This window comes from Triturus cristatus, chromosome 4_1 (genome assembly GCF_964204655.1).
Source record: "Triturus cristatus chromosome 4_1, aTriCri1.1, whole genome shotgun sequence".
NCBI classification, from domain to species: Eukaryota; Metazoa; Chordata; class Amphibia; order Caudata; family Salamandridae; genus Triturus; species Triturus cristatus.
In genome coordinates this window covers 1,209,303,113-1,209,375,201 of record NC_140585.1, presented here as the reverse complement: position 1 = coordinate 1,209,375,201, position 72,089 = coordinate 1,209,303,113, and positions in this window count along the sequence as shown.

Below are 72,089 nucleotides of genomic sequence, written 5' to 3'. Positions count from 1 at the left end.
AATTCTCGCTTGCAGGTCCGGGCGGGGTGAGTTCACACATCACCCTTGTCAATGCTTCACTGGGCCTCCTGGGCACACACATTGCAAGCTTTGACTCTGCCCCAAACGAAATGTAGTTCCTAAGGCTGTTCCTGAAAAGACTGAACACGGGGGTCAGATAAAACAACATTTTCACTGATTCAGGGCACTTTTGCACAAGCCAACTGCTGCTAAAACATTGTAAATAAAATGCTGGCTCATGGTTGTTGTTTTCATAGAAGTTGGTAAGAGGAGCTGTTGTTTGTGCCAGTCGGTCAGAGTAAGTGCTGCACACGCTTGGACCACTGCAGGTGTTTGTTTCTGCAATGTACAGTCGATGCAAATGTTGCTTTTGCACTGGACTGTCAGTGACGATGTTGTTTTTACACTGCTCTTTCTGTCTAAACGTTGTTTTTGGACTGGTTCTTCGGTGGAAAAAAATGTTTTTACACTGGTGTTTCTGTGTAAATGTTGTTTTAGTACTGAACTGTCAGTGCAAATGTTGCTTTAGCACTGGGCTGTCAGTACTAAAGTTGTTTTTGCAATGAACTGCAAGTGCAGATGTTTTTACACTGGTATTCCTGTTTAAACGTTGTTTTAGTATTAGACTGTCAGACACAAGTTGTTTTTGCACTGGACTGTCAGTAAAAATATTGTTATATGCACGTTTCTTTCTGTGTAAATGTTGTTTTAGTACTAGACTGTCAGACACAAGTTGTAAAAATGTTTTTATACACGTTTCTTTCTGTGTCAACGTTGTTTTATCACTGGATGCCGTAAAGAAGTTGTTTTTGAACCGGACTGCCACTGCACACGTTGTTTTTGTCCTGGACTGTCAGTGCACAAGTTGTTTTTTGCACTGGTCCTTCTGTGTACTAACTTTAGCTAATATATTCCAAATGTGTGCTTTAAATGCACTTTGATGTAATCTTGTTCAAAATGTTCACAGCGGATGGGGCCCTGCTATCAAAACCTTACTATGAGCAAGGCTCCCTTGCTGAAATTCAGATCGGGTATTACGTCTGACTTTTAGCAGTGTCAGTTGAGGAAGTGGGTGGAGCCAATATAGTAAGTGGGTGGAGCCAGTGGAGGATGTGGGTGGGGCCAGGGGAAAGTAGGTGTGGCTCCGACAATACTTGAGCACCTGCACTTCATATTTTACAAATTAAGCACTGGGGATACCAGTAATATACGCTGGTTGAAGAGCTTTAGATAGGTGTTTGCTTTTATGAGCAACTTTTCCCCTTTTTTAGGCAATGAGGTAGAGGGTAAATCCTCGTCAGATAGAGAAAAATAATTATCCTCAGAGGGGGATCCTCTTTTCCTTTTGGACAAAGCGGGATCTACTGCCTCTTTAAGAGAGGCTTTAAGTTCCCCCTGTAAATATTTTATGATATTGTCCCCCAAAAAGCCTGATTCTCCCTGGTTCTGGGATTTATTCACCTCCATCAGTCTGGTGAATGGTTTAATAAAATTAAATAGGGGGTTAATGGGGTTGTTGGTCCCTTAAAATATGCCTTTAGGGTTGGACAAACCTTCAAAACAAGCTAAATGGTGAAAAGCTGTACCGTGAGCGGGCGCTAGGTGGTGGCAAGGAGCCAGAAACAGCTTTAAATTGCTCAGAAACGGGACCGATCGTCTCCGTGAAAGTCTCTTCTCCTGCAAAGCCGTTACAGATTGCGTGAATCTGTAACCATGGCTACACGGCAGGAGATGGGCAAGGCCAGAAAGGAAGGACTTCGTGGAATGAAGTGCGAGTCCATAGTACCCCCAGGGGCACCCCGCTTTCCCCCCTCCCCCAAATTAGGTTACCCAAAGAAGACACAAGAAACAGTTGTAAGTGGGTAACAAATGCTGCAGGATTTATTACATAATTCCAGGATATGTAATAGGTGGGTTATCTTACGGGCGATCCAAGGGCAGGCGGCCATCTACTTCACCTGCCCCGCCTGATGAGCCGGGCAGCACGGGAACGACCCGCAAGTGCTGCCCCCCAAGTGATTCTTTTTTCGATCACGTGCCGTTGAAATTCTACTCACACCCCCCCTCTCGGGGCGGAGCGTCGCATAGCAAGCCCCCGGTTGTTCAGGCCCACAACCGCCCACAGGCCTAGCGGGGCGCCGACCGGCTTCCGGGACCTCTCTGGAGGCTCCTCGTTTTGGCTCAGGCACCACGTGGTGCCGCGCAGAGGTACCCTTTGTACCGGCCTGCTTCCAGATCGCCCTGTAACTCCGCCTGCAACGAAAAGGAAAACATTAAAACGTTCAGCAAAAAACCCCACCCCACCACACCTACGCCGGGTAAGCGGTAGGGAGGGTAAAAAGGCGAGGTGGGCGACAAAGAGGTCGCCAGTGAGGGTGGGGGAAGGCTAAATAGCCTTCCCCTCACACCTGGGCCCGGAAGTGACGCGCATTGCGCGTCACTTCCGGCCCCCGACACGGAGGGGGGCAACAGTCAGGATCCCTGCCCCCGCCCCCCCCGAAGGAGGGAGTGGGGAGGGGTGACCGGGGCCCAGGGGCCACTAAGGCGCCGACCGCCGAGTGGCCCCCTGCGGGGGCCGCGGTCAGCGGCATAGTACCCCCAGGGGCACCCCGCTTTCCCCCCTCCCCCAAATTAGGTTACCCAAAGAAGACACAAGAAACAGTTGTAAGTGGGTAACAAATGCTGCAGGATTTATTACATAATTCCAGCATATGTAATAGGTGGGTTATCTTACGGGAGATCCAAGGGCAGGCGGCCATCTACTTCACCTGCCCCGCCTGATGAGCCGGGCAGCACGGGAACGACCCGCAAGTGCTGCCCCCCAAGTGATTCTTTTTTCGATCACGTGCCGTTGAAATTCTACTCACACCCCCCCTCTCGGGGCGGAGCGTCGCATAGCAAGCCCCCGGTTGTTCAGGCCCACAACCGCCCGCAGGCCTAGCGGGGCGCCGACCGGCTTCCGGGACCTCTCTGGAGGCTCCTCGTTTTGGCTCAGGCACCACGTGGTGCCGCGCAGAGGTACCCTTTGTACCGGCCTGCTTCCAGATCGCCCTGTAACTCCGCCACAGCCCTGGAGGCGGCTAACCGTCGCAGCCAGGGCCCCCCACCAACCTAGCTCTTTACCTGCACCCTCTATTCACCAATGCTTCGCTTAAATCCAATAAAAACAGGTCCATGCCTATTTGGGAGAGGTGTACTCCATCCAAGTCGAAGTACCCCTTTACATTCCCCCGAATCATCTCATGGCGAATAAAGCCCAAACCCCTTTGGGATGTGAACTTACGCATTGCTCCATTAATGCGCCTCCTGGAGTGCTCTACCGCTTCTAAGGATTTAGCTCCCCGCCAAGACCTGCGGGGGATGATCTCCGACCACACGATCTCACACTCGCCCAGACGCTTGCATATTTCCCCTAAGTCTCTTTTCATGGCTAATAACAGCAATCGTCTCCCTAGGGTAACAAGGTCGTTTCCACCCAGGTGTATCACCAACAGGTGGGGCAAGGTGGACCCGTGTGCTCTTAGTCTCTGCTCGATCTTATTCCTGAGTTCGAACCATCTCATCCCCGGCACCCCCATCCATTCCACTTCAGTCTGAGGGAAGTGTCGCATCCAATTCCGGTGCGATGCCCATTGGGCCGCCCGGGCGACAAATGAATGCCCGATCACCCACACCACTCGTCCTAATAAAGAGGAGACATGGTGTACACACAAGTTATTTAATCAGAAAGGGTGATTTCAACGATAGGTCGCCAGTGAGGGTGGGGGAAGGCTAAATAGCCTTCCCCTCACACCTGGGCCCGGAAGTGACGCGCATTGCGCGTCACTTCCGGCCCCCGACACGGAGGGGGGCAACAGTCAGGATCCCTGCCCCCGCCCCCCCGAAGGAGGGAGTGGGGAGGGGTGACCGGGGCCCCGGGGCCACTAAGGCGCCGACCGCCGAGTGGCCCCCTGCGGGGGCCGCGGTCAGCGGCAGTCTCCATGGCGTCGTCATGCCGATCGCACAGTGAGTTGTTTTAATTAAACAAGCATTTGCAATGCAATCGGCCTCGCCCTTGGGACCGTACAAGTTTTTAGCCATATAGGTAACATAGACACTTTTTATAGTAATAGGATCATTATAGTGCTGCTTTTAGGCTGATACAACTCTTTCAGCCATGTAGCCCTACATTTTAATAGAATAATTGTTTTTTTTGTGTTTTTAATATATATTCTTCAGCCTGTCGACCTAAAAAGAAAAGAAAGCACACGAAAACGCAAAAGAGGGGTTTAGGGCCTCTAGTCTGCCACAGCATAGGTCGTGTAGCTGCAGATGTAAGAATCAAACTGGCAAAAAAGTGACTTTTTACAACTAAAAATGACAACATTTCCACTTTGCAACCAAGGCCTTACCTGTCTGATAATAAATAGAGGGTTAAAGTAGTGTGTTTATTTTGAAGTATAGTCCTGGGGCATGAATCACGGAGTCTCGTAAGGCAAATACGGTGCTCGTGTTTGGCGCTCCGATACTTTGGGTCGAGCAGGCGCCATTTAGATATGCGATAAGAGGGTTTTACTGGTCTCAAGTCGGCGCCAAGAGTCTAGCGATTGGCGTGCATGGGGGCGCGGGGGGGGGGCAGCCTCCGCATCGACTAGCCTGCGGCCCCCTCCCACCCCGTTATGTTTGCAGTTTTCGGTGTTGGTGGCCATCGGGTTTCTCCCCTCCCTCAGCCCTTGCCACATGCGGTGCGGGGATCGGCATTGTTGGCATAACGGGTGCTTGGAGATGGGCAGGGAGCAGAGGCGGGTGCCGTGAACACATGGGCCCCGAGAGATTTCGGCCACATTGTTAATGCGAGTGAGGCGGCAATCCTGGGCTTGCACCCATGTAAGTGATTAATTGTCAAAAAGACACCAACGCCTCAGAAAGTGCCGCATACTCGGCCGGCAATGCTATGTTATGTGGAACATTGCCTCAATAGCTCCCAAATAATTGATGTTTCCTCGCTGCTTGCTTCAGGCGTCCTTGCCACACAATTTAGTACTGTTTCACCAGTGGCACATGATGATGGGGTGAGAATCAAAACGGACGCAGGAGTCAAGTGCTGACGATTTTGGGGAGTTGGGTTGTGCGACAATTGCTAGTGGCCAGTAGCGAATGTGCTGAGGCAGCAGATTTATCGCGATCGGAGTATGGGGGCAAGCCAACATCCGGTGTGCCCTGCGACTGCAACGAGGCTACAGCGAGTCTGAAGCCTCTAGGGACGCTTTCTGACTGATTTCCCATTGCCACCCCTAGCTAGGCCAGGCACTGGCTTCCGCGCACACTATATAGATCGGGTTGATTTCTCTATCTATGCGCTGGATGGTTTGTTTTGGTAAAGCGCTTCCCACAGTGTTTTGTACCGGCAGGCACTGTTGCTTTGAAGGGAAATGTAGAGATATGGCACACTCTGGAGCACATTCGGTTGATTCAGGCAAACGTTTTCATTTTGCAATAATTTCTCCTTTGACAGTGCTCTTTGAATACATACAGACAGAGTGCCATTTTGGACATGCAAGGTGTTCAGCTGTTGGGGGAGAGAATGTGGCCTAACAGCTAGGGCAGTCGACCTCCGAGTGGGGAAACTGGGTTCGAGTCTTGACAGATACGCTCAACATTCTGTGATCGCGCCACGAAGTGGCCCGGTAGCTCACGGCGCGCTGCTCGCGACACCCCCTTTGTCCCCCCAGACAGTAGGCGCTTCTCTGAGAGACATGGGGGTGATCAAGGTTGGCTTGGATTCTGACTTGTCTGCAGTCCACCGGAGGGTGTTAGTGGGGCAAGTGTACCTTTGTGAGGCTGGGCGCCAGATTACCGCCGGTTTGCTGGGCCCCATCTTACTGGGGAAAGTAGCAACAGAAGGCGTGTGGCTGTTAGCGATGTGTTTCGATGGTGGCTCGTGTTGGGGTGCGCACTGGAGTAACGCAGCGACAAAGTTGTAGTGGTAGACATTTGTGACGGGGATGGACACTGAAGCGAGTGTCGTTTCGTTTAGGGTATTTGGAGCATTCTGAGCCAGTGGGGCGTTGTGGCGCCATGGTCGCCATCACGCATGCGGGCATAGGCCGGCTCCACCCCATGTTTACTTGTCGGGGGCCGGCACTGCCCAGGGCTCCTTTAGTTTGCGGCTACCAGAGGCCCCTGCAAGGGGCCACCAAAGAGGGCAGCCCTCTAGTGCCACCGGGGCACCTCACACCCCCCTTATGGGCAGGGACTCAGGGAGGAGTCCCCCACCCATACTCGAATACAGTTGATAGTTGATGAACTCCACAACACTTTCATCACGGAATACCCCTTCTTAGTGTGCTGTCGACTACCTTGTTCTGAAATGTGCAGAGGGTAGCTGGCATGGGTAGGTTGTATGCACCGTATCATTGTTTGATGATTTTGCTCGCAAGAAAGTGTAATTCATAGTCTTTTGAATGTCACTCACAGTTGCACTGAAATGATGGAAATGCCACACATAGAAATCTGAAACCTGGGCAGCTATGGATGGGGGCGGACAGCTCTCGGTTGGCTAGGTAACTGATCTATAACTGTGGCTTAATTCACCTTATGCAAATAGAACCACTGATCAGCCAATAGTTGGGCTTGTTGTAGGTAGTGCTCCTTTTGTAGTAAAGATAGGGATGCAATGGGGTGCTGAATATGTAATGTACCTGGCGCTCATGTATAGCGTTTCAATGCCTTTGCATCCACATACACGTTACATTTGTATAATGGATATGTAATTCTCAATGTGCGTTAGGTTAATGCTATGAATGGCGGATCGGTCAGGCTTTCCAAGGAGCGGAATACCTGGTAAATGCGCATTGTGCCAGTGGTCGGTCTGAATGCCATAGTCATTGCCTGAGCAAGCTGGGTAGCCCTGCAGATTAGTTTTTACTCTTAAACAATCCTTGAAGCTTGCTCAGGGCTCCCTCAGCTCTGGTGGTGTCGTTTTTATTGGCCAGGTCCTTCTTTTCTTTCATAGAACTATTTTCGCTAATGTTAATCAGTAGTTTTGGATGGCGCCTATGTATCAAATCCAACACGATTGCATTGATCTGATTACTCACATTTAAGGGGATGTCCATGGTTCTTTGCGTGGCTATTTAATGTTTTCAGTACACAAAGACACCCGTTGCTTAAGGCCGCATGCTCCTATTGCTTGACTTTTGTCACACCTGAGCTTAACTGGAGCCCTCGATAGCAGAGAATTCGGAGGAAGACTGGACAGACCACTGCCTCCAGTGGGCCTGTTCAGGTCACTTGAGGGCATTGCTTCACTGTTCCCGAGCTAGCATTGCCGATAAAGTAGTATCATGAGCTGTTCTACAGGGAAGGCAAGTCTCTATCAAGCACGAAGCCAACCTCATCCGGGATGGCTTGAAGCCAAGTAACTGGTAGTCAATCCAACCAGTTGGGGTGTTAAAGTACAAAGGGGAGGATGATTGTTCTTGCAGGTCTCGTCGACTGATGATTTTGGGACCGCGTTAGCGCACTGTTTTACGCAATCTCAGTGGTAATCCTTGTGCCTCTGGTGGAGCACGCTACCCCAAGACAAGGGTTCAAATCCTGCTATTGTCCCCAAGGTATCCCATAAGCTGAATGTTCATGCATTTCACATGTTCTCCTCGGAAGAAGTTGACTTGCTTATACGCTTGTATCTGAATATCGATATGTCACCCTCATCTTCATTGTTGGTTTGCTCGCAATAAAGTGTCAGTCTTAGTACTTAAATGTCCCCATAGTTCATCCTTTGTCACAACAGGGACAAAAGATACGGGCAGGCTCTGTTTGCAAAGAGTAGTTATTTGGTACCCGCATGGGCTTTGTTCGCAGTTCAGTGAGGTCAATGTTGTCTCCAACGCGGAGATGGTGCGCCGTATTTCGTTTCCAAAGGGCCCCCGCTTTCCGCGGTCGGCACCTGGGTCACGTGCATTTGACCTGTCAGGCTGTTGCCGAAGTTGATTAGAGCAATGGTCCCCAGTTGCGGGAGAGCTTGCTATCCATCGAAGGGAGACATTTAAGGAATGTTCAACATGTTAGCCATTGTTCAGGGGTGGACCCTTCAGCGGTGTCTTGATGAGGGACTAGCGCAGGGGGTTGGGTTTGTGGTGCCTTTACTTTTGATCTGGGATTTTCGGTGTAATCCTCGGTGTCCTGTCCGGCGCCTGGGTTGCGTGCGCCGTGAGAAGTCTTTTTTCGTATTTTTGCATTGAGCGAAGATTTCGCTGCTTGGCCAACAAGGCCTTTGGCCACCAGGAGTTATGCAGGTGGCCCTTATCAATGTCTTATTGAGGTATGTTCTACTGATGACAAATGGTAAAATGGTTGTCGGTTTTGGCCGGGGCTCGATAAGTATGGTTTCATCTTTCACATAACACTTGTGCATTATCGGCCTAGAAGCCAAGTATACTTCACAGGGATCTGCTCACACCAAAGTGGGCCAAGATCACACAAAGCACAGGTTGAGTGATTGGTGTCAGACAGATATGGCGAATCATGAGATAGATCCCAGAGGTAGCGTATACATATCTCAGACTAGATCAGTGATATTATCATGGTTCATCCTTGTCCCAATATAGACAAGTTACGGACAGGCTCTGTTTTGCATGGAATAGTTAATTTGTCTCTGCATGTGCCTCTTTCGCAGTACAACGAGGAAAATGTTGTCTCCAACGCGGGGACTGTGCGCCACTATTCCGTTTCCAAAGGGCTCCCGCTTTCCGCTTCCGGGACCTTGTTCACGTGCAGGTGACCTGCCTGGCGGTTGCAGAAGTTGATTAGGTAATGGTCCCATTTGCGGTAGAGCTTGCTATTCATCAAAGGGAGAGATTTAACGAATGTGCAACACGTTAGGGTGACAGTCCCACCAGTTCAGAATGGAAGCATTTTCAATATACTATGCAGGAAAGAGGTACCATGCACACTAGGTGGGTATTTCCCTGCAGCCAAGGGCCGGTATTAGGTAGCCTCAGTATGACATATCCACCCGTGCTTTAACCAGGGCAGCAGGCGGGTGGTGGTAGTTGCCAGCTAACAAGTGTGCTGTGGCGCAAAAAGTGTGGCAAACACTGCGTCAGTGCCAAATGGCGACAGGGTATTTTCTACCTTTTGGCATCCCATAATTCAGGAAAGGGTAGGTATTTGCACACTCTTTCCCCTCTGGTTACACAGACTTGTCTGCCCCCTCCCCCCCCCCCCCCCCGGGTTATCCAGCTGAGGGCTAGAACCAGACAATGGAAGGGGCATCTTTGGGACTAGGGTCCCTAACACATTGATAGCCAAGCGCTGGGGTGATGTACCATGTATGGCATGGTCACCACTGGGGTTGCCCCCAGGTTCTGGGGTCAAAGTGGGTTTGAGCATTAAGTCTTCAGGCCTGGGGTAGCATCCTGCAACCCTTCAATCCAAGTACGGGCAGTTAGGATAGGTAAGTATCAGCAAGTGGGTAACATACACTGGCTAGTCAGCGTCATCGTGCCCCGGGCGGCATGCGCGCTTTACAAATACAAAAAGCTGCAACCAGAAGGGGGCCAAGTGGCATAACGAGTAAAGATGTTAAGAGGTGTGTCTCTGGCGTTACAGCTGGGTGGAGCCAGTCCCCATAGAGGTAAGTCCGGGGGATAATGGTGTGCTCCTTTAGATCCCCATGAGGATTTTCAGCTTATGCTGGGTAGGTGGTTCTGTATCACCAACTAGCAGGGTGCCATGTGGCATAAACCAGTAAATATGTGTTTGAAGGACATAGATGCAGGTCAGGAGAGGTTTGTCTACGGTAGTACGTAGTGCCAGGCATGGTTAACAACCCATCCACACCAGTTGGATAGTCACCAACTGACACTGGGAACCTCGGATTCTAATAATCATTGGAAGACACACACGATTCTGTGGTCTCGTGGGGTATGTTGGTCCCACCCTGAAGTGTAGAAGGCAATAGAACTGCACATCCCACTATTGTGGGGGTGACCGATGCAGCAATTTGATCCCTGCCAAAGCAATCCAAGGTTCCTATGGTCAGACTCACAACATACAACCGTTCACCCTTGCCACACTGAAGGTAGTCTGTTAGCAGAGGTATAGAACGGGACGTCTTGCGCACAGGGTGCGGATACTGCATGGGCAACACTGCAGATAGGCTGCTGCCAGACGAGGGTGCTTGCCGGCTGGGAGGCCAGGCAATGTAGCAGAGCAAATCCTAAGGACCCCTCTCCCCCACCGAACTGCCTGCGAACGCGAGTTCAGTGAGTTTTGCAATGTCGTAGGTATTCTCCCGTCCATACAAGGGCAGAAGGGTACATTGCAGGAAACTGCATAAATAGAGTGGGGCAAGACCTATAGAGCATCAGGGATCTCAGCTGGTTAGCAGGGACGTTAGCATCTGTGATTGAGCGTTAGTCAAGGAAGTCTGGTAGTAGGCGTAAGCTCTCTCCAAATTGTTGTTTTGACTGCAATAGTGTGCGCTAGGCAGAAAGCAGTCTTGTTCGCTAGGGATTATTATAGAGAAGGTCTGTGCTCATGTCCGGTCAACCTCAACTAAGAGGTGCACTCTGCTCCCGGGTCGGGCTACGGGTCGCTTCAGTGATGCACGAAATGCCCCGTCCACATAGCCACGGATATAGGCTGGTTGTGGGAGCGGTCCTATAAACGAGTGGGCTGCGGTTCCATTGAACCAGGTGATAGGGTGCACATAAGGCTAGAGAGCTGCAACTACAGGGTTCAGGAGGTGGGAGCCACTTCAGCTTAAAGGAAGATAGCAGCGTTTAAGAGTAGAGCCCCCTCCTGGGAGGCCATCACATCCTTGCAGGGCATGCGAGGCACTGGTCCTTCACAGAGAACCATATACCGCTCCATGCGCAAATTTGCAGAGCAGGGGCTTTGGCTTCCATCATTTGACTCTGGGAACCTTAGATTCTAAGAGTATCACTGGTAATATACACATGATTCCGTGGTCCAGTGGGTTATGTAGTTCCACCCTTTAGGGTAGAATGCAACAGAACTGCACATTGCCACTATTTAGAGCGTGACAGATGCAACAATTTGTTCCCTGCCAAAGCAAACCAAGTTTCTTATGGCCAAAGGTACGTGCGTCCTGTGAGGCCATCACATCCTTGCAGGGCATGCGAGGCACTGGTCCATTCCCAGAGAAGCATGCACCGCTCCATGCGCAAATTGCGCAGGGCAAGGGGCTTTGGCTTCATCAGGCATGAGCCATGCCGGGCGAACCCCAAAGCTTATTTTGACAAAGTTGGGGTGCACTTGGCACAGGTGGGCTTGGATCTATTCCTACAGGACATGAATATGGCCCGGGAAGTTGCAGGTGGCAGTGAGAAAAGAACTGTTTTGGTGGGGGGGCTCTTTAGGCGACGGTGGCCGCCTCCAGAGCTGTGGCGGAGTTACAGGGCGAACTGGAAGCATATGGGTACAGAAAGGTTACCTCTGCAAGAGCAAAATAGGGGTGCCAGAGCCAAATCACAGGAACCTCGTGTGGAGGGTCCTGGAACAACTACGTCGGCGCCACGTTAGTCCTTCGGGCGGTTGTGGGGCTGAACAACCGGGGGTTTGCCTTGCTACGCTCCGCCCTGAAAGGGGCGTGAGTAATAAGGGACCAATGTGTCACATGATCCAGTAAGGGGATCACCCGTGATCCAGTAAGGAGATCACCCCCCATAAGGGTAGCATTGATGGGTTTCTCCACAGTGCGTGGCTCATCAGGCGGGCAGGGCAGCATAGGTTTATACAGCTGCCTGCCCTTGGATCGCCCGTAAGATAACCCACCATATTGCATACTTTTGTATGGAATAAACCTGCGGCAATATTTTTCCCAAACAGAAGTTGTGTTGTGTATTTATTTATGCATGCATACTCTGTTGTGGTAAGGGTGGGGCCTGGTGCCATAATGGGACTATGCGGCTGCCCGCGGCCCATGCAGGGGGCCACCCTAGACGGGCGGCAACCCTTAGTCACATTTGGGCACTTCCCCACCCCCACTAGTACGGGGGACTATAGGAGGAGTCCCCTGGCCAGACACGTCACTTCTGGCACGAAGAGGAGGGGGAGGTATTTATGCCTCCCCCGGCCATCTTGGCGTCCTCTTTGCGCCAGACACGCCGTCTCCCACCCTACCGCTTACCCGGCGTGGGGTTGGCAGGCGAAGTACATAGGATGTTGTAATGTTTTTCTTTGTCGTTGCAGGCGGAGTTACAGGGCGATCTGGAAGCATATGGGTACAGAAAGGTTACCTCTGCAAGAGCACAATAGGGGTGCCAGAGCCAAATCACAGGAACCTCGTGTGGAGGGTCCTGGAACAACTACGTCGGCGCCCCGTTAGTCCTTCGGGCGGTTGTGGGCCTGAACAACCGGGGGTTTGCCTTGCTACGCTCCGCCCTGAAAGGGGCGTGAGTAATAAGGAACCAATGTATCACATGATCCAGTAAGGGGATCACCCGTGATCCAGTAAGGGGATCACCCCCCATAAGGGTAGCACTGATGGGTTTCTCCACAGTGCGTGGCTCATCAGGCGGGCAGGGTAGCATAGGTTTATACAGCTGCATGCCCTTGGATCGCCCGTAAGTTAACCCACCATATTGCATACTTTTGTATGGAATAAACCTGCAGCAATATATTTCCCAAACAAAAGTTGTGTTATGTATTTATTTATGCATGCATACTCTGTTGTGGTAAGGGTGGGGCCTGGTGCCGTAATGGGACTATGTAGACGCCGCGGAGGAGCTGGACCCGCGGGGCCCGGAGGACTTCAAGGAGCTGTAGAGGGCAGGGCGGCAGTGTTGGAGAAACGCTTGGAGTAAAGACAGTCACCTACTCAAGATGGGGAGCATGGTCTGGGAGCCCCTGCCGGGATCCGAGAACGGATGCCTGCGTGACATGGGGGTAAAGGAGCTGAGCGGTTCAAAAGGGGGTGGTGATGGACGGAGCATCAGAACCAATCAAACACTCACACCCAGTCAACAGATCTGGGTTTGATCCATCACCATTCTTTAGCTTACTCTGCCACCCCAGTTCAGACATGGCCATATGCAAAACAGTCTGACCCTGTGCCTCATGGGAACAGTCCAGCCCGAACTGCCAAGCCATGCCTTCGCTGGACCGGAAACAAGCTTCCTAGGACCGTTTCTGGCATTTCAGCCGTCTTCAGCCAGGTTTGCTTGAATCCCGTGGCAAAGTGAGCAAGGGACTCACGTCTGAGCATACCCTGCCAACTTATGACGAACAAAGCGGTACAAAAGGGGGTGGTGATTGACGGAGCATCAGAACCAATCAAACACTCACACCCAGTCAACAGATCTGGGTTTGATCCATCACCGTTCTTTAGCCCACTCTGCCACCCCAGTTCAGACATGGCCATATGCAAATCAGTCTGACCCTGTGTCTCATGGGAACAGTCCAGCCCGAACTGCCAAGCCATGCCTTCCCTGGACCGGAAACAAGCTTCCTAGGACAGGTTTCTGGCATTTCAGCCGTCTTCATGAAGGTTTGTTTGAATCCAGGGGCAAAGTGAGCAAGGGACTCACGTCTGAGCATACCCTGCCAACTTATGGTGAACAAAGCGGTACAAAAGGGGGTGGTGATGGACGGAGCATCAGAACCAATCAAACACTCACACCCAGTCAACAGATCTGGGTTTGATCCATCACCGTTCTTTAGCCCACTCTGCCACCCCAGTTCAGACATGGCCATATGCAAATCAGTCTGACCCTGTGCCGCAAGGGAACAGTCCAGCCCGAACTGCCAAGCCATGCCTTCCCTGGACCGGAAACAAGCTTCCTAGGACCGGTTTCTGGCATTTCAGCCGTCTTCAGCCAGGTTTGCTTGAATCCAGTGGCAAAGTGAGCAAGGGACTCACGTCTGAGCATACCCTGCCAACTTATGGCGAACAAAGCGGTACAAAAGGGGGTGGTGATGGACGGAGCATCAGAACCAATCAAACACTCACACCCAGTCAACAGATCTGGGTTTGATCCATCACCGTTCTTTAGCCAAATCTGCCACCCCAGTTCAGACATGGCCATATGCAAATCAGTCTGACCCTGTGCCTCAAGGGAACAGTCTAGCCCGAACTGCCAAGCCATGCCTTCCCTGGACCGGAAACAAGCTTCCTAGGACCGGTTTCTGGCATTTCAGCCGTCTTCAGCCAGGTTTGCTTGAATCCAGTGGCAAAGTGAGCAAGGGACTCACGTCTGAGCATACCCTGCCAACTTATGGCGAACAAAGCGGTACAAAAGGGGGTGGTGATGGACGGAGCATCAGAACCAATCAAACACTCACACCCAGTCAACAGATCTGGGTTTGATCCATCACCGTTCTTTAGCCAAATCTGCCACCCCAGTTCAGACATGGCCATATGCAAATCAGTCTGACCCTGTGCCTCAAGGGAACAGTCTAGCCCGAACTGCCAAGCCATGCCTTCCCTGGACCGGAAACAAGCTTCCTAGGACCGGTTTCTGGCATTTCAGCCGTCTTCAGCCAGGTTTGCTTGAATCCAGTGGCAAAGTGAGCAAGGGGCTCACGTCTGAGCATACCCTGCCAACTTGGCAGTTGGGTCAGACTGATTTGCATATGGCCATGTCTGAACTGGGGTGGCAAAGTGGGCTAAAGAACGGTGATGGATCAAACCCGGATCTGTTGACTGGGTGTGTGTGTTTGATTGGTTGTGATGCTCCGTCCATCACCACCCCCTTTTGTACCGCTTTGTTCGCCATAAGTTGGCAGGGTATGCTCAGACGTGAGTTACTTGCTCACTTTGCCACTGGATTCAAGCAAGCCTGGCTGAAGACGGCTGAAATGCCAGAAACCGGTCCTAGGAAGCTTGTTTCCGGTCCAAGGAAGGCATGGCTTGGCAGTTGGGTCAGACTGATTTGCATATGGCCATGTCTGAACTGGGGTGGCAAACTGGGCTAAAGAACGGTGATGGATCAAACCCGGATCTGTTGACTGGGTGTGAGTGTTTGATTGGTTCTGATGCTCCGTCCATCACCACCACCCCCTTTTGTACCGCGGTGAAGGAGCTGAGCCAGGCTGAGCACCGTGCCGTGAAGAGGGACTATCACCACCGGTATAATCTCACCACGGCGTGCCCTACTCACACACAATGCGCTTTGAATTTGACGCCTTGCCAGAGGGTGAAAGCGCTATATAAGTGCAATTACTATACAATAGAGGATTGAGGCGCGATCTAAATGTTACAACACAATACATAGACATCACATCACCGCCGCTATTAAAAAACTCTTACCTCCGTGTAGCATTAAGCGGACAGTTACAAAGTATCCCCTTCAAACTCTCCAAAATCTTGCTCCTCTGTTCTATGCAGTTGGTAAATAAATCCGCGGCGGCCAACAGCCACAGCTTCTTTCCAAGCGGAATAGCATGCAATTGTTTAAAAAAAGTGCAGCAAGTTAATGATAAACCTACTGTGTCATGCCGACGGTAAGAGATCCAATCTTGGTGGGCGTGGCTAAAAGGAGACAGGGTGGCAACAACGAGGGATTGACATGCCTTCTGTGCAATCATTGCACTGCCTTTGGCATAATTCGTGATGCCAAACGACGCGCACGAATCGAAACTGAAGGCGGAGCTGGGACGAGGCTTCTGGAATCGTATCGATTCCAAGAAGCCTCGTAAGACGAGAGCAGGGTATGCGCTGCTTACGTCAGGCCGAGACCTAAAAAGGAGACAGAGGTGATGCGTTTTAATATCGCGTCTCGCCTCGGGGACAATAATTGTAATAATTATTACTAAATTAATTTAACCAACTGGTAGGCTAACCAGACATAATTAAATAACCTTGTGAAGGCAATAAACCTTAACGTTAGTTTCACAAGTATAAAGGAGGGTAAATAAGCCTAAAATATATTGGAAGGCTGAGAAAAATATAAAAGAAGCAACAAACCTGTTAATCCAGGCGGTCAAGTTAAAACATCATCACGTGTTAAGACAAGTCAATGTTAAAACAACTCAAAATCATTAAAATGCGATTAACATGTAAATCAATACTATAGTCAGAAAAAAATACCGACACATATTACATAGTTATACTTAAGAGCTATATTATTGTTAAATAATATAAATAGCCATTGTAATCAAAAACAGTACGCGAGTAACAGAGGTATACTTATCTTGTTGTGAGCAGCTAACAAAAGAGGAAGACAGCACTGTGCATTGGATAGTTATACTTATTCATGAACATTCTACATGTTTATGATGTATTAATGTTCTTTAACCCCTTCGACGCGCATGACGGAGCGGTTCCGTCATGCGCGACGGTCACGCTGTGCGCATGACGGAACCACTCCGTCACGGCCCCGCCCGCGCACAGAACCTTCAGCGTGGCACGGAAATCCGCGCCGCGCTGAAGGGGTTAAATGAATGCATGTTTGTGCAGCTAATAAAAGTATATGCAAAATGGTAGCCTCCGGTCTTGTAATGAAAAGTTGACCCCAAGTCAAACAGCAAAGAAGAACAATTGTTACTTACCTGTAAACAGGTGGTTCTCCAGTATTGGTGTCTTTCATAGATTCACATGCTTGAATATTCCCCGTCGTCGGAGTGGGAGTCCCACGGTAAATAATATAGCAATATATACAGTCATAATATATATATATATATATATATATATCCAAATAAAAAAGTAGTGGAACGTGCGCTCTCAGTGAGACACAGACAGCCAGCAGGATGGTATAGTCCGAGTGTTTAATTCACACAACGCGTTTCGGTACAGAACCTTGATCACGTGTGAAGTGAGCAAATGCAGACAGCCATAAATAAAGCATTACGAGCAATGTTCAAACAGGCATGATCATCAACAAAGGACTACAAGGCAGTAACTGTGGCGGCCATCTTGGAAAGGGGAGATTAACGATAGTGAACACCAAACAATGTTGGATACAAGGCAATAAAGTGCGCAAATGTAACAAAATTATTATAATAACATAATAACACCCCCAGGCCCCCACATACTCACATAGGACAATACCAATGTGATATTGCCACAGGCATGTGAAACAATAAATGGAATCACATATAACATCAGCCAGGTAAATGAGAGAAAATTAGACCATGATGACAATACACTTGCAGAAAAGGATGTCGTAAATGCAAGGTATAGCAAAAAGTACGGGACCCCCCAGGTAAAGCATAAGGTCAGAAAGGGGTTGGGGTTCGGGAGGGAAAGGCTAATGTATATTGAGCCAATATCCATATGAATGCCATGGATAATGCATGCATGCCCCAACACCCCGGTGTCATAGTCTAAGGGCCAGTGCCCCTGCTAGCCGCCCAGCTCCCCATATCAGAACCTGGTCAAAAAGTGGCAAACAGAGTAATACTGATGCTAAATGCACAACCACACAACCCAGGTAACTCACTGTGTGGGCAAGTGCCCCTGCTACAACACCCGAATAGAATATCCAGGCCGGGTCAAAAAATGGCAAACAAAGTAATTCTAAAATAGAACTGATGCAGGTTAACAAAAACTTAGAGACAAAAAGTGAAAGCGACATAGGTCGAGCTGACTTAACTTAAACCACAAGTGTGACCAGGGAACGTGCTCGTATGCTATAACATGGAACTGCAGGTGAAGATGATGAAGTGAAGATCTGAGTGACGAGTAGCAATATGGAGCAAAAGGGTAGGATGCCCGTGCCGGTGAATACAAGTTAGGGGCTCCTTCCTTCTCTCCTGCAAAAAATACATACAAATGTATATAGATCATTATCAACACATAACATAAATGTTTAAGAATTATAACAGGAGTTAAAACGTTTTACTAGAGTCAGTGTGAGCAGAGCAAAAAGCAGCAGCAGGAAATGAAGAACAGAGAGAAGAAAAAGGAGAGAAAAAGGAGAGAAAGAAAACGAAGAAGAAAAGAAGAAAAAAGAGAGAGAAGCAGAAAAAGAAGAAGAAAAGAGAGAAAAATAGAAGAAGCATCAGCATGTCATAAAATACAGTACAGAGTAACCAAATGCGGACTGTAATCACTATTTGAGGTGGATTGACATTTCTTCATCCATGTTCAACCCACCCGGGCTTCTGGTTTGAAAATCAATAATATACCTGGACTCCCGTTGTCTTAAGATAAGAGTCCTATCTCCCCCTCTGGGATGTCTAGGAATGTGTTCAAGAATGAGATAACTCATGTCAGAAATGTTAGAACAATGTCTTTCATAAAAGTGGCGCGCAACAGGGTATTTCTGGTCATTGTGGGTTATCGCTCTCTGATGCTCTAGTACTCTCTTTTTCGCTGGACAAGTGGTACTCCCTATATACCAGAGTTTGCAAGTACACTCAATGGCGTAGATCACAAAACATGTACTGCATGTTAAGAATTGGGTAATTTTCTTGGATACCCCTCCATATTCCAATTTGTCCTTACTTTTGCTGTGTCTACATGCTTTGCAATGGCCGCATGGGAAAAATCCCACGAGGCCATGACCAGTGTTGGTGGTATAGTCAGTGATGTCATTCTTGACGACCATGTCACGTATGTTCCTATCCCGCCTGTAGGTCAGGTTGGGCCTTTCAGAGATCTGAGTGCCTACCACCCCATCAGATTTCAAAATGTCCCAGTGTTTGGCAAAGATGCGTTTGATCTTATGCGCATCGGAGTTGTAAGTAAGGATCATGCGAACGTCCGTCTGGTTAGTTTCCAACTCACTGTCTCTTTTATCAACAAGGGTATCAGCTCTATTGATAGCTTCAGCACGTTCCTTAGCTTTTTTCAGGACCCAATTGGGGTAACCTCTGGTTTGAAATCTACTGATGATGTTTTCCATCTCGACTGTGTAGGCCTCAGAACTATTGCAATTCCTTTTTGCCCTCAACAGCTCCCCATAAGGTATGCTCCATTTGAGCACATCAGGGTGGCTGCTGAGGGCATGCAGAATGCTATTCCCTGCTGTGGATCCGGAAGGAGCAACTTTTCTTCGTGGATTTCATGTGAGGATCGCATTTTGGACCGGCTGTGCGGTGACCGTTGGGATTGTGTAACGTTTACTGCGGGGAGAGGATCGGCAGTGTCGGAATACGTATCTGGAGGTAAGCCTACTTGTTGTTTGTTCGTCCCTTGGTGGGGGGTTATTTTCTCGTATCGGAGGATGCGGGACAGTATTTCATCCCTCGGGGCAGCGACAGATAGCAGAGGGTGACCGCTCACAGATCGTTTCCCAGTTCTTCCCGCATCCCTGTTCTAACGGTGCTAATGGATTACCGTGTACCTCGTAGAGGATTTCATTCAGGATCGCAGTGCTAGGAGCGTCCACCTGATTATATTCAGAGTTACTTTTGTGTGACTTTCACTCGTATCATCGACGGCTCCCATCACAGCCCTATCACTGACTATACCAGCTTTCCACAGCAGGAGGAACTCCCCATTTATGGGGAGGGTGAGACAGACTAAGACCAGCAGACACGAGTCCTAGTGTTTATGGAAACATGGAGGAGGAAGCAGAAAGGAGAGCAGCAGCGGTGACTCTTTTCAGCAGAAAAACGGGGACTCACAGTAAGAATGATACTACCCAAAAAGGAGATTCGTCTATCCAACCATTGGAAGACAAAATAAGAAAATTGGAGAAACTCAAACGTAATGAAGTTTCTAAATGGTGGGAGGCAATTTCTCTACAGAATTATGTGGATCAGAACATGGCGCCGAGAGGATTGAGAATTTTTATCACTCCTACCTACGAGGCACCCAATCCCAAGATGCTAGAGGAATGGTCGGAACATTCTGCTGCCAGTTCCAAAGGCATGATAACAATATTGATCAAATATGCCTGGCAGGACAGAGATGAGCTCTTGAAACAGATCAAAGTCATCAGTGATGAGTTGCAGCAGATGTTGGACTGTGATGCCCTTAAAAAAGTTCTAGACCCCATGAAGGATCGACTGACCAAATACGAGGAAGAGATCAAAGCCAGGAAACAGAGAAAGATGAACAGAGACTATGCAGACTATGAGAAAGGGAGAATTCTTACATTCAGTAAGAAATATGATCATCTTTACCTATCTCAGGAAGCTTCTACGACACCCATCTCTACCATCAACAACACCACAGCGGTGGATATACCCGTCATAAGTGATGTCGAATCAGATGTGTCCGAAGGCAATACATCCGGTGAAGATTGCAACATCAGACAGATTAATTTTTTAGAAGAGTTTCGGGTCCTGCAGAGGGATCGACAAACAACGAGGGACAACCCACAACCGAGAACACGTGGACGAGGAAGAGGAAGGGGCAGGGGAAGCGCCGCAACAGAAAAAAGAGACTGCAACAACGTTGGGAATACAGACAAAACAAGAGGAGCCATGGGAAGCCGAAGAACACGCTCCAACAGAAATTACTGATGGATATGAACATGGTAAATCTAACTGTAGTTAACCTATCCAAGAGACCTATGTCGGATATTGAAAAGAGAACCCTATGCTTGGGTCTTTCTTTCTGTCCATCTTCCTCTTTTAATTATACCGAAACTCGCATTGACCTGTTTAAATATGTGAGGAAATTGAAACTAAAAAAATGGTACACATTGAAAGGACAAGACTGCAATACTAACACTAATAACACTATTAATAATGAGGTTGGTAGTAATCTGTTGATCAATGATATCGATAATCTTCTTACTTTGACTGAGTTAGCCCTTGATAAAGAGCCCAGTGGTAGCCAAATCCACACCACCCAGGTTCTGGATGACATGGATCTGAATCTGGGGGCAGCAGCATGTACGGATTTTAGAGTCAAATCTACCTTTGTACCTCCACTCCCCCACGATAACATTGATACCTTTCATGACTGCATTGTTAAATCTTTAGTTGATCTCAGATTTAGCAAAAAACACTCACGTAATTTTTCCAACAACCTATCGCAGACCCAGAGACAGGCACTCAAGACACTAGCTAATGATACCAGTCTAGTCATACGCCCTGCTGACAAGGGGGGCAATGTGGTTATCTTAGACAAGGAGTACTATATCAGTGAAGCCCTACGCCAACTCCAAGACACCAATTTTTACATAACCATATCTGGAGATATCTATAATCAGAGTATCACAGACATCTGGGACAAACTTACAACTTGGAAGGATAAGGGTCTCTTGTTGTGGGAGGAATTTTGCTACCTCAAGAGGGACTATCCTAAGCTTCCCGTATTATATCTGCTACCCAAACTGCATAAGAACAAGACCAAACCTCCCGGTCGCCCCATTGTTTCCTCGATAGGGAGTGTCTGTGAACATATCTCTAAGTATGTTGATCACTTTCTAAGAGAATTTGTCATACAACTTCCTAGTTACTTGAGAGACACCAAAGACTTTCTTTGCAAAATTGAGGATTTGATTTGGGAGCCTACCTACCTGTTCATAGTGTTGGATGTCCAATCCTTATACACTATAATTAATCACCAACAAGGGTTGGAAGCTTGTGAACACTTTCTAAAACAAAAGCCTATCAGATATCGGGAACATAGCCGTATGATAGTTGAAATGATTGATTTCTGTCTGAAGAATAATATTTTTTCTTTCAATGGCGCCCTCTACAGGCAAGTGAATGGTACTGCTATGGGTTCTTGCTTTGCTCCCAGTTTCGCCAATCTTTTCATGGGTTACTGGGAGCAAGAAATAGCAGCCAGCAGTACCCTGTCAAGTGATCTGCGCAAAGTTGTCATGTGGCGTCGCTACATTGATGATTTGTTCATTGTATGGAATGGTCCTGCTTGTGATGCTGAGGAATTCATCAGGAAACTCAATACTAACAGTTATAATATCATTCTGACTGGTAGTGTTGATGCCACTAAAGTTGACTTTCTTGACGTAGGACTTGAAATCAAGCAGAACAAAATATGCACCACACTTTTTCGGAAAGCCACAGCAGGGAATAGCATTCTGCATGCCCTCAGCAGCCACCCTGATGTGCTCAAATGGAGCATACCTTATGGGGAGCTGTTGAGGGCAAAAAGGAATTGCAATAGTTCTGAGGCCTACACAGTCGAGATGGAAAACATCATCAGTAGATTTCAAACCAGAGGTTACCCCAATTGGGTCCTGAAAAAAGCTAAGGAACGTGCTGAAGCTATCAATAGAGCTGATACCCTTGTTGATAAAAGAGACAGTGAGTTGGAAACTAACCAGACGGACGTTCGCATGATCCTTACTTACAACTCCGATGCGCATAAGATCAAACGCATCTTTGCCAAACACTGGGACATTTTGAAATCTGATGGGGTGGTAGGCACTCTGATCTCTGAAAGGCCCAACCTGACCTACAGGCGGGATAGGAACATACGTGACATGGTCGTCAAGAATGACATCACTGACTATACCACCAACACTGGTCATGGCCTCGTGGGATTTTTCCCATGCGGCCATTGCAAAGCATGTAGACACAGCAAAAGTAAGGACAAATTGGAATATGGAGGGGTATCCAAGAAAATTACCCAATTCTTAACATGCAGTACATGTTTTGTGATCTACGCCATTGAGTGTACTTGCAAACTCTGGTATATAGGGAGTACCACTTGTCCAGCGAAAAAGAGAGTACTAGAGCATCAGAGAGCGATAACCCACAATGACCAGAAATACCCTGTTGCGCGCCACTTTTATGAAAGACATTGTTCTAACATTTCTGACATGAGTTATCTCATTCTTGAACACATTCCTAGACATCCCAGAGGGGGAGATAGGACTCTTATCTTAAGACAACGAGAGTCCAGGTATATTATTGATTTTCAAACCAGAAGCCCGGGTGGGTTGAACATGGATGAAGAAATGTCAATCCACCTCAAATAGTGATTACAGTCCGCATTTGGTTACTCTGTACTGTATTTTATGACATGCTGATGCTTCTTCTATTTTTCTCTCTTTTCTTCTTCTTTTTCTGCTTCTCTCTCTTTTTTCTTCTTTTCTTCTTCGTTTTCTTTCTCTCCTTTTTCTCTCCTTTTTCTTCTCTCTGTTCTTCATTTCCTGCTGCTGCTTTTTGCTCTGCTCACACTGACTCTAGTAAAACGTTTTAACTCCTGTTATAATTCTTAAACATTTATGTTATGTGTTGATAATGATCTATATACATTTGTATGTATTTTTTGCAGGAGAGAAGGAAGGAGCCCCTCACTTGTATTCACCGGCACGGGCATCCTACCCTTTTGCTCCATATTGCTACTCGTCACTCAGATCTTCACTTCATCATCTTCACCTGCAGTTCCATGTTATAGCATACGAGCACGTTCCCTGGTCACACTTGTGGTTTAAGTTAAGTCAGCTCGACCTATGTCGCTTTCACTTTTTGTCTCTAAGTTTTTGTTAACCTGCATCAGTTCTATTTTAGAATTACTTTGTTTGCCATTTTTTGACCCGGCCTGGATATTCTATTCGGGTGTTGTAGCAGGGGCACTTGCCCACACAGTGAGTTACCTGGGTTGTGTGGTTGTGCATTTAGCATCAGTATTACTCTGTTTGCCACTTTTTGACCAGGTTCTGATATGGGGAGCTGGGCGGCTAGCAGGGGCACTGGCCCTTAGACTATGACACCGGGGTGTTGGGGCATGCATGCATTATCCATGGCATTCATATGGATATTGGCTCAATATACATTAGCCTTTCCCTCCCGAACCCCAACCCCTTTCTGACCTTATGCTTTACCTGGGGGGTCCCGTACTTTTTGCTATACCTTGCATTTACGACATCCTTTTCTGCAAGTGTATTGTCATCATGGACTAATTTTCTCTCATTTACCTGGCTGATGTTATATGTGATTCCATTTATTGTTTCACATGCCTGTGGCAATATCACATTGGTATTGTCCTATGTGAGTATGTGGGGGCCTGGGGGTGTTATTATGTTATTATAATAATTTTGTTACATTTGCGCACTTTATTGCCTTGTATCCAACATTGTTTGGTGTTCACTATCGTTAATCTCCCCTTTCCAAGATGGCCGCCACAGTTACTGCCTTGTAGTCCTTTGTTGATGATCATGCCTGTTTGAACATTGCTCGTAATGCTTTATTTATGGCTGTCTGCATTTGCTCACTTCACACGTGATCAAGGTTCTGTACCGAAACGCGTTGTGTGAATTAAACACTCGGACTATACCATCCTGCTGGCTGTCTGTGTCTCACTGAGAGCGCACGTTCCACTACTTTTTTATTTGGATATTGCTGTTACCGGCGTGCTCCGCCGGTGTGTGCACCACCTCTCTCGGGTCCCAGCGATCCGGAAGGAGCAACTTTTCTTCGTGGATATATATATATATATACATATACATAAGTAATCATATAAAAACAGAGATATAAGTAAGTGATAAACATCAAGAATGTCCCTATATGAAATCTCCATAGAGATACATGGAAAGAGAAAAAAGACATTCGCAGTCTATCTCTGTCATTATGTTAGTCCAAACTACGGCCAATCAGGCGCCAGCTCCTCTCTAGAACCTTCTCCTCAGAGCTCCTCACCTCAGATTTTCGTAGCACCAAAGTGACTTTAGAGTGTATGAGGAGAAGAGAGCCTCTGAAGGGAGGAGGGAGGGTTGCATACTGGAGAACCACCTGTTTACAGGTAAGTAACAATTGTTCTTCTCCAGTATTGGGGTGTCTTTCATAGATTCACATGCTTGAATATAGAATAGCCAGCAGTAACAATTATCATTGTTTCCATAGTCATAACAGCACTAAACAGTTGTAATGCCAATCAATATCCTTATATATATGATATTACTGAATATCTATATAAGTGTAAATGAACCATTATTTCAACGGTACATGGAAACAATATGGAGGAGGGAAGGAAGAGGCTCACCTTATTTAAAAAGATTGCGAAGCACTGCCTGCCCAACTGCAGCATCCTCCTCGTTTAAAGTTGCCAAGCAGTAATGTCTTGTAAACTTATGTCTGCTTGACCACGTAGCTGCTCTGCAGATCTGATGTAAAGGCACTCCAGCAAATAATGCGGTTGAAGAAGACATCGCTCTAGTGGAGTGAGCCCTCACTGGTGACTGCAATGGCTTGTTTGCCTTGTGATGGCAGAAGACGATGGCTGCTGAAACCCAACGTGCAATAGTTGGTTTTGTAACTGGACGTCCCTTGTGATAGCGTCCATAAGCTATGAAGAGTTGATCAGTTTTTCGTAAAGAAGCTGTTCTGCTGATGTAGAACTTTAAACATCGTTTCACATCCAGGGAATGTAATCTCTGCTCCGCAGGAGTTTGAGGATTAGCAAAGAAGGTTTTCAAAATCACTGGTTCGTTAATATGAAAGTCTGAAGGCACCTTCGGCAAAAAAGTTGGATTTGTACGCAACACTACAGAATCTGACTTGAACTGTAGGAAAGACGGATTTATGGTAAATGCATGAATGTCACTGACGCGACGTGAAGACGTTAGTGCCAGAAGAAGAGCCACCTTCCATGTTAGATACTTCAACTCGACCTTGTGAATAGGTTCAAACGGTGGCCTCATTAGTTGTGCCAATACGATGTTTAGATGCCACAATGGAGGCGGGCGTCTAACAGGAGGAAATTTGCGAAATAACCCTTTGAAGAATTGATGGATAATCCTTGAAGAACAAAGGGACGTCGAACCATCTTGACGGAAACGGGAAATTGCCGCCAGAAAAACCCTCAAGGTTGCATGAGACAATCCGGAGTTAGCTAAATGCAAGATGAAAGGTAGCAATTGTTGTGGCGTGGAGTGAAACGGGTGAACCCCATTAGCTGCACACCAGTGGCAGAATCTTTTCCACTTTAATTTGTACGTTTTTACCGTAGAAGGAGCCCTCGCCTGAGCCAAGATGTCTCTACGGTCCTGTGGAATGTCTAAATGGGCAAATTCACAGTGCTCAGGTTCCAAGCTGATAAGCTCAGTGAGGAGGGATTCGGATGACAAATTTTCTCCTTGCTCATTGTAAGTAGATCTGTACGAGGATGTAGAAGGATTGGTTCGCATTGAGACATTAGGAGTAACTCTGAGAACCATGCTTGCCGAGGCCAACGGGGGGCTATTAGAAGTAGATGGCAAGGTTGCCTCCGCATCTTCCACAGGACACGAGGTATGAGAGGGATTGGAGGAAAAGCGTAGGCAAACAGATTGTACCAGTTCATCAAAAGGGCATTGCCCTGTGATCCTTGGTGGGGATGCCAGCTTGCATAATCTCGGCATTTGCGGTTCTCTGGTGTGGCAAAGAGATCCAGTTGTGGGCGACCCCACCGTTGAAATATTTTCTCCAGAGTTGGCTGATGTAACTCCCATTCGTGGGTCGAGGAGGAGGACCTGCTCAGGGAATCCGCTAGGATATTGGATATCCCCGGTAGATGAACTGCTGCAATCGTGATGTGATGGTTGAGAGACCAATCCCAGATCGACTGGGCTAGTCGAGACAGTTTCGGAGATTTTGTTCCGCCCTGCTTGTTGATGTAGTGCATGCAGGTTGTGTTGCATGTCTGTATTAGGACTGATTCTCCTTGGATTAAAGGGAGAAAGGATTTGAGAGCCAGAAATATAGCCATGAGCTCCAACCTGTTGATGTGCCAGGCTTTTTGGAATATTGTCCATTTTCCCTTGATTGATAGATCCTCCAAATGAGCACCCCATCCTTCTAGAGAGGCGTCTGTTGTTATTGTCATGTCTGGTACTATTGACAGAAATGAAATGCCTTCCATTAGATTTAACGGTTGTGTCCACCACTTCAGCGCCGACTTCATCCGATCTGTGACGGTTACAAGATCGTTGCAAGAACCCGTAACCTGACGCCATTGAACATCCAGTTCTTCCTGAATGGGGCATGTCCGTAATCTGCAATGAGGGATCAATGCAATGCATGATGACGCTATTCCCAGAAATGACTTTAACAGTCTTACAGAAACGGATCTTTTTGATCTGATAAGGGTTACCAGACGGAGAATCCTTTGAAGACGGTCTTGGGAGAGAAAAGCCCTTGCTGACACTGTCTCCAAAGTTGCTCCCAGAAAATCCTTGTGATGAGAAGGCTGTAGATGGGACTTCGTGGCATTTATGGAGAGCCCTAAGGCGCGAAACACCTCCTTGCAAAGACGTGTATGCTGTCGAAGTTGCACTTCCGATTGTGATTTTAGGAGACAGTCGTCCAGATATGGGAAGATCTGGACACCCTGGAGACGTAGGAACGCTACGACAGGGGCTAGCCCCTTTGTAAACACTCACTGGGCAGAGCGTAGGCCGAATGGTAGTACCTTGAACTGGAAATCGTTCCGACCCACTCGAAAACGAATAAATTTCCGATGTTGTCGTAGTATGGGGATATGAAAATATGCATCTTGGAGATCGATTGTTGCCATGAGATCTCCTTGTGAGAGTAATCGCAAGATCTCTACAAGCGTCAACATGCGAAAGGATTGTTTCTTCAGAAACCTGTTGAGAGCCCTCAGATCTAGAATGGGTCTCCATTCCCCGTTCTTTTTGGTGATAAGAAAAAATCGGGAATAAAATCCTTTTCCTCTTTGAGATCTTGGTACTACCTCTATAGCTCCTTTGTCTATTAGAAGTTGAACTTGATGTAACAGTTCCTTGATATGAGCCGGTGGTGGTCCGGTAGGTGGTGTGGGTGGAGGGAATTCGGTGAACTCTAAAGTGTGACCTCTTTCTACAATGTCCAAAACCCAACGGTCCCTTGTTATGGAGGACCATTGAGAAGAGTACAGAGAGATTCGACCTCCAATTTTCTGGGACTGATACAAGTCATTGCCTCTTAGGGGTGGAACCCCTATAAGAGGATTTTCCTCTGTAAGTCTTGGAAGACTGCTGTCGAGAGGTTTGCTGTTGGTTATAGGAATAACGGTTGGAACCCTGGTTATATGATCTATACTGGTTGTTTCCTCTTCGAAAATTAGAGGAGGTGCCGCGTCCGCGTGCACCCCGAAAGGACTGTTTCCGAAATTGTAATGTGCCCAGAGAGCGAGCAGTCTCCGTATCCTTCTTTATCGATTGGAGAGCTTCATCCACATGATCTCCGAACAAAGCCTCTCCGTCATATGCCATGTCCAATATTCTTGCCTGTACTTCCTGAAGAAAGGATGTTGAGCGCAACCAACCTTGCCTGCGCAATACCGCTGCTCCAGCAAGTTGACGGAATCCCATACAGGCGATATCAACTGCACAGTCTATCATCTCTGCAGATGTACTCTCTCCCTCCTGGAGTAGCTTTAGGGCTTCACTCTTCGATGGTTCTGGCAGTTGTTCAACTAGCGTTGATATATCCGCCCGTACTTGACGGTCGTAACGGCCTAAGATGGCTAGAGCATTAGCCGCTCTCACAGTGGTAAAAGCCATTGAAGAAAATTTTCGCCCTATGGCGTCCAAACGACGTCCATCACGATCAGGTGGTGCAGGGATCGTTGACGCAGGGTTTCTAGCCCGACGTTGCGCTGCCTGTGTGACCACAGAATCTGCCTTTGATTGACCAGTAAGACACGCTGGCGCTCCTAAAGGTGACTTGTACTTTTTTTCCAATCTGGGCACCTGTGCCGGAAGACTATTTGGGGTCTTCATAATCTTTTTGCCTTCCTCCCAAATAAATTCGATTATAGGGATTGTATGTGTGTAGGAGAGTAGGGTCTGCTTTCTATGTTCACCCCCACTTTTTGCTTTTGCTTTACTGGTTTTCGACTTAGATGTGGCTGTGGGCCTGCTAATCAGACCCACAGCCCTGCTGTTCTCTCTCTAAATTAATACTATGTACTTTAGGTGCATAACCCATTTGGATAGGATCACCTTATTGGTCCCTGTACAGTGTACCCTAGGTACCCAGGGCATAGGTGTACCCTAGGCCTACCAGGGGCTGCAGCATGTATTTTGCCACCCCTGGCCTGGCCTTCCATTATGACACAACTGGCTGATCACTCAGCTGGGGCAAGGTCGTGTAATCACCCCTTGCTTAGGTGTAGTATTCCTATACCTAACTTACATATAGACACATGTGTACCTATCAGCCACTCCTATGGCAGGCCTTAACAATCCTGGAGGCAGAGTGCTTGGTAACATGTGAGATGGTGTTCTAGCATGAGCTGAGCCTGTCTGCAGCTTTCGGAACCATGTCCTTATAGCTGTTCTATGATATAGCCTACCATATACTCTTAAAGTGCCTTATAATCTTAAACGGTTATGGTAACTATGGTTTGGCTTTATCAAAACATGTCGTGTAAGGTGTCTAACACTTTGGAATAATACCCCCATCCCATTTCTGGGGATGAGTATATTATCCCTCCCTTCTAGAGGGAGAAGACATGTTGTAACCTACTTACCCGGTTAAAGTTAACCAGAGCCCCAGCATCACAAAATGGATGCTGCTGCCACAGACACGAGTCTGACCTCCTGCTGCTGGGAGTGATCCCGGCAAGGGAGGCTTGGACAATAGGTTTCCTGCCTTGGGAGGTGCGAGCTCCACCCCAGACAGGCCTTAGTGTATTGGGGCAGGGAGGGATGAATAGAATGAGACATGCCTGGGGCACACAAGGTGTCCCGTGCATAGTCCAGTTCAAACCGGTGCTGGGGCACTCCAGCCCCAGTCCTGGCGCGAAACTGGACAAAGGGAAGGGGGTGTAACCACCCCCCTCCCAGGTCCCACCCATAAGGCGTGACCTAGCAGGTAACCCAGCCCCCCAGATTTGGATAAGAGTGGTAGCTGGGCCCCAGGAATTTAGATTATCCTGAACCTGCAACTTGAACAGAAACTCTGGACATTCGACGAAAGAAGAAGACTGAAGAATCTCCCTTGTGGCCAAGGAGTGGCTACCCTGTGCAAACAGGCACCATCAAGAGACTACCCTTTGCTTTGCTAAAGTTCTACGAGGGACCGACTGCAGAGCCTGACCAGAGCCTTGACTTCCAGACTTCTCCGATCCTGATCCACATCCACAGCCGAGCTGAGATCTGTGGAGGCGACGAGAGACGTGGGACCGGCTACCTGGGAAAAGTGGCGAGTATCTTCCAGCGCAGCTTCTGAGGCACCCTCGAAGTTGTGCACCGGGGATTGAGAAGCCCCAACCCCAAGCACCATCTGCACCGAAGATCAGCCCCCCACACTCCACGAGTCCTGCGTGGGGCCCTTCTGCATTTTCCTGCTTGCCGCGTATGTCCGGTTGCTTGCCCGCTGGCTAGTGGCCTTTGTGACGACGCATCCTGTAATCTTCACCGCTGGTTTGGCTCCTCCAGACTGGCTCCTGCTTCTTTGAAAAAGAGAAGCACCCCAGACCTTCCTGGTCTGCACCAGAAGCAAGTCCTCCGTTCTTCGTAGGTTCCGCTTGCCAAGGCTTGGTGAGTCCTAGTCCAACTTCGACGCCGCCGACAGCAAGAGCCTTCGTGGGACAGCTCGCCTCCTGGTCCTGGTCGTCCTCGACGTTCCCTGGTCCTCGTGGCTGCAGCGACAAGCTTCACCTTCACCTGCAATCTTCACGACATCGCCTGGTTCCTTCCTGGTTCCACGTGGTCACTGGCTAGTGACCTTGACTCTGTCCCTTCTGCTTGCAGGTCTCCTCTCTCCTTGATCCCAGCCTTGGGATCCACCGGACACTCTTCACTGACTGCCTGTCAGCAACTTTCCTTCAGGCATCCATAGAAGTCCACGACGAAACCCGACGCAAGTTCACACCTATGCACCCGCAGCCCGTGGGCTAGGTAACTTGGGTACTTCGGTGCTCACAAGGGTAGTGACTATCCTAGGGTCTAGTTTCTGAGTCTCGACTCTCTAGCTGCTTCAGAAGTGTACTTAAACTGTTTATTTCTAAACTGTACTATTTCTATCGACTATACGCATTACGCGTGAGTGTTTCCACTCTGCACCTGAATCCCGTGGGCCTCCCACTTCCTAACTGTTGCTAGTGTAGTGTAGCCCCAGCGATTCCCTAGGCCTAGGCCTATCCTATTTCCGTGACAGTGGTCCTTATACCACTTACTTAGTATATGGTTTGCGTGGCCCGTAGGGCCTAACTGTATTACTTACCTGTGTGACTTAATGTATGCTTAAATAAGACTGTGTTGTACTTACCTCTAATCTCATAAAGAGTGCTGAGGGTTTGACTAGAATAAATACACTTTATTTTATATATATATCTGTTGTGGTGTCCTTTCATTTGGTATTCAAGGGATTATATATGGTATCACAGCTGGCTTCACATGCCATTCAGAGTTTAGCCTAAGACTGCTCTTGTCCATGCTACCACTAGGATAGCTGGTCTATAAGGTTGACTTTATAACCAATCACCATAAGGGTATTTGGACTGATATAAGGTGTACACTAGAACTAGTGACATCATACATCAGGCCAACTTCTCACATTGGTGAGCAGCGGTTGGGATCTGAGCTTGCTGTTGTAATACCATTGTAATCTTGAGATACTAAATTGAAAGATCACACAGATATTGTCTAGGTACATATAACATAGATTATAATACTTAGGTCCTACTGGACTTAGTGGTTGTAGGTTGAAGGGAGTAACACACCCTGACTACAACTGCCAGAGAGGTTTAGTAGAAACAACTAGTGTAGGTAGGTGCACACACCACACCCTCACTAGATCATGTCTCTGGGAAGAGATCAAGAAGATGCTCTCTCAGGAGGGGCAGATCTGCAGAAGACCCCCTCTAGATATGATACCCTAACTTTTCAGGAGATGAGACAATTGTGTACCTCCAGAAAGATAAAACAGGGTGCAAACCCTACCCTCCTTCAGCTAAGACAACTCCTAGAGGAGTGTGATGCTCTTAAAGCCTCACAGGCCGGTACCCTAGGTACAAAGGAGGGTCTACCCACCACAGATGAGTCAGATGGGACTTCAGATGAAGAGGTAGACAGCCAGGGCCAAGTAGGAAGACTTAGCCAGGCTAACCTAAGCTTACATTGGAGTTTGCATGGGGTCCCCCCATACAGACCCCCAAGTGAGCTTACACAGAGAAGCAGGAGGGACAGATCCCCTTCAAGGGAATCCATCCACTCCCATGTCTCTAGCATCTCTAGTGCTTCCTCCCACAGGGGAATGACTTCCCCTGAGAGAAAGGAGCATGAAGCCAGAATGAGGGAAGCTAATCTGAGGATTCAGAGGGAAGAACTTGCCCTTGCCAAGGAGAAGCTTGCTCTGGCTAGAGAGCAAAAGTTAAGTGGGTCAGAACCCACTGGTGGCAGCAATATCCCTAAGGATAGAGACAGGCACTATGATAATAGAAACCTGAGCAAGATTGTCCCTCCCTACAAGTGTGGGGATGACATCCACAAATGGATAACTGCTTTGGAGAGAGCTGGCAAAGTACAGCAGGTACCCCAAAGTCAGTGGGCAGCTATCTTGTGGCTCTCCTTCTCTGAGAAAGGTAGAGACAAGCTCCTCACAGTTAGTGATGAGGATGCAGACAATTACATTGTCCTGAAGAGTGCTCTGATTGATGGGTTTGGCCTAACCACTGAACAATACAGGTTGTTGTTCAGGGATACCCAGAAGACACAGACTCAGGACTGGACTGACTTTGTAGATTGTGCCACTAAGGCTCTGGAAGGCTGGCTACTGGGAAGAAAGGTTAAGGACTATACAGGATTGTATAATTTGATCATGAGAGAACAAATCCTTAACAACTGTCAAAACCAGCTACTGCATCAACACCTGATTGATTCTGATCTGACTTCTCCCCAAGAATTGGGAAAGAAGGCAGATAGATGGGTCAGGACTAGAGTTAAGCAGAAACACCAGAACCGGGGCGGTGATCAGAAAAAGGCAGACCAGAAGGGTAATGATCAGAAACAAAAAGACCAGAAGTCTTCACCAGGCCCCCAAAAGGCTCAGGGGGAGGGTGGTCCCAAAAAGGATAAAAAGAAAGATGGCCAAAAGAAACCCTGGTGCAACTATTGTAAGTCCAACTCACATTGGTTTAGTGAGTGCACCAAAAAGGATAAGCCCCCAGCCACCATTGCTCCTAAGGCAACTGTACCCCCTAGTCCAGCTGTAAGTGGTGGTTCCCAGCAAAAGGGTGTAGTAGGGTTAACCCTGGGAACTGAGGAGGATTCTGGCCTAGTCAGGATACCTACTCAGGCTGTTCTGATCTGTGATGGGGACTTAGCTTTGTCCTCTACTGTAGGCCCCAGTAACCTGGGCAAGTACAGACAGACTCCTTTTATCAACCAAAGAATGGCTCAGGCCTACAGGGACACTGGGGCTAGTGTCACAATGGTGACACCTGCCTTTGTGGACCCTGGACAGATCATACTAGGTGAGAATTACCTAGTGCCCAACGCTAGCAATGCCACTACCTCCCATAGTGTGGCTATTGTTAACTTCTCCTGGGGAGGGGTAACTGGCCTCAAGAAAGTTGTTGTTAGTTCAGACCTTCCTGTAGAGTGTTTACTGGGCAATGATCTTGAAACTTCAGTTTGGTCTGAAGTGGAGTATAGGACCCATGCAGAGATGCTGGGGATAGATGCACATGTCCTTGCTGTGACCAGGTCACAGGCCAAAAAGTGCACCACTGAACAAGTGCTGGATCCTGAAACTATGGACCAGTCACAACCCAAGAGAAAGAGCAGTAGGGTTAAGGCTGTGCCTTCCCCCCTGCCTCAGGTGGTGGATCAGCCCTCCCAGGAGGATGATTCTGAGAGCCCTGAAGGAACTGTCCTAGAAGAACTTGAACCTGATCAGGTTGAGTTTCTTGGGACAGGGGGACCTTCAAGGGCAGATCTGAGGCAGGCTAAATTAGACTGCCCCTCTCTTGAACCCCTCAGACAGCTGGCTGCTGCTGAGGCTGCAGGGAATGCTCAAGGTACCCATAGAGTGTATTGGGATGCAGGGCTACTGTATTCAGAGGCTAGAGACCCCAAGCCTGGTGCATCCAGGAGGTTGGTCATACCACTGAAGTTCAGAGGCTTCCTTCTTACCTTGGCCCATGATATTCCCCTTGCAGGACATTTAGGCCAGAACAAGACTTGGGACAGGCTTGTCCCTCACTTTCACTGGCCCCACATGTCAGAAGATACTAAGGAGTTTTGTCGCTCCTGTGTCACCTGCCAAGCCAGTGGCAAATCAGGTGGCACCACAAAGGCCCCCCTCATACCACTACCTGTGGTGGGGGTCCCCTTTGAAAGAGTGGGCATAGATATTGTAGGACCAATGGACCCACAAACAGCATCTGGGCACAGATTCATACTGGTGATAGTGGACCATGCCACCAGGTATCCAGAAGCTATTCCCCTGAGGACCACAACAGCTCCTGTTGTGGCAAGGGCCCTGCTTGGGGTATTCTCCAGAGTGGGCTTTCCAAAGGAGGTCATTTCTGACAGAGGTGCCAACTTCATGTCAGGATACTTGACTGCAATGTGGAAGGAGTGTGGTGTGAACTACAAGTTCACCACACCCTATCACCCACAGTGCAATGGGCTTGTTGAGAGATTCAACAAGACCCTAAAGGGAATGATAAAAGGTTTACCAGACAAGCTTAGGCGAAGATGGGACATCCTTTTACCCTGCCTTCTGTTTGCTTACAGAGAGGTTCCACAAAAGGGGGTTGGCTACAGCCCTTTTGAGCTTTTGTTTGGGCATCCTGTAAGAGGACCCCTGTGTTTGGTAAGGGAAGGATGGGAGAGACCTCTCAGACAACCCAAACTTGACATAGTGGATTATGTACTTGGTCTCCGCTCCAGGATGGCAGAGTATATGAAGAAGGCTTCTAAAAACCTTGAGGCAAGCCAAGAACTCCAAAAAGCTTGGCATGACCAAAAGGCTGTACTGACTGTTTACCAGCCAGGACAGAAAGTGTGGGTGTTGGAGCCAGTGGCCCCAGCAGCACTCCAAGACAAATGGTCTGGACCCCACACTATTGTTGAGAAAAAGGGAGAAGTCACCTACTTGGTGGACGTTGGGACTCCCAGAAGCCCCCACAGGGTGCTTCATGTCAACAGATTGAAGGCATATGTTGACAGGGCAGACATGGGGCTACTCATGGCTACAGATGAGGGGCAGGAGGAAGAGAGTGACCCTCTCCCAGACCTGTTGACTCAGAACCCTGATGATGGCTCAGTTGATGGTGTGGTCTTTTCTGACAGCCTCACTGTCCATCAGAAACAGGACTGCAGACAAGTTCTGCAATCCTACAGACATATGTTCTCTCTGACCCCAAGTCAGACAAACTGGTGCACCCATGAGGTGGACACTGGTGACAGTCTGCCTGTGAAGAGTAAAATCTACAGGCAACCTGACCATGTCAGGGACTGCATAAAAGTTGAGGTACAAAAGATGTTGGAGCTGGGAGTCATTGAACCTTCAGAGAGCCCTTGGGCTAGTCCTGTAGTCCTTGTGCCAAAACCTCACACCCAAGATGGTAAGAGAGAGATGAGGTTTTGCGTGGATTACAGAGGTCTCAATGCTGTCACTAGGACAGATGCCCACCCAATACCTAGGGCAGATAGGCTCATTGACAGACTGGCAGCTGCTAAGTTTTTGAGCACATTTGACCTGACAGCAGGCTACTGGCAAATCAGACTAGCTGAGAGTGCAAAGGCCAAAACTGCTTTCTCGACCCCAGGAGGACATTATCAATTTGTGGTAATGCCCTTTGGTTTGAAGAATGCACCTGCCACTTTCCAAAGGTTGGTGAATCAAGTCCTTACTGGGTTGGATGATTATTGTGCAGCTTATCTTGATGATATTGCTGTCTTTAGCTCCACCTGGGAGGATCACCTGGTCCACCTGAGGAATGTTTTAGAGGCCCTGCAAAAGGCAGGCCTCACTATCAAGGCCACTAAGTGCCAGATAGGGCAGAGCAAGGTTGTATACCTGGGCCACCTAGTTGGTGGGGGTCAGGTTCAACCACTGGAGAGCAAGATCCAGACCATAAAGGACTGGACTCCTCCAACTACCCAGACTCAGGTCAGAGCTTTCTTGGGCCTGACTGGGTACTACAGAAAGTTTGTTAAGAACTATGGGTCCATTGTGACACCACTTAATGACTTGACCTCCAAGAAGATGCCAAAGAAAGTTCAGTGGACAGTAAGCTGTCAAAAAGCATTTGATGACCTGAAGCAGGCCATGTGCAGTGCACCTATTCTGAAAAGTCCAGACTACTCCAAAGAGTTCATTGTCCAGACAGATGCTTCTGAGTTAGGTGTGGAAGCTGTTCTTTCACAACTGAATGTAGATGGTCAAGACCAGCCCATTGCTTTTATAAGTAGAAGGCTGACCCCTAGAGAGAAACGTTGGTCAGCTATTGAGAGGGAGGCCTTTGCTGTGGTTTGGGCCCTGAAGAAGCTGAGGCCATACTTGTTTGGCACTCACTTCAAGATTCAGACAGACCATAAGCCCCTCTTGTGGTTAAATCAGATGAAGGGTGAAAATCCCAAACTTCTTAGGTGGTCCATTTCCCTACAGGGGATGGACTTCACAGTGGAACATAGACCTGGGACTGACCATGCCAATGCAGATGGACTCTCCAGATATTTCCACTTAGAACATGAAGACTCAACTGGTCAAGGTTAGTTTAATGTCCCTAAGTTTGGGGGGGGGGGGGGTTGTGTAGGAGAGTAGGGTCTGCTTTCTATGTTCACCCCCACTTTTTGCTTTTGCTTTACTGGTTTTCGACTTAGATGTGGCTGTGGGCCTGCTAATCAGACCCACAGCCCTGCTGTTCTCTCTCTAAATTAATACTATGTACTTTAGGTGCATAACCCATTTGGATAGGATCACCTTATTGGTCCCTGTACAGTGTACCCTAGGTACCCAGGGCATAGGTGTACCCTAGGCCTACCAGGGGCTGCAGCATGTATTATGCCACCCCTGGCCTGGCCTTCCATTATGACACAACTGGCTGATCACTCAGCTGGGGCAAGGTCGTGTAATCACCCCTTGCTTAGGTGTAGTATTCCTATACCTAACTTACATATAGACACATGTATACCTATCAGCCACTCCTATGGCAGGCCTTAACAATCCTGGAGGCAGAGTGCTTGGTAACATGTGAGATGGTGCTCTAGCATGAGCTGAGCCTGTCTGCAGCTTTCGGAACCATGTCCTTATAGCTGTTCTATGATATAGCCTACCATATACTCTTAAAGTGCCTTATAATCTTAAACGGTTATGGTAACTATGGTTTGGCTTTATCAAAACATGTCGTGTAAGGTGTCTAACACTTTGGAATAATACCCCCATCCCATTTCTGGGGATGAGGATATTATCCCTCCCTTCTAGAGGGAGAAGACATGTTGTAACCTACTTACCCGGTTAAAGTTAACTAGAGCCCCAGCATCACAAAATGGATGCTGCTGCCACAGACACGAGTCTGACCTCCTGCTGCTGGGAGTGATCCCGGCAAGGGAGGCTTGGACAATAGGTTTCCTGCCTTGGGAGGTGCGAGCACCAGCCCAGACAGGCCTTAGTGTATTGGGGCAGGGAGGGATGAATAGAATGAGACATGCCTGGGGCACACAAGGTGTCCCGTGCATAGTCCAGTTCAAACCGGTGCTGGGGCACTCCAGCCCCAGTCCTGGCACGAAACTGGACAAAGGGAAGGGGGTGTAACCACCCCCCTCCCAGGTCCCACCTATAAGGCGTGACCTAGCAGGTAACCCAGCCCCCCAGATTTGGATAAGAGTGGTAGCTGGGCCCCAGGAATTTAGATTATCCTGAACCTGCAACTTGAACAGAAACTCTGGACCTTCGACATTCGACGAAAGAAGAAGACTGAAGAATCTCCCTTGTGGCCAAGGAGTGGCTACCCTGTGCAAACAGGCACCATCAAGAGACTTACCCTTTGCTTTGCTGAAGTTCTACGAGGGACCGACTGCAGAGCCCGACCAGAGCCTTGACTTCCAGACTTCTCCGACCCTGATCCACATCCACAGCCGAGCTGAGATCCGTGGAGGCGACGAGAGACGTGGGACCGGCTACCTGGGAAAAGTGGCAAGTATCTTCCAGCGCAGCTTCTGAGGCACCCTCGAAGTTGTGCACCGGGTATTGAGAAGCCCCAACCCCAAGCACCATCTGCACCGAAGATCAGCCCCCCACACTCCACGAGTCCTGCGTGGGGCCCATCTGCATTTTCCTGCTTGCCGCGTATGTCCGGTTGCTTGCCCGCTGGCTAGTGGCCTTTGTGACGAGGCATCCTGTAATCTTCACCGCTGGTTTGGCTCCTCCAGACTGGCTCCTGCTTCTTTGAAAAAGAGAAGCACCCCAGACCTTCCTGGTCTGCACCAGAAGCAAGTCCTCCGTTCTTCGTGGGTTCCGCTTGCCAAGGCTTGGTGAGTCCTAGTCCAACTTCGACGCCGCCGACAGCAAGAGCCTTCGTGGGACAGCTCGCCTCCTGGTCCTGGTCGTCCTCGACGTTCCCTGGTCCTCGTGGCTGCAGCGACTAGCTTCACCTTCACCTGCAATCTTCACGACATCGCCTGGTTCCTTCCTGGTTCCACGTGGTCACTGGCTAGTGACCTTGACTCTGTCCCTTCTGCTTGCAGGTCTCCTCTCTCCTTGATCCCAGCCTTGGGATCCACCGGACACTCTTCACTGACTGCCTGTCAGCAACTTTCCTTCAGGCATCCATAGAAGTCCACGACGAAACCCGACGCAAGTTCACACCTATGCACCCGCAGCCCGTGGGCTAGGTAACTTGGGTACTTCGGTGCTCACAAGGGTAGTGACTATCCTAGGGTCTAGTTTCTGAGTCTCGACTCTCTAGCTGCTTCAGAAGTGTCCTTAAACTGTTTATTTCTAAACTGTACTATTTCTATCGACTATACGTATTACGCGTGAGTGTTTCCACTCTGCACCTGAATCTCGTGGGCCTCCCACTTCCTAACTGTTGCTAGTGTAGTGTAGCCCCAGCGATTCCCTAGGCCTAGGCCTATCCTATTTCCGTGACAGTGGTCCTTATACCACTTACTTAGTATATGGTTTGCGTGGCCCCTAGGGCCTAACTGTATTACTTACCTGTGTGACTTAATGTATGCTTAAATAAGACTGTGTTGTACTTACCTCTGATCTCATAAAGAGTGCTGAGGGTTTGACTAGAATAAATACACTTTATTTTATATATATATCTGTTGTGGTGTCCTTTCATTTGGTATTCAAGGGATTATATATGGTATCACAGCTGGCTTCACATGCCATTCAGAGTTTAGCCTAAGACTGCTCTTGTCCATGCTACCACTAGGATAGCTGGTCTATAAGGTTGACTTTACAACCAATCGCCATAAGACCTCTCAGACAACCCAAACTTGACATAGTGGATTATGTACTTGGTCTCCGCTCCTCACATTGGTGAGCAGCGGTTGGGATCTGAGCTTGCTGTTGCAATACCATTGTAATCTTGAGATACTAAATTGAAAGATCACACAGATATTGTTTAGGTACATATAACATAGATTATAATACTTAAGTCCTACTGGATTTAGTTGTTGTAGGTTGAAGGGATTAGCACACCCTGACTACAACTACTAGAGAGGTTTAGTAGATACAACTAGTGTAGGTAGGTGCACACACCACACCCTCACTAGAATCATGTCCCTGAATGGAGATCACACAGATACTCCCTCAGGAGAGGAGAATCCTACACAGATTCCCTCTAGATATGATGCATTCACTTTCCAGGAGATGAGACAACTGTGTACCTCCAGGAGATTAAAACAGGGTTCCAACCCTACCCTTAGACAGCTAGTGGAGCTTCTGGAGGCCTATGATGCTGAAAGAGCTGCCAAGTATGGTGCCATAGCTGTAGATAAGGGCCTCCCCTCCACAGAAGAGACCCCTGACTTAACTGATACAGATGAGTTAGACGAGACCTCAGAGGAAGAGGGAGGTAGCAAGACCCCAGTCAGAAGACTTAGTCAGGCTAACTTAAGCTTGCATGGGAGCTTGCATGGGAGCTTCCCTTACAGGCCCCCAAGTAATCTTAAAAAGAGAGATAGGAGGGGTAGATCTCCCTCAGGGGACTCTCTCCACTCCTATCACTCAAGAAGCTCCAATGCTTCATGCCACAGGGGGATGACTTCCCCCCAAAGGAGAGAGCATGAGGCCAGAATGAAGGAAGCCAAACTGAGGATTGAAAGGGAAGAACTTGCCCTTGCCAAAGAGAAGCTTGCTCTGGCCAGAGAGCAAAAATTGTGTGGGTCAGAACCCACTGGTGGCAGCAACATTCCTAGAGATAGGGATAGGTCTTATGACCATAGAAACCTAAGCAAGATAGTCCCCCCATATCAGAATGGGGATGACATCCACAAGTGGATGACTGCTTTGGAGAGGGCCTGCAAAGTACAGCAGGTACCCCAGAGTCAGTGGGCAGCTATCTTGTGGCTCTCCTTTTCTGACAAAGGTAGAGACAAGCTCCTCACAGTCAGTGATGAGGATGCTAACAATTACAAAGTCCTGAAGAGTGCTCTGATAGATGGGTTTGGCTTAACCACTGAGCAATATAGGTTGTTGTTGAGAGACACCCAGAAGACACAGACACAGGACTGGTCTGATTTTGTGGATTGTGCCACTAAGGCTTTGGAAGGATGGTTAACTGGCAGCAAGGTGCAGGACTATACATGATTGTACAACTTGATTATGAGGGAGCAGATCCTTAGTAATTGTCAGAACCAGCTTCTCCATCAACACCTGGTAGACTCAGATTTGACCTCTCCCCAAGAATTGGGAAAGAGGGCAGATAATTGGGTCAGGACCAGGATTAGGCCTAAAAATCAGGGTGGTGACCAAAAGAAAGATACCACCAAGCCTCAAGAGAAGGGTGGGGATAAAACAAAAGAGAAATCTTCCTCAGGGCCCCAAAACTTCACACAGGGTGGTGGGTCCCAAGCTCTACTCTACCACAGTTAAAAAGCCTTACTGCCATGAGTGTAAAACTCCTGGGCATTGGAAAACTGACAGCAGTTGCCCAAAGGCTAAAAACAAAACTGTTCCTCCAATTACTCCTGTCACACCACCTATTACTGTCAGCAGTAATCCCCCAGGTGGTGGGAGTGCCCCCAAAAATTTGGTTGGGTTTTCTTAGGGAACACAGGGGGATCCTGGCTTAGCCAATTCCCCTACAGCAGCAACTCTTGTCTGTGATGGTGGCATGGGGTTTGCCAACTTCACTGCCTGTCCCAACACTTTGGGTAGGTACAGACAGGAGCCCTACATCAATGGTAGAAAAGCTGAGGCCTACAGAGACACTGGAGCTAGCATCACTATGGTGGCCCATAGGCTAGTTCCCTCTGAGCAGCTTTTGCCTGGTTTCTCATACCAGGTAACATTGATGGCAAATAGAACAGTCATCCCATGGCAGAGGTATGTCTCAGCTGGGGAGGTGTCACTGGCCCTAAAAGGGTGGCAGTGTCTCCAACCTTGCCTGTGGACTGCTTACTGGGGAATAACTTAGAACTCTCAGCTTGGGCTGGAGTTGAACAAGACACCCATTCTAAAATGGTAGGCCTTTCACCAAAGGGGTAGTGGGGTTGTGCCAGCCACAACCCCTGTCCAAGTAGATTTCCTCCCTGAAAAGGTTGGAAGGGCAGTGGTAGCCACAGCCCAGGCAAAGACAGACTTCCCTGTAGAGATTGGCAGAGCTGTGACAGTCACAGCTCAAACCCAAACTGAGTGCCTCCCTGAAAAGGTTGGCAGGACTGTAATGGTCTCAGTCCATACTCAGACTGACATAGGTGCAGTGAAGCCTGAAACTATGGATCACTCCACACAAACAGAGAGTAGTGGGGAGGAAGAAAAGTCTCCCTCTCCCCAGACATTAGGAAAAGGTCAGCCTCCTCAGGGATCTGACCTCACCCCTTGTGAAGGAACTGCCCCAGAGGTAGCCAGGCCTGGCCTGGCAGAGCCTCTGATGTCAGTGGCCCCTTCCAAGGTGGGACCCAGTCTGGTGCAGGTAGCCTGCCTCTCTCTACCCTGCCTCAGTCAGACCAGGGCTGTAGAGGTCAGGGAGGCCAGTGGACCCCAAGAGGGCCCCTGTCCACAAGAACCCCCCCCCCCATCAAAAGAATGGGGATTGCCTGGCTAGTAGCCCTAGCCAGGTGATGGTTAAAAACATTCCTGAGGGATCCCCTTTACAGGTAGTCAGGGATCTCCCCCAGAGGGATTCTGTTGGGCACAGGCAAACATGGGACCTTAGGGCCCCAAACCTGACCTGTCCCTCCAGTAAGCCCACAAAAGGGACCCAGCCTCCAGCTTTAGGTAGCCAGAGGCTGACCCTGAGAGCACAGTGCAACTCAGTGAAAGAAAGAAAGGCATTCATGGTGGAGGATGATTGGAGGAAGCTGAGGCCTAACTTTGAGGACACTCACTTCAGTACTCCATCTCAACACCAGCCTTTTACTTTGCAAAAACACACCAAAGGTAGAGATTCCCTATGGTGGAGACCCTATGATACCTTTAGGGTGAGGGATTGCTTAGTGGACCATGAGACAGGGGGTAACCATGCCAGTGCTGGTTCTTCCTTATATGGCCACTTAGGCAATAGAGGCTTACCTTGTCAAGGCCAGCCTTATCTCCTTTCGTTTGGGGGGGGGGTTGTGTAGGAAGGTGGATATCTGACTATGGTTACCCCCAACTTTTTGCCTAGTGTTTAGCTGGTTTTTCGACTTAGTTGGCCTGAGATCCTGCCATTCAGGGTCTCAGGCTGTCTGCTCTCTCTTTAAAATGGACTCCATGTACCCTAGGTACATTCTCAATTGGTAAGGATCACCTTATTGGACCCTGTACAGTGTACCCTAGGTACCCAGGGCATAGGTGTACCCTAGGCCTCCCAGGGGCTGCAGCATGTATTATGCCACCCCTGGTCTGGCCTTCCAATCAGACACAACTGGCTGATCACTCAGCTGGGGCAAGGTCGTGTAATCACCCCTTGCTTAGATATAGTATACCTATATCTACCCTTATATATAGACACATGTGTACCTATCAGCCACTCCTATGGCAGGCCTTAACAATCCTGGAGGCAGAGTGCTTGGTAACATGTGAGATGGTGCTCTAGCATGAGCTGAGCCTGTCTGCAGCTTTCGGAACCATGTCCTTATAGCTGTTCTATGATATAGCCTACCATATACTCTTAAAGTGCCTTATAATCTTAAACGGTTATGGTAACTATGGTTTGGCTTTATCAAAACATGTCGTGTAAGGTGTCTAACACTTTGGAATAATACCCCCATCCCATTTCTGGGGATGAGGATATTATCCCTCCCTTCTAGAGGGAGAAGACATGTTGTAACCTACTTACCCGGTTAAAGTTAACCAGAGCCCCTGCATCACAAAATGGATGCTGCTGCCACAGACACGAGTCTGACCTCCTGCTGCTGGGAGTGATCCCGGCAAGGGAGGCTTGGACAATAGGTTTCCTGCCTTGGGAGGTGCGAGCACCACCCCAGACAGGCCTTAGTGTATTGGGGCAGGGAGGGATGAAAAGAATGAGACATGCCTGGGTCACACAAGGTGTCCCGTGCATAGTCCAGTTCAAACCGGTGCTGGGGCACTCCAGCCCCAGTCCTGGCGCGGAACTGGACAAAGGGAAGGGGGTGTAACCACCCCCCTCCCAGGTCCCACCCATAAGGCGTGACCTAGCAGGCAACCCAGCCTCCCAGATTAGTATAAGAGTGGTAGCTGGGCCCCAGGAGATTAGATTATCCTGAACCTGCAACTTGAACAGAAACTCTGGACCTTCGACATTCGACGAAAGAAGAAGACTGAAGAATCTCCCTTGTGGCCAAGGAGTGGCTACCCTGTGCAAACAGGCACCATCAAGAGACTACCCTTTGCTTTGCTGAAGTTCTACGAGGGACCGACTGCAGAGCCCGACCAGAGCCTTGACTTCCAGACTTCTCCGACCCTGATCCACATCCACAGCCGAGCTGAGATCCGTGGAGGCGACGAGAGACGTGGGACCGGCTACCTGGGAAAAGTGGCGAGTATCTTGCAGCGCAGCTTCTGAGGCACCCTCGAAGTTGTGCACCGGGGATTGAGAAGCCCCAACCCCAAGCACCATCTGCACCGAAGATCAGCCCCCCACACTCCACGAGTCCTGCGTGGGGCCCTTCTGCATTTTCCTGCTTGCCGCGCCTGTCCGGTTGCTTGCCCGTTGGCTAGTGGCCTTTGTGACGATGCACCCTGAAATCTTCACTGCTGGTTTGGCTCCTCCAGACTGGCTCCCGCTTCTTTGCAAAAGAAAAGCACCCCAGACCTTCCTGGTCTGCACCAGAAGCAAGTCCTCCGTTCTTCGTGGGTTCCGCTTGCCAAGGCTTGGTGAGTCCTACTTCGACTTCGACACCGCCGAAAGCAAGAGCCTTCGTGGGACAGCTCGCCTCCTGGGCCTGGTCGTCCTCGACGTCTCCTGGTACCCGTGGCTGCAGCGACAAGCTTCACCTTTTCACCTGCAATCTTCACGCCATCGCCTGGTTCCTTCCTGGTTCCACGTGGTCACTGGCTAGTGACCTTGACTCTGTCCCTTCTGCTTGCAGGTATCCTCTCTTCCTGATCCCAGCCTTGGGATCTACCGGACACTCTTCACTGACTGCCTGTCAGCAACTTTCCTTCAGGCATCCATAGAAGTCCACGACGAAACCCGACGCAAGTTCGCACCTATACACCCGCAGCCCGTGGGCTAGGTAACTTAGGTACTTCAGTGCTCACAAGGGTAGTGACTATCCTAGGGTCTAGTTTCCGAGTCTCGACTCTCTAGCTGCTTCAGAAGTGTACTTAAACTGTTAATTTCTAACTGCTAGTAATTCTATCGACTTTTACGCATTACGCGTGAGTGTTTCCACTCTGCACCTGAATCTCGTGGGCCTCCCACTTCCTAACTGTTGCTAGTATAGTGTAGCCCCAGCGATTCCCTAGGCCTAGGCCTATCCTATTTCCGTGACAGTGGTCCTTATACCACTTCTTTAGTATATGGTTTGCGTGGCCCCTAGGGCCTAACTGTATTACTTACCTGTGTGACTTAATGTATGCATAAATAAGACTGTGTTGTACTTACCTCTAATCTCATAAAGAGTGCTGAGGGTTTGACTAGAATAAATACACTTTATTTTATATATATATCTGTTGTGGTGTCCTTTCATTTGGTATTCAAGGGATTATAAATGGTATCACAGCTGGCTTCACATGCCATTCAGAGTTTAGCCTAAGACTGCTCTTGTCCATGATACCACTAGGATAGCTGGTCTATAAGGTTGACTTTACAACCAATCACCATAAGGGTTGTTTGGACTGATATAAGGTGTACACTAGAACTAGTGACATCATACATCAGGCCAACTTCTCACAGCCATGACATAACCCAAACCAAAGTAGATGGTTACCGTCTTTCCCGGGTTTTAATTAATGCTGTCAGCGAGTCCACCTGCGCTGACAGGTGGGGAGAAGAGTTAGCTACGAATTACTTGCAGTGTCTCTGAGGGTGCATGGCTACGAGCCATTACTACCGCTGCCCTCGTGTGTCTTACACCCGTCTCTTGGTCTATCGTGGAGGATCCGTCAATGAACAATGCCTCACTATCTAAGATGGGATCCTCCTTTGCCTGGCTAATCCCCTCAAGGGGTGTATGTTGTACAGTTATGGATATCTTCACCCCCCTGAACCTTGTGGGCTTGGAAGATGGCTGGGTTCACTAGATGGCACTGTACTATCTTTAGAGATGGCCTGGAGAGCATTAGTTTGTATAGTGAAACCCATTGTGTAGTCAGTGTGCTCTTCCTATTTTAGATGACCGCAAACATTGAATGCTCTGCATACAGTGTTAGCGGTGCCCCCATCACAGTGGAGGTGCTTTTGTCGGATGCAAAGGCCGCTGCCGCTAGTGCCTGCTCACATGGGAAATTAATTTGTGGTGATAGTTCCAACCCACAAAGGGTTTCAGTATCTCGCGGCGTCCTTAACAACAATTCCTAAATATCCAGGAATCCTGATATGTCGCGATATACCAAGCGTAAATCCAACTTCTTGCCACAGGACGCAGCCATTCGTGTATTGCCGAGTATGGAACACTGTGTGTTCCGCGAGATACTGAAACCCTTTGTGGTTTGGATCTATCACCACAAATTAAAGGTTTCTACAGAGAAGACCTAGCCTTGGAAAAAGTAGCGGGACTATTTCCCCTGTTAGCGACGAAATACGTGTCGGCTATCTGAAGATCAACAAAATAAAAGGAGAGAAGAGAAAGAGTTTCTTAATTATTCTGTAAAAATTGTGCTGATATTGTGCACTGTGAAACAATTTTTACACACCCTCAACGTGTGCTGGGGAGTGTCATTGCATTCAGTTGTCTCAGGCGTAATTTTGGGGAGGTTGGTGGTTCTCCTCACATTACAGCACCGTCACTGAGATAAGCAACTTCAAGATAGTGTTATGAACAAATGTTACTTACCTGTAAACTGTGGTTCTCCAGTATTGGTGTCTTTCATAGATTCACATGCCTGAATATTCCCCGTCGTCGAAGTGGGAGTCCCACAGTACATAAAAAGCAATAATTCTCATGTATATAGATACATACATAAACCATATAAGAATAAAATACATATATAAATAAACTTTATATAGTTCAAAATCACATATCAAGTGAAAAGTACCATAGGATAACATTGACACATAGGAAAGCATTGAAAACAAGGAATCACTTTACTGACATATCCATGTCGTTTTTATAGTCCAAACTGCGGCCAATCAGGCGCAAGCACCCTCTAGAACCTTCTCCTCAGAGGCTCAGGCCCTCAGATTTTCGTAGCACAAGAGTGACAAAAGAGTCTAATGAGGAGAAGAGAGCCTCTGAGGGGAGGAGGGTGGGTTGCATGTGAATCTATGAAAGACACCAATACTGGAGAACCACAGTTTACAGGTAAGTAACATTTGTTCTTCTCCAGTATTGGCTTTCATAGATTCACATGCCTGAATAGAATAGTGAGCAGTACTCTGCAGCCTGAAAAGGCCGTATCAACGTTGCATGAAATATATATAATGACATTGCATTATAAAAATAAGCAACTAATAACCCCAAAGGAGGAGGGAAGTAGCAGAGGCTCACCTTATTTAAAGAGATTTCGAAGAACTGCTTGACCCACAGCCATATCAGCCTCATTGATCGTATCCAGACAGCAGTGCTTCGTGACCGTGTGCCTGCTGGACCACGCAGCTGCCCGGCAAATCTGATGGATGGGCACACCGGCGAACAGGGCAGTGGAAGAGGACATTGCTCTCGTAGAATGCGCCCTCACTCCAGAAGCCTTCTGATGGCAGAAAGATATTGCTGAAGAAACCCAACGTGCAATTGTTGGTTTGGTAACAGACTGTCCCTTACAGGTGCGCCAATAGGCCACAAACAGCTGATCAGACTTGTGAAAGGGTGCCGTTCTGCTGATGTAGAATTTGAGACACCTCTTTAAGTCCAACGAGTGTAGACTCTGTTCCGCTGGAGATTGCGGATGAGGGAAAAATGTTTTCAAAATTACGGGTTCATTGAGATGAAAATCGGACGGCACTTTAGGCATGAAAGCAGGGTTAGTGTGGAGAATAACATAGTCCGATCTAAATTGAAGAAAAGGAGGTTGGATCGTAAAGGCGTGAATGTCACTTACTCTGCGGGAGGAAGTCACTTCAAGCAGGAGGGCCACTTTCCATGTCAAAAATTTGAAATCCGCTGAATGGATTGGCTCAAAGGGCGCTTTCATGAGCTGTGCTAATACGATGTTAAGACGCCACGTGGGTGGAGGATGCCGAATGGGCGGGAACATCCGGAAGAGACCTTTAAAGAATTGCTGTATTACTCTAGATGAATAGAGAGAGGACGTACCATCCTGACGAAAGCGAGATATTGCCGCTAGAAAGACCTTTAAGGTGGAATGAGACAATCCTGACTGTGCCAACTGCAGGAAGAAAGGCAGAATCTGTGCCGGGGAGGCGTGCACTGGATGGATGTGTACCGACGCACACCAGTGACAAAAGCGCTTCCATTTTAGCTTGTAAGTCTTCACTGTGGAAGGCGCCAGTGCCCTAGCTAAAACTTCTCTGCAGGCCGGCGGAATGTTCAAGTGAGCAAATTCAAGGTGCTCAGGTTCCAAGCAGATAATTTGAGTGAACTGGGATTCGGATGTCAAATCCGACCGTCGTTCATCGGTAGAAGGTCCGGCCTCGGGTGAAGAAGGATGGGTTCGCATTGGGAGAGGAGGAGCAACTCCGAGAACCATGCCTGTCGAGGCCACCGTGGAGCAATCAGAAGAATGTGGCACGGTTGTCTCCGCATCTTCCACAACACTCGAGGAATCAGAGGGATTGGCGGAAAAGTGTAGGCAAACGTCCTGCACCAATTCATCGAAAGGGCATTTCCGCACAACCCTCTGTGGGGAAGCCAGCTTGCATAGGACTGGCATTTGCTGTTCTGTGGAGTCGCAAAGAGATCGAGACTCGGACGACCCCAAAGGCCGAAGACAAAGTCTAGAGTCGGCTGATGCAATTCCCACTTGTGGGTCGATGACGTTGACCGACTGAGTGCATCTGCGAGAATATTGGAAATGCCGGGCAGGTGGACTGCAAGGAGCGTAATCCGATGGAGTATGGCCCAATCCCAGATCTTCTGAGCCAGCTGAGATAGCAGCGGAGATTTCTTCCCGCCCTGTTTGTTCAGGTAGTGCATGCTGGTGGTGTTGTCCGTCTGAATGAAGACTGCCTCCCCTTGAAGCTGGAGCCGGAAGGATTTGAGCGCCAGGAAGATTGCTATCAGCTCCAGCCTGTTGATGTGCCAGGAATGCTGAGCTAGTGTCCACTTGCCCTTGACGGACAGATCTTGAAGGTGTCCGCCCCACCCTTCCAGGGATGCATCTGTGGTAAGAATGAGATCCGGGGCTGTCGTCAGAAAAGACGTTCCAGCTGCGATGTTGTGAGGACGAGTCCAAAATGAATACAATGAAAGGTTCTCTACCCGTGATTTTACCAACGTACAATGTATCGTTATTAAATAAATCAACACTAGGACTAAGGCAAAGGGGAACAAACAATAAAGTCAAAACATAATCCAACAAAAAAGACACAAATTAGATATGATAATATTTTTAAAATTTTTTTGAAGAAAAGTTTTTTTTATATATGGAATATAATAAATCAATTTCAGATGAATAAATTCAGTACATGATCAAATACATAATTAAAGCAAAAGAGATTTTCAGAATAATAATGAAAATACTGGACAGGGTCCCAGGCGTACTCAAGAACTCAACACACTCACACATTCATACCGGGATCAATCCACAAAATCAGCACTCAACATAAACATTCACATATAAAAAGGATGCTCAAAAGGAGAGCATGACTCAGTATGTACACAACATGAAATGAACATTCAAGACCGTATTAGGCGACATATGTTCAGTTTTGAGGAATGGGGACTTGGGTGTGCCACATGTAGACGCCGACGCGCGTTTCGGTGAAAACACCGAAATGTAGATGCCACCTTCCTCAGGGCGAAACAGAGTCTTGAACTGAAAATAGTTACGTGCTAGGACCTATTGGTTCACATACGAAATGAATGCAGGATAATTGGGATGATGGTCATTCAACGCTAGTGCTGGGGTGCTTCTAACGGCCCAGGAAGTGTTCCCGTGGTCAAGTACAGGAGCCTAATTAGTGAAGTTCCGGGTGTGGCGAGGGGTATCAGTCGATCCTGAAAAGATTCAATTGGACGTGCCTAGAGTGGATGAAAAGGCGTCTTCATAATGGAGGCCGCGGGAGAGCTCCGTGCGATGAAAAAGGACTGGGCGGTAGCGCTGAAATAGCTGCAGTGAGTAATCGTGTCGATATGCTACGGGCAAAGGTGGCGGGTTCAGGAAGATGAGTCAGTCCGAGGAGCAGACGCGCAGGAAGAGCACTGTTCGGGAGGATCAAACTGCTGCTGTGATAAAGAAACGGTACGAGGCGCGCGATCCAGTAGGCTCCTGGCAAAAGGGCTCAGGTGGAGGACATCATTCCGGAAAGGAAGGACGAGTCCACCAATGCAAAGCTTGAGCCATGCAAGCGGTTACAACAATCTGGTCGTTGAAAGAACCGGAGACCTGACGCCATTGCTTGTCCAATTCCTCCTGAATAGGACGACCCTTCAGTCTGCAATGTGGGATCAAACAAATGCATGAGGACGCCATCCCCAGAAAAGACTTCAATATGCAGACTGAAACGGACTGCTTTGATCTGATAGAGTTTGCGAGCTGCAGAATCCGTGTTTGCCGATCTGCAGAGGCGAAAGCCATGGCCATGGTCGTATCGATGGTAGCTCCGAGGAAAGTTTTGCACAAAGCTGGCTTGAGCTGAGACTTCTGAATGTTGATCGACAGGCCCAAAGGGTGAAACAGAGTCTGACAGCACTGAGTGTCGAGGGCTGCTTGGTGGGAGGACTGAGACTTGATGAGACAATCGTCTAAATATGGGAATATTTGGATGCCTCTCAACCTCAAATGGGCCACCACCGGGGCAAGGACCTTTGTGAAGACTCGAGGAGCTGAGCGAAGCCCGAAGGGCAGAACCTTGAATTGAAAATCCCTGTGACCTACACGAAAGCGTAGGTATTTCCTGTGGCGTGATAAGATCGGCACATGGAAGTAAGCGTCCTGAAGATCGATTGTTGTCATGAAATCGCCCTGAGAGAGGAACTGAAGAATGTCCTTCAGCGTGATCATGCGGAATGACCGATCCTTTATGAACTTGTTGAGAAACCTCAGATCGAGGATGGGGCGCCACTCCCCCGATTTCTTTAGTATGAGGAAAAAACGGGAATAGAACCCTAGCCCCTTCTGTGATTTCGGAACCACTTTGATGGCCCCTTTCTTCAGCATAATGTGGATCTGATGGAAAAGTTCCTTTAGATGAGCGGGAGGAGGTCCGGATGGAGGGGTGTTGCGAGGGATCTTTACAAATTCTAGGGCATGGCCCTTTGAAACAATGTCCAACACCCAACGGTCCGGGGTGATTGAGGACCAACTTGAAAAGAATTGGGAGATTCGTCCTCCAACTGGGGAAGGGGAAAAACTATGAAGTGGGGAACTTAAGCGTAGACAGTCATTGTTTCTTGGAGGAGTTTCCTCTATAATTTGACTTGCCTCTATAGGATCTACCAGCCTGTTGTCTGTAAGACTGTTGAGTCTGGGTTGAAAAACGTTGGTGCCCTTGGTTGTAGGAACGGTACTGATTGGAGTTCCCACGAAAGGAAGAAGTGGTGCCGCGTCCGCGAGCACCCCGAAAAGGCTGTTTTCGAAACTGGAGCGTGCCGAGAGAACGAGCCGTCTCCGTGTCCTTCTTGATTGTTTGCAGAGCGTCCTCCACATGCTGCCCAAACAAGGATTTCCCATCAAAGGGCATATCCAGGATCTTGGCCTGGACCTCTTGGCGGAAAGAAGTGGACCGCAGCCAGCCCTGCCTTCTTAAAACAGCCGCTCCAGCAAGCTGTCGAAATCCAGTGGAGGCGATGTCTACAGAACAATCAATGATTTCAGAAGAAGCTCTCTCACCCTCCTGCAAGATCTTTAGAGCGTCCGCTCTAGAGGGTTCTGGAATAAGCTTAACAAAAGACTCCATGTCCGACCACATTTGTCGATCGTAACGGCCCAAAATGGCCAGTGAATTAGCCGCTCTTACTGTTGTGGAGGCCATGGTAGAGAATTTCTTGCCGATGGCATCTAGGCGTCGACCATCACGGTCAGGTGGAGACGAAAGAGGAGACGAGGGGTTCTTCGAACGACGTTGAGCCGCCTGGGTGATAACTGAGTCCGGCTTAGGTTGGGACACCAAGCAAGCTGGAGAAGAATCCGGGGCCTTGTACTGCTTCTCTAATCGCGGAAGAACCGCAGGGATTAAATTAGGGGTCTTCATCAGCTTAATTCCCTCATTCCAAACGAAGTCAATAATGGGCACTGCCCGAACCTGTTTTTGTGGTTGCAATTTGAAGTCGTATAGAAAGCAATCCTCTTCCCTGACGACCATGGGAAGATGAAACCGCTGAGCCGCTCTTTCCATTAGCTGATGGAAACCTGAGATATCAACAGGCGGAGAACTTGCAGGTGACTTTGGAGGTGATGAAGGCGAATTTATTTGATAGTCATCCCATTCAGCCATGGTATCGTCATCGTCTTGGAGCTCTCCGTCCTCCGTATCCTGAAGACCGTCACCAACACTCTCTGTAGAGGGATTTAATGGAGGTGCGGATAGTGTTGGCTCCGCTGGTGCCACAGGAGGAGCCGGAAAGATTGGTGATGCATTATGCGGAGTACCATGAGATGAGGATGGAAAGCGACAATTATAATCTTCAAACATACATTGGAGGTTGGATATGAGCGACAAAGGAAGCTGCGCCATAGGAGCCTGTGCAGGAGGACCTTGTTCCTGTTCCTGATTGTAATGATCATGCGAATCATCATCATCATCCTCGAAATCCTGGCATTTAATGAAGAGTTCAGATGGACTGCGAGCAGCCCGGAATGAAGGCTGAACGCCCTCATCAGATTCAGAATCATCCTCGTCACCAGAGGGAAATAGCTGATGAGGTGGCTGAGTGGCCGGTGGTATCAGAATAGAGTCCAGCACAGCATGACGACGTTGTAACAAAGATTCGTCAACCAGATCAGATGTTGGCGTAGACAATGGTACCAGAGACAGAGATGCAAAATTTGACACCACCGTCGACGATGCCGCCGTCGACGAAGTAGCCGTCGACGATGCCAGCGTCGACGAGACCCGCGTCGACGAAGATGCCGGCGACGACGAGGCTGTCGTCGATGAAGTTTTAATCATCGGCGACGTCGGCTTCTTTTTCTTTTTCATCATCGTCGACGAAGATTTGGACGTCGACGGGACAACAGTCTTCTGAGTCGTCGACGAGGATATCGGGATCGTCGACGAGACAGTCTTCAAGGATACACATACCACCGTCGACGCAGAGTACGTCGACGAGGTCGTCGTCGACGACATAGCAGATCTGCTTGAAAAAGTTGTCGACGAGGTTGAAGAGGTAGCAGATCTCGTCGACGTTTTTGACCAGAAACTTGCACTGAAGGAGCCACAGACGCCTGAGAGTGAGATCTCGGGGGCGTTGGCGTAGTAGCAGAAGGCACTTGTACTGAAGAAACTCCCACCACAAGTTGAAGTTTTTTCTTCTTCAGAAAAGGAGAAGGCAACTCCTGAACACTACTACGCTTGGAGACTCCAGTGCGAGCAGAAGCCACACTTTCCACAATTATCTGTATCCTTCAGTTTCTGGAGCCACAACAAGAGGAGACTGTGAGAAGTTGGCCTGATGTATGATGTCACTAGTTCTAGTGTACACCTTATATCAGTCCAAACAACCCTTATGCTGATTGGTTGTAAAGTCAACCTTATAGACCAGCTATCCTAGTGGTAGCATGGACAAGCGCAGTCTTAGGCTAAACTCTGAATGGCATGTGAAGCCAGCTGTTATACCATATATAATCCCTTGAATACCAAATGAAAGGACACCACAAAGATATATATAAAATAAAGTGTATTTATTCTAGTCAAACCCTCAGCACTCTTTATGAGATTCGAGGTAAGTACAGCACAGTCTTATTTAAGCATACTTTAAGTCACACAGGTAAGTAATACAGTTAGGCCCTAGGGGCCACGCAAACCATATACTAAATAAGTGGTATAAGGACCACTGTCACGGAAATAGGATAGGCCGAGGCCTAGGGAATCGCTGGGGCTACATTACACTACCCAAAGTTAGGAAGTGGGAGGCCCACGGGATTCAGGTGCAGAGTGGAAACACTCACGCGTAATGCGTATAATCGATAGGAATAGTACAATTCAGAAATAAGCAGTTTTAAGACACTTCTGGTATAGCTAGAAAGTCGAGACTCGGAAACTAGACCCTAGGATAGTCAATACCCTTGTGAGCACCGAAGTACCCAAGTTACCTAGCCCACGGGCTGCGGGTGCATAGGTGTGAACTTGCGTCGGGTTTCGTGGTGGACTTCTATGGATGCCTGAAGGAAAGATGCTGACAGGCAGTCAGTGAAGAGTGTCCGGTGGATCCCAAGGCCGGGATCAAGAAGGAAGGATACCTGCAAGCAGAGGGGACAGAGTCTGGGTCACTAGCCAGTGACCACGTGGAACCAGGAAGGAACCAGGCGATGTCGTGAAGATGCAGGTGAAGAGGTGAAGCTTGTCGCAGCAGCCTCGGGTACCAGGAGACGTCGAGGACGACCAGGACCAGGAGGCGAGCTGTCCCACGAAGGCTCTTGCTGTCGGCGGCGTCGAAGTCGAGTCAGGACCCAACAAGCCTTGGCAAGCGGAACCCACGCAGGATGGAGGACTTGCTTCTGGTGCAGACCAGGAAGGTCTGGGGTGCTTCTCGTTTGCAGAGGAGCAGGAGCCAGTCTGGAGGAGCCAAACCAGCAGTGGAAAATCAAAGGTGTGTCGTCGCAAAGGTGGCTAGCCAACGGGCAAGCAACCGGACAGACGCGGCAAGCAGGAAAATGCAGAAGGGCCCCACGCAGGACTCGTGGAGTGTGGGGGGCTGATCTTCGGTGCAGATGGTGCTTGGGGTTGGGGCTTCTCAATCCCCGGTGCACAACTTCGAGGGTGCCTCAGAAGCTGCGCTGGAAGATACTCGCCACTTTTCCCAGGTAGCCGGTCCCACGTCTCTCGTCGCCTCCACGGATCTCAGCTCGGCTGTGGATGTGGATCAGGGTCGGAGAAGTCTGGAAGTCAAGGCTCTGGTCAGGCTCTGCAGTCGGTCTCTCGTAGAACTTTAGCAAAGCAAAGGGTAAGTCTCTTGATGGTGCCTGTTTGCACAGGGTACCCACTCCTTGGCCACAAGGGAGGTTCTTCAGTCTTCTTCTTTCGTCGAATGTCGAAGGTCCAGAGTTTCTGTTCAAGTTGCAGGTTCAGGATAATCTAATTTAGCAGGGCCCAACTAGCTACTAATATACTGGGCTAGTGGGCTGGGCTACCTGCAAGGTCCCTCCTATGGGTGGGACCAGGAAGGGGAGTGGCTACACCCCCTTTCCTTTGTCCAGTTTCGCGCCAGAGCCCCATCACCGGTTTGAACTGGACTATGCATGGAGCACCTTGTGTGCCCCAGGCATGTCTCATTCCTTTCAGCCCTCCCTGCCCCAATACACTAAAGTCTGTCTGGGGAGGTGCTAGCACCTCCCCAAGCAGGAAACCTATTGTTCAGGCCTCCCTGGCTGGGAGGGCTCCCAGCTGCAGGAGGTCAGACTCGTGTCTGTGGCAGCAGCATCCATTTGATGCTGAGGCTTTGGTCAGAGTTAAACAGCAAAGCAGGATTTTAACATGTCTTTCCCTCTAGAAGGGGGGAATAATATCCTCATCACCAGAAATGGTATGGGGGTATTATTCCAAAGTGTTAGACACCTTACACGACATGTTTTGATAAAGCCAAACCATAGTTACCATAACCGTTTAAGATTATAAGGCACTTTAAGAGTATATGGTAGGCTATATCATAGAACAGCTATAAGGACATGGTTCCGAAAGCTGCAGACAGGCTCAGCTCATGCTAGAGCACCATCTCACATGTTACCAAGCACTCTGCCTCCAGTATTGTTAAGGCCTGCCATAGGAGTGGCTGATAGGTACACATGTGTCTATTTTAAGGGTAGATATAGGTATACTATATCTAAGCAAGGGGTGATTACACGACCTTGCCCCAGCTGAGTGATCAGCCAGTTGTGTCTGATTGGAAGGCCAGACCAGGGGTGGCATAATACATGCTGCAGCCCCTGGGAGGCCTAGGGTACACCTATGCCCTGGGTACCTAGGGTACACTGTACAGGGTCCAATAAGGTGATCCTTACCAATTGTGTATGTACCTAGGGTACATGGAGTCCATTTTAAAGAGATAGCAGACAGCCTGGGACCCTGAATGGCAGGATCTCAGGCCAACTAAGTCGAAAAACCAGCTAGACACTAGGCAAAAAGTTGGGGTAACCATAGTCAGATATCCACCTTCCTACAGCGACCTTCTCTGTCCTTTAATGTCTTCTGTGAGAAAGTTCTACAAATCTTACAGTTGGCTACCTTGTGGTCAGGGTAAAGGCAGTAAATACATTTTTCATCAGGATCCTCAGAAAACAGTCTTAACTTCCCACAAGAGGCACAGGGACGAAAAAGAGACTTCTTACTCTAAGACATGATGAGCAAATTCAAACCAGAGAAATAAACTGAGCAGAGCTCAGGGAGACTCCTTTCACACGACGTGCGGTAGAAAATCTAAGGGCCTGAGCCTCTGAGGAGAAGGTTCTAGAGGGTGCTTGCGCCTGATTGGCCGCAGTTTGGACTATAAAAACGACATGGATATGTCAGTAAAGCGATTCCTTGTTTTCAATGCTTTCCTATGTGTCAATGTTATCCTATGGTACTTTTCACTTGATATGTGATTTTGAACTATATAAAGTTTATTTATATATGTATTTTATTCTTATATGGTTTATGTATGTATCTATATACATTAGAATTATTGCTTATGTACCGTGGGACTCCCACTTCGACGACAGGGAATATTCAGGCATGTGAATCTATGAAAGACACCCCAATACTGGAGAAGTGCTATTCTCCTTAGTGGCGCCAGTATACCTAATTAGCATACCACTGTTCGGTTTTTCTCGCCCATGGGAAATTACCCTGCATCACTGAGTCCAAGAGCCCACTGTAGCATGCAAGAGGTTTGTGCCCCAGGGGGTCCTTTTGTGTTAGGACAAATGACATGACTCGACTGTTGCTGTGGCTGAATAAGCAGAATTCTTGCTTATAATCAGGCGTGCTTAATATGGGGGAGTGCGTTATTTCTTTTGGCAGCCTGACGAAGGTTTTGTTCTTCTCAGGTGTCCATCGTTAGTTCCTCATGGTCTGCTTTTGCTTTTTTCATGGCCCTGAGTAAGGGGGCAATGAGCATGCTGTAGTCAAAGACCCATTGCCAGGCATAGTCTTAAAACTGTTTGCATACCCTTTTTCGCCTTTGGGGGTGGCATAGCCCTGATGGATCCTGCGCGTTCCGGCGTGATCTGCCAACCGGCCACTGAGATTAGTTGGCCTAGATATCTAACCTCCTGTTGTACGTACTGCAGCTACCCCTTCTCCACTTTGTACACTCTCTCAGTAAGTACAGTCAGTAAAAATATTGTGTCCTGGTGGCATAGGTCCTCAGAAGGACTACATATCAATCGTCAGCATACTGTATCAGGGTGCTGTTCGATTGGAAGTTAGCAAGGTCCTGCCTCAGTATTCTATTGAAGATAGTGGGGGACTCACAGTACCGGAGACTGGGTAGACTCCGGTAGAGCAGCTGAACCCCTTCGGAAGGTGAACGCAGTCAGGTACTTAGTGTCAGGGTGAAGCAGGGTGCTAAAGAACGTGCTCTTTATGTGTATCACAGAGAAATAGCGGGCTTCTGCGGGTATGCTAGTTAATATGATGGAAGGGTCTGGCACTGCAGGGAACTCCAGGACCACAATGTCACTGAGGGGGCGCAGGTTCTGCACCAGGCGGCAGGTTCCCTTACGTTTTTTTGACTAGAAAGAGCGGTGTATTGCAAAGATCGCCGGTGATGTACTCTCATCAGCCTCCCTGGAGAGCGGGTAATGGAGCAGCCGGGGCAGGATGGCCCCTTCTCGCAGTGTTATCCTTATGGGTTCAGCAGTGTTGATGAGCCCTACTTTGTAGTGTCCCTTTGCCCATAACTGTAGCAGCACAGCAGTTAAGTCTTGTTCCTGCCATGTTGTTAGTACCGCCATGGGCAACGGGCCTCATTCTACAGTTGAACCCTAACCTTAATGGAGTCGGCGAAGATGATTTCTGAGGCACCTGGGCTCTCACCGAACAGCTGGTCATCACTTATTTCCGGTATACTGAGAGAGGGCGTAACAAAGATGACACGTGCCCACATTGCGTTTGCTTGGTCGGTGGTCAGCAGGGCCCCGTATCTGGGCCGTATCTCAAGGGCCTCCAAGCAAAGCAGCACTTCCTCTAAGGGTTCCCCTTAGTGGTGACCCCCCCGATGGAACATAAATTCGGGGAGCAGCTGTAGCTCCCGCCCTTATAATTCTGGTGCATCAGAAATGATTGTGAGGAGAGCATTAGTGAAGGCAGGCTGAGCGGAGGGTGTCGCTCTTATCAGACTAGCTGTGCAGTGTGGGTGGGTCAAAGACATGAGTATTGACGGGGCAATGCCAGGGGTTGATCAAGTCATTTGTCCCGTCTTCTGAGAAATGAATATTCATGTTTAGTTTGCCCATTAAATCTCTTCCTGGGAGATTAGTCGGGGATGAGGGGTTGATACAACAGCTGCCTCTTCACTCTGCTGCCTCCCACATCTAACTACAGAGGTTTTGTGGAGGGGACCAGGGCCGGACTGAGAACCGAAATCGGCCCTGGCAAACTGCTCGGCTGGACCCCCTGGGGGCCAGGGGAGGTGCGGCTGAGCTGTTTGCAAGGGCCGGTTTTGGCCGATTTAATTACAGGGAGCCGATATTGCTGGCCCCCGGTAACAAAAACGGTCCCATGGGGCCCAAATCCAGCCCCCAACCTTGCAGCCCACCCGTGAAACGCCCGGTGTCCGCTATGGCCAGTCCGGCCCTGGAGGGGACACTCATGACAGTGCCCGAAAACTGTTGCAAATCCATGGAGTCCTTGGATAGGGGCACGATCCCTTTTTTTAGACAAGACTTTTGTTGTCAATTAGGAAGCTATAGGGTGTGTTATTTACTGCTACCATCACAGTGGGCTCCTCGTCAGACTGCGGGGTCACCGACAGCATAGGACACGTGACAATGAGTGTGCAGTCCACTAGATACGGAACAGACCTATGTTGGCCCCATGGCTTATCTGGTTCTGGGAGTAGGGGCTTGAGACCCAGTCCCAGCCTCTGGAGTTGTCTGTACTACTTCCTTGAACCCTACTACTACATGCTAAAGTTCCTGAAACTCTGCAGTGGTACCACTTTTGGTGCTGTCGCCTTCTGCGCCATTGCGGCCAAAGCTGTTCTGACCAGGATTGCCTGCTCCAACCTCAGGGATTTTGCAGTGACGTCCTGATCCCCTTCCAACTTCTTCCTGTTCTCTCTCTTTTCTTCTCTCCTGGATTTGCCTTCTTTACCACCTTACGAGGCATTGCTGCATGTAGAGGAAACCCCAGTCAGGATTTCCCCTTCCGTATCTGATGCAGTCCTCTGGCTCAAATGACCCTTCCCTAGGCCAGGACAAGCTGAATCGGTCCCCCTCTTTAGTCCAGTCTGCTAGCAGGTCGCCGAACAGGCGGGCAAAGTTTTCTCCTTTGTCTCTCGCTATTATCTCCCTTAGGGTTAGCCTACAATTGTTATGTGCTCAAGTCAGGCAGCGCCCACCTTTGTCGTTAGATCCCGGAGGGCTGGGACCCCTTTCTTCACCCCAACTAGTAGTATCACTGTCCAGAATAGCTATGAATTTCCCGGTCACCCGAGTGTGTTCACCTGGACGGATGGGAGTGCAAGTTCTCTGCGCAGCTGGGGTTCGATGGGCTGAACTCAACGGACAGGGGGTCGAACTTCGGGGAGCTCTATTACTGGACTGGGGTGATGCTGGGATGGCCCGGGTCTGCTGTCCGTTTAGCCTCCCATGCCTGGATCTAGCAGTTTGTTGTTTGGTAGGGGGCTCTATGGCTCCCTTGACCGCCGAATTGGTATGAGCTAATGCGGGGATGAAATGTATCAGCAAGAGCACCTTTATTCTTGCATACCGCAGAAGAGTTGCGGACGCCCTAATTGCTGGTTCAGGGATAGGATTGTTGGTCTGGGGCTTCTCAAAGATGGCCTACAGTTCTAACAATGCCTCTTTCCTGGCCTTGTTCTTCCCTACATAATTGGTCCAAACGTGTGTCCTCATATGTTCGATTATGTTAGTGTTGAAGGTTCCCCCCTCTGGCGTGTCAGTACCATTTGTGGCAATACTTGCTAAGTTTTTTAACCTGTGTGAGAAATCTTGTTTGCATGTGCTTTAGTGGAGACTCCATGATAAGCTGGGAACCTTTTTAAAGGACTAATACCCTCTGGCCTCTCGGGATTAAGTGATCTTAAATTCTACTCTGCTTGTGGGGAAATAAATATGGGGGATTACTGGGTACAACTACTTTACTACGAGCTCAATGTTATGTACAGATGCATCACAACTAAGACAGTGCAATTGTTGTTTCAATTAATTATGGCGTCTGCTCACTTTCCTTGCTGCACAGATGTGAATCCATCCGGGTGGGGTCCATTCCTTTGGTTGTAGTCGGGTTCGAAGCACTAATCTGTCCTATCTGCTCACCAACATGTTGCTCGAATATGAATTTACCTTGAAAAAAACAATAGACAAGAGGAATTTGGAAAAACAGAAACAGTTGGTTTAATCAAACTCCTCGGCCGGGAGAACAGTTACAGTGTCTGGCTTAGAGGACTGTCTCAAAGTACAATCGACCTGAGCGCCATTATATACATTTCTTGGAGCATCATAAAACAATTCACAGATCCTTTTGATGGCAGAGGAATGTAGGCCTAGTCATGGAATCATAAATTCTCCCCACCTGATAACAATTCCAGGTGAGTCTCGACCTTGCGTGAACACAATGAGGGCTAGTGGGTAATGTAGCCAGATGTCCGACATGGGAACGCGTGATCAATGCGTGTGCTGTGTCTTGATTGGCTGAGTGTTCCCAACTTCATGTGGCATCTAACTTTATGGTGTTTTGGGAACGCCCACCACTCCGTTCATGTGTGCTTTATTGGGGCCAATCTCCCCGGACCATTGTGGTGTCACTGCCTATCTGTGGGACTGATGTAAGGTTTTCCCATTGGTGCTTTTGATCTGATGGCTATGTGCCACCCTGCCTGTGATCTGTCAATCAGCTGCCTCAGGCCTAGATCCAAAGCCTGCCTGACCATATATTTCTCAATCGTGGTTGAGGGAGAAGTCATATCGGGTGATTTCAACAACAGGGATTGTAGGAAAGTGCCACCTTTTTCATGGTTACCCCCCACTTTTTGCCTGATTTCTAATGTACTTTGACTGAATGTGCACTGGGTCCCTGCTAATCAGGTTCCCAGTCACTGTGTTCTTTCCCAAAACTGTTACTTTGTTTCCACAATTGGCACACCTCTGGCCCACATATAAGACTCTTGTGGTACCAAGGGCTTTGTGACCAGTGAGGGTCTCTAAGGGCTGCCGCATGTATTGTTCCACTCTCAGAGACCCCTCACCTAACACATATACACTGCCATTGCAGACCGTGTGTTTTGGTGCAGACAAAACTTTAGAGTCGACATGGCACACATCCTTGTGTGCCATGCCTACAACCACTGCCTGTGGTATAGGTAAGTCATCCCTCGAACAGGCCTCACAGCCCTACGGCAGGGTGCACTATACCACAGGTGAGGGCATAGCTGCAAGAGCAATATGCCACTACAGTGCCAAAGTCCATTCTTAGAAAGTGTAAGTGTAGTGAAGGCATTTTGAGTTTGGCATCACACTTTTCAGCATAATAAACCCATACTGATGCCAGAGCTGTATGTATTACAAAATGCACTCAGAGGGCTTCTTGGAGATGCTCCCTGAAAAACGGTCAACTCCCTGGTGTACAGCGGACAGGTCTGCACCAGCCTGCCACACTCAGACCTATTTCTGACCACCTGAGGTGGGAGCCTTTGTGCTCTTGTGGGTCAGGAACAAAGCCTGCTTGGGGTGGAGGTGCTTCTCACCTACCCCCAAGCAGGAACAGCATTCAGGGTGGTGATCCTCAAAGGCTTCCTGCCCTTTGTTAAACTAACTAGGGCCTCTCCATCTAATGGAGATACCTGCCCCTCTAACCAGGCCCCAGTTTTGGCAGCAAGGTCAGCGGGAATATTAATAAGCAGGAGAGGTGTGCCCCTCTCTGCCAGAACCATCCCTAAAGTGTTCCAGACCGAGGTGATTTCCTCCTTAGAAAATCCTCCACATTGGATGAAAGGATTTTAGCCAATTAGGTTAGGGAATTGTCGGCGTGTGGGTATTGCGGGCCGGAAAGTCAGACGAGGAGGCCAGATATAGTGGGCTATAGTGTTGTTTTATTGAACAGAGGTTCTGTTTACACAGGTGTAGGGTTTTGATGTAGCTGTGGAAGAACTCCTCGTCGCGGTCGGGTCGTCGGGGTCGGTGTTTCAGGGACGTCTCCGTTCTTGGTTGTAATCGGCGACCCTAGTCAGTGTGGAAGTTCCTCGGAGGACCGGAAGAGAAAGAAAGAGGAGCCGTTAGTCCTGCTGGGACTCAGATGAAGACGCTGGCCCCGTTACCACAAGGTGAAGAGGAGTAAGCAGACTGTGTGGGGAAAGGGTAAGAGGGGGAAAGGCAGGGGTTGGTAAAGGAAGAGTGCTCGGAAGGTTCGTGAGAACAGGGTCTGTACACGGTGTAGGGTGCTGTACATAAGTTACAAGGTGGCGGGACGGGATGGTGAAGAGAGAGAGGCTATATATAAGGGAAGATTATATGGGTACATAGAGTACTCTAACAGACTGAGGGTATGGTGGAAGGTACTCACGCGCTCCGCCGTAACTCTCCTCCGAGTTACGGCCGCTCTCCAGCTTCCTCCGTGGGACTCCACCACTCTTCTGACCACTCCTCGAGTTCTCCACTTCCGTCTTCGTTCTCCACGTGCTCGCCAGCCGAGAGTTCCTGCCACGATCTTTCGACTCCTCCAGTCTCTTCGGATCCGCTTTTTCTGTGGGCGTCTGGTTGTAGGTAGGCGGGACTTCCGGGGCATCGGGCGACTCCTTCCGCTCCGTCGTCACTCCTGATTGGACCCTGAAAGAGAGAGAGGGGTGGGGATTCCGTTGTCACGGACGCTTTGGAGATCCTTCGGAATCGGGAATCCGGGAAGGGACAGTTCCGGAGAGGAGGTAATCCGGGTGGTGGGCGTGAGGGATTGGGGACCGGGGGAAAGGATCCGTCACATCCCCTTCCCCTAGGAATGTTTCGTGTACTTGTTGAGGACACGGGATAACGGGACAGGTAGTCCGCGTTCCCTTGGTCTGCCCCTTTTCGGTGTACTGTGGTGAAACGATAGGGTTGGAGGGCAAGGAACCAGCGGAGGACTCGGTCATTATGTCCTTTGTTTCGGGCCATCCATTCCAGAGGGGCATGGTCGGTGTATATAGTGAACTCACGACCCTCTAAGTAATAGCGGAGACTGTCCACTGCCCACTTAATAGCCAGGGCTTCTTTTTCTACCACAGCGTAGTTGCGTTCTCGGGGAAATAACTTCCGGCTGAGGTAGAGAATGGGCTTCTCGTTACCAAACAGGTCCTTTTGGGATAATACTGCCCCCAAACCCTGTTCTGAGGCGTCAGTCTGCAAAAGGAAGGGTCGCGTATAATCAGGGCTCACAAGCACGGGACCGGAGGTCAAAGCACGTTTGAGGTCGGAAAAGGCCTCCCATAACAAGGGTGTTGGGTTTTGGAGCAATGTCTCCGTGGCTGCAGAGTTTTTTAACAGGTCTGTGAGAGGGGCTGCTCTTTGTGAAAAATTGGGTACAAACCTCCGATAATACCCTAGGAGGCCTAGGAACGCGCGGAGGTCTTTTTTCATTTTCGGGAAGGGGAGGGAACGGATGGCTTCGGTTTTGGTAGATTGGGGTCGGATGAGGCCCTCCCCCAGGAGGTAACCCAGATATTGTACCGTTTGTGCGGCCAGGGTGGTTTTGGCGGGATTGATTGTGAAACCATATGACCCCAGGGAGGTGATGACCTTGTACAGGTGGTCCAAGTGTTGTTCCCAGCTATCACTATAGATGATTATGTCGTCTAGGTATGCCCCCGCGTACTGGGTGTGGGGTCTTAAGACGTGGTTCATGGCTCGTTGAAAGGTGGCGGGGGCCCCATGAAGGCCGAACGGGAGAACAAGGAACTGATACAACCCCTCAGGGGTAGAAAACGCTGTTTTCTTTCTGTCCTCTTGCCTGAGGGGTATCTGCCAATACCCTTTACAGAGGTCTAGCGTGGAGATGAATTGCGCATTCCCTATGCGTTCGATCATCTCGTCGACGCGCGGCAGGGGATACGTGTCAAAGGATGAAATTTTGTTGACTTCCCGGAAGTCAATGCAAAATCTGACTGATCCGTCGGGTTTAGGAACGAGGACGATTGGAGAGTTCCAGTCGCTTACTGAGGGTTCTATTATGCCCATCTGCAGCATTAGTTCGGTTTCTTTTTTTATTACCGCCCGACGGGCTTCAGGAACTCGGTATGGCCTTTGCCTGACCACCTTCCCGGGTATTGTGGGTATAGTGTGTTCGGTGATGGTCGTATGACCTGGTACCGAGGAGAACACGTGCCGTAAGGGGTATAGGTGATTTTTGAGGTCGTGACAGTGTTGGGGTGTTAGCCCCAAGTCTATGCAGGGGGCAAAGGAAAGGGGTACCTGTTCTACGGTGGTAGAGAGGACGGGACGGGGGCCTTCCCATTTTTTAAGCAGATTCACATGAAAGATCTGTTTGGTGCCTCGTGTAGGATCCAGTTCTATTTCATATGTGACAGGGGTTACCTGTCGAAGCACGGTATACGGGCCCTGCCACTGCCCTAGGAGTTTGTGATCAGAGGATGGCATCATCAACAGTACCAAATCCCCGATGGCAAAGTTCCGGGTTTTTGTCCCCTTGTCATACTGTACTTTCTGTTTATTCTGGGCATTTTCCAGGTTTTGGTGGACGATGTCTCTCATCATTGCCAAGTGGGTTTGTAGGTTGGATATATACTCAGGGAGGGGCCGAGTGCGGTTAGGCTCGGCTTCCCAGGCTTCCTGGGCCATATCTAACAGGGTACGTGGTGGCCGGCCATATAGCAACTCATACGGTGAATAGCCTGTACTACTCTGGGTTTTGCAACGTATAGCGAACAACGCTAGGGGCAACATATCTTCCCATCTTTTGGCTTCTAACCCCAGTAACTTCTTCAGTGTTTGTTTCAAGGTGGCATTGTAGCGCTCCACCAGCCCGTCGGTCTGGGGGTGGTAAGCCGAGGTCCGGATTTGTTTGATACCTAGTTGTGAACAAACTTGTTTCATTAAGGCTGATACAAAGGGGGTGCCCTGATCGGTTAGGATCTCTCGGGGAAATCCTACTCGGGAAAATACGGAGATGAGGGCTTTCGCTATGTTCTGGGTAGTGGGTTGTCGTAAGGGCAAAGCTTCCGGGAAGCGTGTGGCGTAGTCTACGAGGACCAGGGCATATCGACAGCCGCTACGAGAGGGCAACAAGGGGCCTATGAGGTCCATCCCTACTCTACTAAACAGGATGTCAATGATAGGGAGAGGTTGTAGGGGTACCCGAGGGGGTCGATATCTACTGTTTTTTTGACACACCGGGCACTCCCGGCAGTATGTTTTTACTTGTTGGTGGACCCCGGGCCAGTAGAATCTCTCTAGAATGGTTTGGCTGGTTTTTTCGTCACCAAAATGTCCGCCCAGCAGATGGCTATGTGCGAGAAACAGGACCTTCTCGCGGAAAGGGCCGGGGATCAACAGTTGGGCCTTTTGCTGGGCCCCTCCCTTTCGGTATAACAACCCCTGTTTCTTGAAGAAGTAGGGACCTACGGTAAGAGGATCCTCGTTTTCCAACGCCTTAGCCCAGGCTTCCTGCAGAACGGGGTCTTCTTGTTGGGCTGCTCGAAATTCTTGGTCTGTCTGCCATGGATGTTCGTCCGGGATCGCTGGGAAGACGTCGACATAGTCCCTTTTCTCCTTCTTTTTCTGTGCTTTGGTTTTCAGGAGCTTGGGTTGTGTTGTTGGAGAGGATGGCCCCTGAGGAAAGGGTGCTTCTTCCCACCATTGGTTGAGGGAATCCGTTGAATCCTGAAGAAGTCCGGGTAATCCGGGATAGTCACTCCCCAAAATGGCTTCTTCGGGAAGAGAGGGAATAAGTCCTACGGTGAGGGTGGTTCCCGGATCCTTTGGATGTTGGACTTGGACTTGGGTGGTGGGATATCTTCTCGTATCGCCGTGCACACATTGAATGGCAACCGTTCCAGAGGGAGGTTCGGCGGGTGTCTGCAGGGCCTGGGGTCGGAGAACACTCTGTCGACATCCAGAGTCTGCCAACGCTGTGAGGGTTTGTCCATTTATGGTTACGGGTCGGTGGAAGGAGGGTGGTTCAGAACCGGGTACGGAACAAACGTAGTTCCTGGCCAGACCAATCTCCATGGGTTCTTCTTTGTGGGGACACATGCGAGCGATGTGACCAAAACCTCCGCACCCGTAACATTGGGGTCCAGGGTTGGTAGGTCGCGTAGGCACCGGTGTGGGAAACAAATGGGTCATCACGGGTCTTTTAGGTAGAAGAGGGCGGAGAGGTCTGATGCCGGTGGTGAGAGGAGGTTTCTGGGGATGTTCCTCCTTGCCTCGTGGGGTCTCCTGTGCTCGACTGTAGGCACTGGCTATTTCCACGGCGGTATCCAAGGTGAGACGGGCATGTTGACGTACCCACCTTTGGGTACCGGGGTGTAGAGACGAGAGAAATTGTTCTAGGTGGATCTTTTCCAGGATCTCTTCCTTGGTGGACGTTTCGGGTTTCAGCCACCGAGATGTCAGATCCTTGATTCGGAACGATAGTGCTCGAGGGGTCTCTTGTGGTCTTTCTTTGACCTGACGTAACCTCACCCGGTAGGCCTCTGCGTCGATGCCCAATCGTTCCAATATGCACGTTTTGATATCCGCATACGGAGTGGTGCCTTGCACGTTGGCTTGTTGGTAAGCGGCTTGTAAATCACCAGTCAGTAAAGGGCCCAGGTAATGGCCCCAACGGTCTACAGGCCATGACGCAGCCTGGGCTAACCTTTCAAAATTCGTAAAGAAGAAATCCGGATCTTCTCCCGGCACGAACTTCTGGAGGACCACCGAGGGTAATGAGGTTGTGGGTCTCTGTTGCTCGAGGGCGGTGGTCAATTTTCCCATGGCTTGTTCGTGGGTGTCTCCCTGGCCTTTCAGGACATCGTGGAGTTGCCCACGATCGTTTTCGGCGGTTTTCAGGAAGCGTTCCATCAATGTCCCTAATTGTTCTTGGGAGGTAGCCATCCTTTGCAGTACGGCCTCCATGTCTCCAGCTGATCCCACTTCTGACACCACCTGTCGGCGTGTGGGTATTGCGGGCCGGAAAGTCAGACGAGGAGGCCAGATATAGTGGGCTATAGTGTTGTTTTATTGAACAGAGGTTCTGTTTACACAGGTGTAGGGTTTTGATGTAGCTGTGGAAGAACTCCTCGTCGCGGTCGGGTCGTCGGGGTCGGTGTTTCAGGGACGTCTCCGTTCTTGGTTGTAATCGGCGACCCTAGTCAGTGTGGAAGTTCCTCGGAGGACCGGAAGAGAAAGAAAGAGGAGCCGTTAGTCCTGCTGGGACTCAGATGAAGACGCTGGCCCCGTTACCACAAGGTGAAGAGGAGTAAGCAGACTGTGTGGGGAAAGGGTAAGAGGGGGAAAGGCAGGGGTTGGTAAAGGAAGAGTGCTCGGAAGGTTCGTGAGAACAGGGTCTGTACACGGTGTAGGGTGCTGTACATAAGTTACAAGGTGGCGGGACGGGATGGTGAAGAGAGAGAGGCTATATATAAGGGAAGATTATATGGGTACATAGAGTACTCTAACAGACTGAGGGTATGGTGGAAGGTACTCACACGCTCCGCCGTAACTCTCCTCCGAGTTACGGCCGCTCTCCAACTTCCTCCGTGGGACTCCACCACTCTTCTGACCACTCCTCGAGTTCTCCACTTCCGTCTTCGTTCTCCACGTGCTCGCCAGCCGAGAGTTCCTGCCACGATCTTTCGACTCCTCCAGTCTCTTCGGATCCGCTTTTTCTGTGGGCGTCTGGTTGTAGGTAGGCGGGACTTCCGGGGCATCGGGCGACTCCTTCCGCTCCGTCGTCACTCCTGATTGGACCCTGAAAGAGAGAGAGGGGTGGGGATTCCGTTGTCACGGACGCTTTGGAGATCCTTCGGAATCGGGAATCCGGGAAGGGACAGTTCCGGAGAGGAGGTAATCCGGGTGGTGGGCGTGAGGGATTGGGGACCGGGGGAAAGGATCCGTCACAGGAATGCCCCCTTCCCAAAGGAAGGGGACATACAAAGGGTGTAGTCACACTAAAGGTAAGTAGCCCATTGGCTACTACCTGCAAGTACCTGTAATGCCCCTAAAATTCAGTATTTAGGGGCACCCTTGAGCCTCAGACTCCTGCGACCTAAGAAGAAGATGGAAGAAGACACCATGCAGCAAAGCCTGAAGAAGACTACGGATTGGCCCTAGCCCTACCGGCCTGTCTCCAGCTTTAAAGACTCTGCAAGAAGACGATGCCTGTCCTGCAGCCAGCGACTTCCAGAAACCAGAGGAAGACTGCCTGTACATCAACAAAGACTTGATCTCCAGAGGACAGCAGCCAGGTCCACAAGAAACCAACTCCAAGGATTCTGGATCTAGCTGGAATTGCAACTCCTGCCCACTCTGCACCCAACATCCACTGCCCGAGTGGCCCACCAGACCAGTGAAGTTTCCCCAGCAATCCTGACCTCGAAGCCATTGGTGGCTGACCTCTCTTGGACTCCACGAAGACACCTGCAGCCTCATCTCGAAGGGTTACCCTCATAAAGACCGGCACCAGTAAAGAACTCCCGACGTCCAAAGGCACCCCTGCATCCTCAGACCCCCAACTCTGGGGAGCCCTACTGACAGTTCACAGACACCCACCAACACCTTTGCCTACCTGCCCAGCTGTTGGTCACCTTCGTCCAGCCTCCTGGTCTGAGCTTGCAGCCTCTTTGTGCTACTGAGATCCCCCATTAATTTCATTGGGCGTCTGACGCTGATTTGCACCCGGGACTGTGCTCTGAAACCGCGGGTACCTACCTACAACCAGAACCTTTGTGGGTGCCCCCAGTCTCCATTGACTAACATTGGGCTCCATGACCTCTGCATCCAGCCGCCCCAGTGCCACTGGTGGTGCAGTACCTACCTTGATCTAACTCTTGTCCAGTGTTGGCCTAATACCCCAAAGACTGGATGTGTAAGTTGAGTACTTACCTGTAAATGTGCATAACTGTTTTACTACCATAGGAGTGCATTGCATTTCTTGATATTTGCACGGTCTATATTTTACATTGCAAAGTTACTGGTACTGTCGATTGACACCACAAAATATTTTCAGTATCACTGTAAAGTATTCGTATTGCTTTTGCACATACATTCCTACTGTACCTGAAAAGAATTGCTATTTTAAACTGGTACTTACTTGCAACCGAGTTTCTCTTAGTTCTAAAATAAAAGTAACAAAGGAATATTTTTACACAAAACAATTGGTCTTGGATTCAGTCTTTGTGGATCCACTGGACTCTGTGCACACTATACCTTACTTTGGTATAGTACATACAGATCCAGCTTCCTACAGAGGTGCTATCTCGTTTTTATATCCACATGAATCATTGCGTACATTGACTTTTTCAATATTAACACATTCTTGGAGGTAGTGAAAATATACAGTCAATGTTCTCCCTTCTGTAGGAAGATGCCATGTGCCACCTCAGGATGCAACCCCCATTATTGATCCTTCAGGTGCAATCAGCTGAGCTCATCCATCCTGGTGTTTAAAGAATGTGCCAGGTGGTTCACAATCAGGTAAATCCTTGACAGTCTAGCCATCTCCAAGGAAACAGCATCTCTTTGCACAGGACCCCATTCTGCTTGTTGCAATAACAAATGGATGTGGTGTTGCCCGTGAAAAGCAGCACCTATCTCCCCTTGATGGACATCAGGAAGGCCTTCAACTCCAGGCGAATGGCCTGCAACCTCAACACATTGTTATGGAGCTGGGTTTCCGCTGAACACAAGAGTCCTCTCATCTCTACCTACCTCCAGATGACCTCCCCAATCCAGTTGTAACACATCTATCACCAGGGTCAGCTCTGGGCGGGACAAGAAGAGGGGTCTGCTGCTGGTCCAATTGCGGTTAAGCAGGCACTACTGGAGATCTCAAGCAGTCGCCACCGAAATCTGGATGAAATCTTACAGGTTACCCTGGTGCTGGGTTCAGTGAGCCTTCAGTTTCCACTGCAGAGTCTGCATATGCATGGTCGACAAGCAGGAAGCAGAAGGCTAACAGGCTAGGGACCCGCTCTCACTGAGACCCGGGACCAACTCTTAATCATCAGGATCATAGCCTGAATGTCCTTGACTTATTGTGACGGAAGGAAGACCATGTACTGCACCATATCCATTGAAGCTCCCATTAAACAAAGTCTCTGCGAAAGAGCCAGGTGCGACTTTGATACATTGATTGAGAAACTCAACAATGTCAACGTGTTCACCATTCTCTGGAGGTGGTCCGTTACTGAATTTGGCAAGCTACTTTCACAGACAATAACTGTGGTAGGGGAAAACTGATACCCCCAAACTCTGAAGCTGATGATGGGTGGTGAACACCGCCATCACATTTGTGAACACCTTAGGGGCAATGGTGAGGCCAAATGGGGGCACAGCAAATGGAAAATGTACCTAGCCTACCTTGAACCATCAGGGATCACAGGACCGGTATATAAAAATATGTCCTGCTGGTCCCAGTCCAAGATACATTTACCTGAATTGAGAGCAGATAGAATCTGGGATATGTTGAGTATTTGGAATCTGTTCTTCTGAAGTAAAGCATTCAGAAAGTGAAGATCCAAAATAGCACTGAGAGTCTGCCACTATTTCGGAGACTGGAGCCCTCTCAATTGCTTTTCTGAAATGTAGAGCCTGCAACTCTTGTAGCAAGATGGAAAGGGGCTCCTTTGAGAACCGCTCTGATGTGGGAGGTAGCTATTGTGGGTCAGACAGGAATGGAAGACTATAGCCCAACGGGACTATCAGGAGAATTCATTTGTCAGATCTGATGGATTGTCATCCTGGGAGAAAGTGATAGATTCACCTGCCCACTGGAACTAAAGCAGTGGAAACTGTTGCTGCAGAGGAAAAGAACTAGGAAGAACAGTGCCCTTGAGGGCCTGCACAGTGCCTGCTTGATCCCTATTTCTGGCCAAGAAATGACTTGGGCGTCTGTGGCCCGGGTATGAGGGGCTTGGTCCTACCTGTACACCAACCCTCTTGAGTAGCCTTAGAGAGGCTGTATTTAGTAGGGAAACTGTATTGCAAGGGTAGAGAAGCCTCAAGAATGTGCCGTAGCTTGGCTTCCTCAAGCCATTCTAAGGTGGAGTCAGGTTTTTCACTAAGGAGGAGGGATCCATCAAAAGGCATATCCATAAAGGATGCCTGCAGATCTGGAAACCCTGTGGAGGACATCCATGCATGGTGACAGAGCACCACAAGGGTGCAGACTTCTCTCCTCAAGCAAATGGTCATATCCAGGCCTGACGAATTATGTATTTGACTGCGTCCTGATCATCTTCAATGGTTTGAGCCATGGAGGCTCTAAAATCTTTTGAGACCATCAGCAAGCTCTCGCTGGGCATGTCCCACATGGTATGTGTATATGGGCACAGTAGGCAAACTATATTTATTGAACCCAAGGATAAGTTTCCGATGGGAATATTTCTTCCCAGAATGCATCAATATTCTTTGAGTCCCTGTTTAGGGAGTCATAGAGAAAGAACGTGGGCTCACCTCGCTGGTGGAAGCCTGGACAACCAGACACTCTGAAATAGGATATTCCGATAAAATAACCCGGGTCGCCTGGTGCTGATTTCTGTTGTCTTGCCACCTACCTATTCATCAGCAGGCAAGAATATGCAGAATAAGAACGGATCCTTGGATTTCAAGGACACACCAGAGGGAGCCGGAGGAGTGCCAAAAATAAGCAGCATTTACTCCTTAAAAGCCTAGACTTGCTTTGATGTTGTAGATGGGCCATGGAACTTGGGTATATCAGGATCAATTGCGGAATAGGATCCTCAAGTAGGGATCGTGAGCAAGACTGATTGGCGCCTTGATGAACTGGCAACTTCTCTTTAAATAGCATGGCGGGATGAAGTCAGGTTCCGCTTTGTCTTTTTGTGGTTCATTCCTCTTTGACTTGGACTTTGGCTTATCTGACAATTTCAGCTGCAAAGAGGATCTGTAACGAGATCACCCTCAAGAGGGGTAGTGGATATGCACCCTGGACT